At 35.8% G+C, this 72089-nt stretch overlaps 1 long non-coding RNA gene across 1 annotated transcript; it reads left to right on the plus strand.

Annotated features, from left to right (window-relative positions):
• The first annotated feature begins 2469 nt into the window (after window positions 1-2469).
• Window positions 2470-29435, plus strand: LOC141425452 (uncharacterized). Its single transcript, XR_012450471.1, has 3 exons — window positions 2470-2591; window positions 28569-28589; window positions 29414-29435. It is a non-coding gene; the product is annotated as an uncharacterized lncRNA (long non-coding RNA).
• The last annotated feature ends 42654 nt before the right edge of the window (window positions 29436-72089 follow it).

Below are 72089 nucleotides of genomic sequence, written 5' to 3' on the forward strand. Positions count from 1 at the left end.
TTATTATGCTCAGCAAAGAATTCATGGAAAGCAAGAGCAGGCGAGGAAAAAAGCAAGCTTTGTAAAATAATTCATAATTATTCTATATGAATTACTTTGAATATGGGTCAATCTAGTGATAAAACTAATAAAAATAAGGGAATATAAAATCCATTCATTTAATTGATCATTTGTTCTAAATGTATTTTCTAGGTTTCTACCTTGCTTCACAGTGTGCAGCAGTATAAATTTTTTAAATTTACTTATGGTTTGCTATTGAGGAAATTGTTTTTTGAGAATTAGAAGGGACCAACAAATTATTGTCCCTGATTTCATATGTGATTTTTATTGCTGGAAATAAATTAGAGAGAATATCATGTATCTGAAGGAGTTCATGTCATGACATTTCTGTTCTGCTCCGAGGTGTATGTCGCTCAATAGGCATGCTGGCTCCAGACGATTGGGCCACAGAGTCCATATTTAGGACAACTCAAGAACAAAAGCCTAAAGAGTAAAAAGAAAAAATTAACTGAGCAGAACTTCCAAAAAATGAAACTGTAAGAAAGATACACATAGAGGTCTAATATACCTGACTGAGGAACAAGACCACTTTCAAGTTAGGGAAGTCATTGTCTTTAGCCATTGTGAAGGGATTTGGATCTTATTTTTTCTTGCTTAAATTTTTTCTATCTTCTTTTTTAAAATTGGCTGTGGAACTAATGGTTTGACCAATAGTAATAATATGAATAGCAAATTTTAAGCTCAGAGACTAAGAGTGACATGAAAATCAGCATCTGAACTTCCATCATTAGTTCAGTCACAGGTACACAGCCAAAATGTCCTTCAAGTCCCTAAAATTCACCAAAACTAGGGAGTTTTTGGTGAAACTCACTCATCTCATATCTCTTGTACACACAACACCCTTAAACTCTGTTCTCAATTGTGTCCATTAATCCAAAAGGTCAGTTTTCCATTAGCAGAATACTGCATCTCTCAATTGCAAACTGATCTGTACCCACATTTTCTCAAGTGTAGGTGATGGGAGAAGGCAGTGAACATTAGAACTTGTCACACTAAGTCATCCAAATTGCCCACCTGAGAGAAGGATTGTCTAAGACATTCTTATATGGAACAAATAACACCAAAGCCAAAGAGTGCTGATAACAGTGTTGGAGACTGAGATCCATGAGCGTCTACTGGAGCCTTTGATCAGGGAATCAAATCCAAGGAACGAAGAGTTATCTGGTATATTCAGATTGTGATACATAGGATTTAATTTAAGTCCTTAGAGATGAAATTGAGTGCAAAGTGGATTCTTCCTGTGTTCTTGCCTAGGGCAACATAAAATTTAATTTTATGGTTGGGAGCATTTAATGCCTTTCTTCAGTATCCTGGAGAAAGAAAAATATTGATGATTATAAATCTTCATGCTTTTTCCATGAATAAGCTATAAACATTTTGAGGTTTGGAGATGTAAAATTAAGAGTAGGCTATGCAGAATATCCTGGGTAAGGTTTGCATAAATAGAGGATTAATGAGGCTGGGTAGCAAAAGGATACTGAATAGTTAACAGAAACCTAAACAATGAAGGACAAGAATGCTAAAAATGTCACACAAAGAGGAGTTCACTAATGGGAAGTGGTAAATGAAGAAAGCAAAGAATGTGAATATGGTTGATGTACTTTCTATATAAGTATGAATATTGAAGTGTCACAGTGAAACTCCCTATAATGAAAACGTCTTTTTTTTAAATGAAGATCAAAAATGTAAAACAAGTCCTGTTCAAGAGTTGGAACCAGTGGGAGGGGGAGGGGATAAAAAAAAGGTGATAGAGGTTGAATAGAGTGTAAATACTATGTATACATGTATGACAATGGAACAATAAGACCTGCTGAAACTGTTCTAAGAAAAGAAGGAGATGGGATAAAGGAGGAAAATGGAGGGGTTCAATCTAGCTAAGATCTATTGTAAGCACTTCTGTAAATATCATAATGTACTCCCAGTATAACTATAATATGCTAATAAAAAGAATGAATAGGCAAGTGGCATGCATGCCACAATGGAGTTATCCAGCCACAATCAAGAATGAAATTATATCATTTGCAGGAAAAATGAATGGAACTGGAGATCATCATGTTAAATATAATAAGTTAGATTAGAAAAGGAGAAAAGCCCCAAAACTTTCTTACTTTGAACAAGTTGGTGTGACAATGTCAATTTACGTCTCTACTATGTGTTTTTCTTCTGAAAATAATAATAAAGGCATTAAAATCAGGAAGAAGAGGAGCCTTTCTTTAAAGAGAGAGAGAGAGAGAAAGTATGTGTGTCTTAATATGAGCATGAAAATATCTAGATTTTTGATCATGTGAGTTCGTATTTACTGTCATGTTTTAAATGGATTAGAGCAAACTCCAGTCCAGAGTTCCCTTCCCTACCACACTGCCCTTGGGCCACTCCCAGGTCCCTGTTTCTTCAGAGCAGGAAGGAAAACAATTGACAAGTCTGACTGCAGCTTCCAGTGACAGCTTCAGTACTTCTCAGGAGACTCAAGGGAAGAGAGTTATCCAGTGTATCCTGTGCAACTGATATTTTTCTGTTCATGATTAGACCAGGTAAGTTTTAAAATAATTTTTTATTGTGGTGAAGGAGATCATTGGGATGTATGTGTTTATGAAGGACCCAAGAAAGGTCAATAATGAGAGAAAGAATCTGGGGAAAGGTGCCTAAATACATTGTTGTTGACTCTCATGATTGTTTGTCTTAATTTATTCCTTCCCTCGGTTAGAAAACTTTCAGAATTCTTCCAGAAAAGCTGCAGTCCTATACAACCTAAGATACTGGGATTTCATTTTTACTTCCTGGTCCTTGGAAAGTATATTATCAAGTATCTCTTCCTATTAGTTCTGGATCCATTCCATGTTCCCCATATTATCCCCTTATTCCTCTGTTCTCCTTAGAGTGTTGTCTTTTCAGCAGGCACATTTTGTTTCCATCAGGTTAAACTCCCAAATCCATTTTCTTCCCAACACACTTCCCCTGAATTCAATCACACACTCCAATCCCACTCAAGAATTCCTCTGGAAAAATTTCCTAAAGATTTTAAATCTTCCCTTATCTCTTCTATTCAATCAATCCTTCTGGAAAAGAGGAAGATGAGAATGGGCTTGTGATGAAGTGGCTCTTAACTTCCCTGGCATGGTCCTGCTGGTTGAAGTTACCCTATTCAAATTCCAGTTCTGACCCAAGAGAGAAGCTTGCAGACCCCCAATCCTGTCCTCAATTCCTTACCATTGGCCAATCCACATAAGATCATTCCTCAGCATTCTTTGGAAGTAAAAGGAATCTCAGCTCTCCTGATTGGGATCATGATTCTCTACTTTGCTTCCAGAAAAGAGGTGAAGAAAAGCACCACTGGTAATCCATAGACACTCACATGTACATATTAAAATTGTATCATTTCTATCTGTGCCTATATGGCCACAATAATTTTAAACTAACCCAGTTGCTAAGTGCACCCAGAGATTATGCTAGCCTATTTTCTTCTAATGTCTGCTCTTCCACTTTTCCTTCCTGCTGCCTTTGCTTTTTCTTACTTACTCTTTGTTTACCATCCACATTTTTCCTCCTCACTCATCTTTTCTGATTTCCAATGATTACCAGAGAGCCAATGTTAGAGTGTTGAGATAAGAGGTATTAGAGAATAAAGCCCAAAGTTACCAGTATATATAGAATATTCTGAAGAGCATTTTAAATTTTGGTTATTGATCACAAAACTCCCAAGTTGAATTCCCTTAGATGTGCTCATTTTAATTCTTACTAGTCTTCCTAAGAGCTCAGCTTTTTCTAAAATGGGTGGTTGTTTCCTCTCTTTTGGACATTGCATAAACACTTCCTTTTTACACATTTTAAGAAACAGTTGTTAAAATCTCCAAAAATTAATGTCATAATTTTCTCTTGAGAAATCTCTTATGTATGGTTTGTCAGGAAATGTTATTAGGGCCAGAGTGAAATCAAACATTTACTGGAGTGAATTAAATCTTCCTTGCATATGTTTGTCAAAACAACCTTCAGAAGCAAGAGTAAGTTATATTGCCCTTTTTTACTTCATTGCTATTATTTTTTAACTTTCAATTTTTTCTCATTGTATTTCTTCATGTTCCTAGATATATAAATATGTTTATGAAAATTGGTCTCTCAAGTTGAAGTTTACACAATTCTTTTTGTTTGGGTTTTTCTTTTGTTGTTGTTATTTGGTTGGTTAGTGAGTTCGTTGATTGGTTTGGGTTTTAACTTTTTTTGTGTGCTAATCAAAAGCAGGTTCTTACACTTACTAGGCAAGTGCTCTACCATTGAGCCACATCCCCACTTGTGAAGCTTACATCATTCTAACATGAGCCTGTGCTTCCATGTTTTGCCTCCTTTTGTCATCAGCTGGCCCTTACGATTGCATTACACACATCCAGATAATCAAACATTATCTCTCCCCCTGAAAACTCTTAAATACTTTGCAATGTCCCTTTCAGCACATATTTTAATATAATATTTAAGAATGGGAATGCTATTTGTTTTTATCTTTTAAAGGGAGTAATTAGTCATTTAAAATATAGGGAACATCTCACACTACTCAGGGATATTGTTTTGTGGGTGTCTTACACAAAGCTTAGTTGGGTTTGCATTTATATGCAGTTAGACAATCCCTCCTTTTTCACTTGTGTATTTTAAATATTTATATTTAATGTTATTATGAATTTAACTGAGTTTAGAACTATGACTTAGTTGTTCAGTCATCCTATTGGCTATGTGTTCATTTTTTCTCTTTTTCTGCTTCATTGTGGATTAAATAAGTATTTTAGAACATTTTATTTACATTTAATTAATTTTTTCCCTTTATTGTTGTGCTGACAGGTACATTGTGGCAGATACAAAGTTTCTTACACTGTATCAAATATGTCATACTTGAATCCACCCCCTCCACTGCTCCCCTTTATTCCCTGCACCCCAGATTCATGGAACAGTTTCAATAGGTATCATCTTTGCAATCACATTCATATGTACACATTTTTTGCACATTATTCACTCTCCTACCTACTTTCCCTGCCACCTCCCCTTCCCACTTATGCCAAGTCTCCCTGCTGGGAAAGAACTGTTCTGCTCTCCTGTTCTCCAATTTTGCAGAAGAGAAAAGATGAAAAGAAAAACATGACATTTTTGCTACTTTGAGATAAAGATAGCTACACAGGGAGTTTCCTTGTGATATTTCCATGCATACATGTGTTATACCCACAATTGGTTTGTCTCCACTAATTATCTACATTCTACCTATTCCTTTTCTTATGGTGGTTTCAGCTGGTTTAGGAATTTCTATATTCATTCTTGTATAGAGACTATATCATCCATCTTCAAGTTCTTAGTTTCCTTCTTTTACCCTACCCCTCCTGTGCATGACCTCCATTTACTGTGACCAGTTTTTCATAATATTGCTGCATTTGTATTAGGTTTATATTCCACATATGAGAGAACATGAGGCTTTTGGCTTTCTTAGTCTGGCTAGTTTCACTTAAGATGATGTTCTCTAGTTCCAACCACTTACCTGCCAATGACAAAATTTAATTATTCTTTTTGGCTGAGTAAAATTCTATTGTATATAAATACCATATTTTCTTAATCCACTCATCAGTAATGGGGCATCTTGACTGTTTCCATAGCTTAACTATTGTGAATAATGCTGCAATAAACATGGGTGTGCAGGTGTCTTTGTTATAAGCTGACTCACAATCCTTTGAGTATATTCCTAGCAGTGGTATTTGTGGGTCATATAGCAGATCTATTTTTAGTTTTTAAAGGAGGCTCCATACTGCTTTCCATAGTGGTTGTACTAGCTTACATTCCCAACAGCAGTGTATGAGGGTTCCTTTTCCCCCACATCCTTACCAGCATTTGTTGTTGTTGTGTTCTTGATGGTAGGTGTTCTAATGGGGTTTAGGTGAAATCAGAACTTGGTTTTGAGTTGCATTTCCTTTATGGCCAGAGATGGTGAGCATTTTTCATGTTTTTTGGGTTTTTTTTTTTTTTTTTTTTAGCCATTTGAACTTCTTCCTTTGAAAAGACTGTTCAGTTAATTTGCCATTTCTTCAGTGGGTCATTGCGGTTTTGGGAGTTTAGTTTTTTGGGCTCCCTGTGTACTCTGGTTATCCAGTTCCTTGTCAGCTGTATAGCTGGCAAAGATTTTATCCCATTCTGTGGGCAGCCTCTTCAATTTAGAAACTATTTCTTTTGTTATGCAGAAGCTTTTGAATTTCACGAGTCCCATTTGTTGATCCTTTCCTTAGTTGCTGATCCAGTTGAATTCTGCTGAGCAAGTCATTGTCTATGCCTATTGATCCCAGTGTATTTCCTGCTCTTTCCTGTACTAGCTTCAAGGTTTCAGGTCTTATATGAAGGTCCTTAATCTACTCGGCATTGACACTTGTACAGTGTGACAAATATGGATCTAGTTTGTTTTCTGCAGGCAGATACCCAGTTTTCCCAGAAACATTTTTGAAGAGGCTGTCTTTCCTCCATCGTATGTTTTTGATACCTTTATCAAAAATTAGGTGGACATAGCTGTGGGAATTCATATCTCAGTCTTCTATTCTATTCCACTGGTCTTCCTGTCTGTTTTCTGACAGTACCATGCTGTTTTAAATGCTATGTCTTTGTAGAATAATTTGAAGTCAGGAATTGTGATGCCTCCAGTGTTGCTTTTTTTGCTCACTATTGTCTTGGCTATTTGTAGTCTCTTGTGCTTCCAAATGAATTTTAGGGTTGATTTCTAAAACTCTGTGATGTATGCCATTGTGATTTTGATGGGAATTGTATTGAACATATACATTGTTTTTGACAGTATAGCCATTTTTACTGTGCTGATTCTACAAACCCATGAATGGGAGGTCTTTCCATCTTTTGTAGTCTTCTTTGATATCTTTTTTTCAATGATTTATAGTTTTCCTTGTAGAGGTCACTTACATCCTTCGTTAAGTTTATTCCTAGGTATTTGATTTTTTTTGAGGATATTGTAAATGTAATTGTTTTACTATATTCTTTCTCAATCTGCTCATTTTTGGTGTATAGAAAGGCATGTGAGTTTTGTAAATTGATTTTGTATTCTGCTACTTTGCTGAAGGTGTTTACGTTGTCTAGGAGTTTTTTGGGGCGAGGGTCTTTTAGGTATAAGATCATAGCATCTGCAAAAGGGATTGTTTGACATCTTCCTTACATATTTGCCTTCCTATTATTTCTTCTTCCTGTCTTATTTCTCTGGATAGGAAATCCAGGACTGTGGTTTAAAAAAAAAATTTATTCTTTATTCACATGTGTGTACATTGTTTGGGCCATTTCTCCCCCTGCCCCAACCCCCAATATCTCCCCCACAAACCTCCTCGCTTCCAGGCAGAACCTGTTCTGCCCTTATCTCTAATTTTGTTGAAGAGAAGACACAAGCATAATAACAAAGACAAAGCGTTTTTGGTAGTTGAGTTAAGGACAGCTATACAGAGAGATTCCTAGCATTGCTTCCATGTACAAATGTGTTATAACCCAAGTTGATTCATCTCTAACTGATCTTTACACTGGTTCCTTATCCCCTTCTTGTGTAGACCTCTGTTGCTTTAAGGTTTCGGTATTAGTTCCTCTGGAGTGGGGATATCAAACACTTTCATGTTTTGGGTTTTCCACCTATCCCCATACCTTCCGTATGTGCTCTTCTCTTAGTGTGTGACCCAAGTCCAATAATATTGATGTATTTGTCCTAGATCTAAAGTTCACAATGAGGGAGAATATATGATTTTTGGTCTTCTGAGCCTGGCTAACCTTGCTCAGGATGATGTTCTCCAGTTCCATTCATTTACTTGCGAATGATAAGATTTCATTCTTCTTCATGGCTGAGTAAAATTCCACTGTGTATAAATATCACATTTTCTTGATCCATTTGTAAGTAGTGGGGCATCTTGGCTGTTTCCATAACTTGGCTATTGTGAATAGTGCTGCAATAACCATGGGTGTGCAGATGCCTCTGGAGTAACCTGTGTTGCATTCCTTTGGGTATATCCCCAGGAGTGGAAATACTGAATCATATTGCAAATCTATGTTTAGATTTTTAAGGAGCCTCCAAATTTTTTTACACCAGCAGTGTATGGAGGTTCCTTTTTCCTCACATCCTTGCCAACACTTGTTGTTGGTGGTGTTTTTGATGATGGCTATTCTAACAGAGGTGAGGTGGAATCTTAGTGTGGTTTTGATTTGCATTTCCTATATGGCTAGAGATGGTGAGCATTTTTCCATGTGTTTTTTGGCCATTTGAATTTCTTCTTTGGAGAAAGTTCTGTTTAGTTCAGTTGCCCATTTCTTTATTGGTTCATTGATTTGGGGAGAATTTAGTTTCTTAAGTTCCCCATATATTCTGGTTATCAGTCCTATGTCTGATGTATAGCTGGCAAATATTTTCTCCTACTCTGTGGGTGGTCTCTTCAGTTTAGAGACCATTTCTTTTGTTGTGCAGAAGTTTTAATTTTATGAAGTCCCATTTGTCCATTCTTTATCTTAGTTGCTGGACTGTTGGAGTTCTATTGAGGAAGTAAGTCCTTGCCTATACCTATTACCTCCAGAGTGTTTCCTGCTCCTTCCTGTACCAACTTCAGATTTTTAGGCCTGAAATTAAGGTCCTTGATCCATTTTGAGTTGATACTAGTACAGGATGATAGACATGGATCTAGTTTCAGTTTCTTGCAGATGGATAACCATTTATCCCAGCAACATTTGTTGATGAGGTTGTCTTTTCTCCATTGATGTTTTTGGCACCTTTGTCAAAAATGAGGTAGGTATAGTTGTGTGGATTCATAACCAGATCCTCTATTCTGTTCCACTTGTCTTCATGTCTGTTTTTGTGGCAGTACCATGCTGTTTATATTGCTATTGCTTTGTAATATAGTTTGAAGTCATATATTGTGATACCTCCTGCATTGCTGTTTTTGCTGAGCATTGCATTGGCCATTTGCTGTCCCTTGTGTTTCCAAATGAACTTTAGGGTTGATTGTTCAATCTCTGTGATGAAAATCATTGGGATTTTGATGGGAATGGTATTAAACATGTATATTGCTTTTGGTAGTATAGCATTTTTACTGTGTTGATTCTACCAATCCATGAGCATGGGAGATCTTGCCATCTTTTGTAGTCTTCCTCGATCTTTTTCTTCAGGAGTTTGTAATTCTCCCTGCAGAGGTCATTCACATCCTTTGTTAAGTTTACTCCTAGGTATTTGATTTTTTTTGAGACTATTGTAAATGGAATTGTTTCCATATTTCCCTTCTCAGTTTGTTTGTTGTTGGTGAATAGAAAAGCTAATGATTTTTGTAAGTTGATTTTTTATCCTGCCACCTTGCTGTAGCTGTTTATGGTGTCTAGGAGCTTTTGGGTAGAGTTTTTTTGGTCTTTAAGGTATGGAATCATATTGTCTGCAAATAGGGATATTTTGACAGTTTCTTTACCTATTTGTATTCCTTTTATTTCTTCTTCTTGCTTAATTGCTCTGGCTAGGAATTCCAGTACTATGTTGAATAGGAGTGGGGAGAGTGGGCACCCTTGTCTCGTTTCTGATTTTAGGGGAAACAGTTTCGTTTTTCACCATTATGTAAGATGTTGACTGTAGGTTTGTCATATATAGACTTTACAATGTTGAGGTACATTTCTTTTATTCCTAGTTTTCTTAGAGCTTTTATCATAAAGTGGTTTTGAATCTTTTCAAAGGCTTTTACTACATCTATTGGGACCATCAAGTGGTTTTTGTCCTTGCTTCATTAATGTGCTGTATTGCATTTATAGATTTATGTATGTTGAACCACCCCTGCATCCCTGGGATGAAGCCAACTTGATCATGGTGAATGAACTTTCTGATGTGTTGTTGGATTCAGTTTGCCATTATTTTACTGAGGATTTTTGCATCAATCCTCAATACTCTCCTTTTTGGAGGTATCTTTGCCTGATTTTGGGATGAGAGTAATATTGGCTACGTAAAATGAGTTAGGCAGTGTTCCTTCCCTTTCTATTTCATGGGAAAGTTTAAGGAGGGTTAAAGAAGAACTGATACCAACCCTCCTTAAACTGTTCCATGAAATAGAAAGGGAAGGAAAACTGCCAAACACATTTTATGAAGCCAGTATTACACTTATCCCAAAACCAGGCAAAGACACCTCCAAAAAGGAAAACTATAGGTCAATCTCCTTAATGAACATTGATGCAAAAATCCTCAACAAAATAATGGCAAACCGAATTCAGCAACACATCAAAAAGATTATTCACCACGACCAAGTAGGCATCATCCCAAGGATGCAGGGGTGGTTCAACATATGAAAATCAATCAATGTAATAAACCACATTAACAGAAGCAAAGACAAAAACCACTCGATCATCTCAATAGATGCAGAAAAAGCCTTTGATAAGATCAACATCATTTCATGATAAAAGCTCTAAGAAAACTAGGAATAGAAGGAAAGTTCCTCAACATTATAAAAGCTATATATGACAAACCTACAGCCAGCATTATACTTAACAGAGAAAAACTGAAACCATTCCCTCTAAAATCAGGAACCAGACAAGGATGCCCACTATCTCCACTCCTATTCAACATAGTACTGGAATTCCTAGCCAGAGCAATTAGGCAAGAAGAAGGAATAAAAGGAATACAAATAGGTAAAGAAACTGTCAAAATATCCCTATTTGCAGACAACATGATCCTATACCTTAAAGACCCAAAAAACTCTACTCAGAAGCTTCTAGACATCATCAATAGTTATAGCAAGGTAGAGGATATAAAATCAGCATAGAAAAATCATTAGCATTTCTATACACTAACAATGAGCAAACGGAAAAAGAATGTATGAAAACAATTCCACTTACAATAGCCTCAAAAAAAATCAAATACCTAGGTGTAAACCTAACAAAAGATGTGTAAGACCTCTACAAGGAAAACTATACACTTCTGACGAAAGAGAATGAGGAAGACTATAGAAAGTGGAGAGATCTCCCATGCTCATGGATTGGTAGAATCAACATAGTAAAAATGTCGATACTCCCAAAAGTAATCTACATTTTTAATGCAATTCCCATCAAAATTCCAATGACATTCATCAAAGAGATTGAAAAATCTACTGTTAAATTTATATGGAAACACAAGAGGCCATGAATAGTCAAGGCAATACTCAGTCAAAAGAACAATGCAGGAGGTATCACAATACCTGACTTCAAACTATATTACAAAGCAATAACAATAAAAACAGCATGGTACTGGCACAAAAACAGACATGAAGACCAGTGGAACAGAATAGAGGACCCAGATATGAAGCCACACAACTATACCCAACTTGTCTTTGACAAAGGAGCTAAAAATATATGATGGAAAATAGCAGCCTCTTCAACAAAGAGTGCTGGGAAAACTGGTTAGCATTCTGCAAAAAACTGAAACTAGATCCATGTATATCACCCTATACCAAGATTAACTCAAAATGGATCAAGGATCTTAATATCAGACTCCAAACTCTTAAGTTGATACAGGAAAGAGTAGGAAATACTCTGGAGTTAGTAGTTATAGGTAAGAACTTTCTCAATGAAACCCCAGCAGCACAGCAACTAAGAGATAGCATAGATAAATGGGACCTCATAAAGCTAAAAAGCTTCTGTTCATCAAAAGAAATGGTCTCTAAACTGAAGAGAACACCCACAGAGTGGGAGAAAATATTTGCCAACTATACATCAGACAAAGGACTGATAACCAGAATATATAGGGAACTTAAAAAACTAAATTCTCCCAAAACTAATGAACCAATAAAGAAATGGGCAAGTGAACTAAACCAAACGTTCTCAAAAGAAGAAATTCAAATGCCCAGAAAACACATGAAAAAATGCTCACCATCTCTAGCAATAAAGGAAATGCAAATTAAAACCACGCTAAGATTCCACCTCACCCCTGTTAGAATAGCCATCACCAGCAACACCACCAACAACAGGTGTTGGCGAGGATGCGGGGAAAAAGGAACCCTCTTACACTGTTGGTGGGAATGTAGACTAGTACAACCACTCTGGAAAAAAAATTTGGAGGCTACTTAAAAAGCTAGACATCGATCTACCATTTGATCCAGTAATACCACTCTTGGGGATATACCCAAAAGACTGTTACTCCAGAGTCACCTGCACACCCATGTTTATTACGGTACTATTCACAATAGCTAAGTTATGGAAACAGCCAAGATGCCCCACCACTGACGAATGGATTAAGAAAATGTGGTATCTATACACAATGGAATTCTATGCAGCCATGAAGAAGAACGAAATGTTATCATTCGCTGGTAAATGGATGGACTTGGAGAACATCATTCTGAGTGAGGTTAGCCTGGCCCAAAAGACCAAAAATCGTATGTTCTCCCTCATATGTGGACATTAGATCAAGGGTAAACACAACAAGGGGATTGGACTATGAGCACATGATAAAAGGGAGAGCACACAAAGTAGGGGTGATGATAGGTAAGACACCTAAAAAATTAGCTAGCATTTGTTGCCCTCAATGCAGAGAAACTAAAGCAGATACCTTAAAAGCAACTGAGGCCAATAGGAAAAGGGGAACAGGTACTAGAGAAAAGGTTAGTTCAAGAAGAATTAACCTAGAAAGTAACACCCACGCACAGGAAATCAATGTGAGTCAATGCCCTGTATAGGTATCCTTATCTCAACCAGCAAAACCCCTTGTTCCTTCCTATTATTGCTTATACTCTCTCTACAACAAAATTAGAAATAAGGGCAAAATAGTTTCTGCTGGGTATTGGCGGGGGAGAGAGAGGGGGCGGAGTGGGTGGTAAGGGAGGGGGTGGGGGCAGGGGGGAGAAATGAACCAAGCCTTGTATGCACATATGAATAATAAAAGAAAAAGGGAAAAAAAAATAAACGTCTGATAGAATTCAGATGTGAATCCATCAGGTGATTAATATCCTCTTGGTTCAGTTTTGGTTAGTTGTACGTATCTAGAAATCTGTCCATTTCTTCAGAATTTTCAAATTTATTAGAATATAGGCTTTCAAATTAGTCTCTGATGATTTCCTGGATTTCCACAGTGTTTGTTGTTATCTCCCCTTTTGCATTTCTGATTTTACTGATTTAGGTTTTTTCTCTCCTTATTTTAGTCAGGTTTGCCAGAGGTGTGCCAATCTTACTTATTTTTTCAAAGAACCAGATTTTTATTTCATTGATGCTTTGTATGGTTTTTTTGGTTTGTTTCTATTTCATTGATTTCACCCTTATTTTCATTACTTCTCTCCTTCTGCTTGTTTTGGGATTTGCTTGTTCTTGTTTTTCTAGGAGTTTGAGGTGTAGCATTAGATCATTGATTTGAGAGCTTTTTGACCTTCAAATATATGCACTCAAGGCTATAAACTTTACTCTTATGACTGCCTTTCTCTTGTCCCATAGGTTCTGGTAGGTCGTGTTTTTATTTTCATTAACTTCCAGAAACCTTGTAATTTCCTCTTTTATTTCATCAATGACTCATTGATCATTGAGCAGTGTGTTGTTCAGATTCCAATTGTTGCAAGTTTTTTAATGCTGTTTTTGTTGTTGATTTCTAGTTTTAATGCATTGTGATCAGATAGAATGCATGGGATTATTTCTATTTTCTTATATTTGCTGAGGATTGCTTTGTGCCCTAAGATATGATCAATTTTGGAGAAGGTTCCATGAGCTGCTGAGAAGAATGTATATTGTGCAGAATTTGGATGAAATATTCTGTAGACATCAGCTAGGTCCTTTTGATCTATGGTGTGATTTAGTTCTAGAATTTCTTTATTGATTTTTTGTTTGGATGACCTATCTATTGGTGATAGGGTGGTATAAAAGTCTCCTGCTACCACTGTGTTGGAGTTAATATATGTTTTTAGGTCCTTCAGTGTATGTTCGATGAAATTGGGTGCACTGTCATTGGATGCATATAGGTTGATATTTGTTATTTCCTTTTGGTGTATTTCCCCTTTTATTAGTATGGAATGCACTTCTTTATCTCATTTCATCAATGTAGGTTTGAAGTCTACTTTGTCTGGGATAAGTATTGGTACTTCTCCTTATTTTGGAGAACAATTGGCTTGGTAAATCTTTTTCCAGCCTTTCACCCTAAGCCAGTGCTTGTTTCTGCTGATGAGGTGGATCTCTTGTAGGCAGCAGATTGTTGGATTTTCCTTTTTAATCCAGTTTGCTAATCAGTGTCTTTTGATGGGGGAATTAAGTCTGCTAACATTCAGTGTTGGTATTGATAGGTATGTGGTGATTCCTGTCATTAGTTGTCTTCGTTGTTTAAGGGTTTGATTGTGTGCAGCTGAATCTTGTTACTCTCTACTTTCTTGTCTTTTTTTCTCTTGTGGTTTGGTACTGCCTGCACTTTCATGGTTTTGTTTGCTTTCACTTTCTGTGTGCAGAATTCCTTGAAGAATCTTTTGTAATGGTGGCTTGGTGGTCATATATTGTTTTACTTTCTTCTTATCATGGAAGACTTTCATTGCTCCATCTATTTTGAATGATTGTTTTGCTGGGTAAAGTATACTAAGATTGAAGTTATTTTCATTCTGTGTCCAGAAGACCTCACTCCATGGCCTTCTTGCTTTTAAGCTTTCTGTTGAGAAATCTGCTGTGATTTTGATGGGTTTACCTTTGTATGTTATTTGTTTTTTCTCTCTTACAGCCATCAATATTCTTTCTGTATTCTCTTTGTTTGTTGTTTTAATGATACTATGTCGTGGGATAGTTCTATTTTGGTCAAATCTGTTTGGTGTCCTGGAGGTTTCCTGCACCTGAATGAGAATAGTTTTCTCCAGACTTGGGAAATTTTCTGTTATCATTTTGTTGAATCTGTTACAAATTCCTTTTGCTTGTTCCTCTTCTCCTTCTTCAATGCCCATGATTCTCAGGTTTGGTCTTTTGATGGAGTCAGTGAGTTCTTGAATATTCCTTTCACAGGTCTTGAGTAGTTTGGCCAATAGTTCTTCAGTTTTTCCTTTAATTACCATTTCATCTTCAAGTTCTGAGATTCTGTCTTCTGTTTGTTCTATTCTGCTGGAATGGCTCTCCAGTTTGCTTTGTATTTCTGTTTTATTCTTTTTTCTGAGGTTGTCCATATTGTGGGTCACTTCCTCATTAATATTGTTAATTTTCATCCTTAATTCATTAATTTCTCTATTTATGGTGTTCTCTGTTTCACTTTGGTGCTTATTTAGGGCTCCTATGATTTCATTTATTTGTTTTTGTGTTTTCTCATATTCTTTATTTTTGTTATCTTGGAGTTTAATGAGTGCCTCCTGTACGTTTTGGTTGACCACATCTAGTAACATCTCTATGAAATTCTTGTTGATTACTTACAGGATTTCTTCTTTCAGAAAGTTCTTGTGGGCTTCATTGGGTTCCTTGGTATATTTTATCTTTGTTTTGTTGAAATCTGAATCTGGGTATCCATTTTTTTCATTTCCCTCTGAATCCTATACTAATTTATTTTGGGTAGGAGAATGGTTTCCATTCTTTTTTCGTCTTCCCATCATTCCACTTGGCACCTTTTCTGTCCCAGGACTATTTGTAATTTAGTATTAGCTGAGTTACAATAGTAAAACTAACAAAAGCAAGAAAGAAGTAGAAAAATGAAAAACAAAAAGGAAGAAAGAGAAAAAGATAAGAAAAAAATTGAGGACCAAAGAAATCAACAAGGAGAGATAGTGGACTAACAACAGATCCCTTAAAGAAAAGGATAAAAAGAAAAAAAAAACATCACCAGTTCAGGAACAGTAGAATTACAGTCATAGTTGTTCTGGTGTTATTCCTTTAGCATCTAGTCCTGTTTGTCTATGTCTCCTAGGCAGGTCTGGAGCTGGCATCTGATGGTGTTAGAGCCCTCCTGTGGTGTGGGGTGGGCAGGTGGCAGCCTGGCAGGCTTGTGAGACAGAGGCCTGGTGGGCTGGTGGGCCGGCTGGTCGGTGGCAGCCTTGTGGGCCAGAGGATGGCAGTCTGGTGGCCCAATGGGGAGTGGCCTGGCAAGTGCATGGTGGCTGCCTGGTTGCAGGGTAGCACCCTGGTGGGATGGCTGCCTGGTGGGCCTGCAAGGTGGAGGCCTGGTGGAGCAGTGACCTGGTGGATCTGTGGGGCAGAGGCCCGGACAGCCTGAGGTGCAGGGTTCCAGAGGGCCTGTGGGTCAGTGACCTGGCAGAGTGGTGGCCTGGAAGGCCTGCAGGGCAGGAGCCTGGTAGCCCTGTGGAGTGGAGCACCTGTGGTAAGGTGGGAATCTGCCTGGCAGGGCAGCCACTTTGTGGGCTTTTGGGACAGAGGCCTAGCGGGGTGGAGATTCAGTGGGCCTGCAGAGTGGCAGTCCAGCAGGCCTGTAAGGCGGGGGCCTGGCAAATCAGTGGCCCAGCAGTCACACGCAATGAGGGCTTGGTGGGCCCAAGGGGCGGTGGCCCGATGGGCAGCTACCTGGATGTTCTTTCTGTAAATCATGGCATCGAGGAGTCTTCCACAAGCTAGGCATTCAGGGTGCCAAAGTTTCAGCTCTCCCTGGTGCTTTACCTCAGTCAAGTGCATCTCTAGCATCTCAGCAAGGTCCCTGATTCATGGAGCTCATGCAATATGGGTCTGTGTTCCAGTTGCCATCTTGCATATCTCTTGATATCCACAATTAACTACCCTGGTTTTAATGAAAGTCCTTCCTTGGCAGCATTAACTTTTCCCCGGTAGGTTTCTCTTGTTCCCAGGATGAGATGTTCCAATTGGTTTGATTCTGTATCTTTGTGACAACTTATTTTGGATCTTCTGGGGGAGCTTGTCTTTATCCTGTTCTATATACTAGTGAGACCTTTTCCCAGCTTCTGGGCACTGTCCCCAGGCTCCTGCAGTCACAGGATGCAGAACCAAAGAAGTTGGGCCACTTGGCCACTCTGGTCAACAGAGATGGGAACAAAAGAAAGCAGGGTCTGAATAGAAGTTGCAATTCTCCAGGACTATGTTGAAAAGGAGTGGAGATAGTGGGCACTCTCATCTCATTTCTGACTTTAGGGAAAATAGTTTCATTTTTTCTCCACTAAGTATGATGTTGGCTATAGGTTTATCATATGTAGTCTTTGTTATGTTGAAGTACTTTCCTTCTATTCCTAATTTCATCAGAACTTTTATCATGAAAGGTTTTTGAATTTTGTCAAAAGCTTTTTAGGCATCTATTCAGATTATCATGGAGATGCCCATATGGATGGACATATGTCTAGAAATTTGTCCATTTCTTTTAGATTTTCCAAGTTACTTGAATATAGGTTTTTAAAGTATTCTCAGATGATTCCCTGTATTTCCTTGGTGTTTGTTGTTATCTCCCATTTTCATTTCTGATTTTATTAATTTGGGTCATTTCCCTCCTACCTTTAGTCAGATTTACCAGAGACTTTTCAATCTTACTTATTTTTTCGAAGAAGAAGCTTTTTGTTTTGCTGGTTGTTTGTATTTTTTTGGTCCCTATTTCATTAATTTCATCCCATACTTTTATTTATCTCCTTCTACTTGTTTTGGGTTTTGCTTATTCTTACACTTTTAGGAGTTTGAGATGCAGCATTAGGTTGTTTATTTGAGATGTTTCTGTATTTTTAAAATATGCTTTCATGGTTATATACTTTCCTCTTAGGACTTCCTTTGCTGTGTTCCATAGGTTCTGATAGGTTGTGCTTTCCTTCTCATTAAATTTCATGAACTTTTTTATTCCCTCCCTTATTTCTTCTATAACCCACTGATCATTGAATAATGTGTTTTTCAGTCTACAAGTGTTTTTGTGTATTTTCTGGTGCTTCATTTGTTGTTGCACTCTAGTTTCATTGCATTGTGGTCAAAAAGTAAGCAGGGGTTATTTCAACTTTTTTATGTTTGTTGAGACTTGCTTTGTGCCCTAACATATCTTTGGAGAACATTTCACTTGGAGAAAATAACATTTCTTTGGAGAAAGTTCCATGGGCTGCTGAGAAGAATGTATATTGTGTTGTTGCAGGATGGAACACTGTGTAAACTTCTCTCAGGTCCATTAGATCTATGGTGTCATTCAATTATGGAATTTCTATTGTTGATTTTTTATCTGGATGACCTATCTATTGGTGATAGGAGAATATTAAAGTCTCCCACTTCCACTGTATTGGGGTCTATCTGTGATTTTAAGTCCATTAGTGTATGTTTAATGAAGTTGGGTGCACCAGCATTGTGTGCATACAAGTTGATAACTGTTATTGCCTTTTAATGTATTATTCCTTTTATTAGTATGAAGTTTCCTTCTTTGTTTCTTCTGACTAACATAGGTTTGAAGTCCACATTATCAAATTTAACTATTGCTACTCCTGCCTGTTTTGAGGGGCCATTAGCTTAGTAAATCTTCTTTCATCCTTTTACCCTAAGCCAGTGTTTGTTTCTGTTAATAAGGTGTACTTCTAAACTACAGATTGTTGGGCCCTCCTTTTTAATTCAGTTTGCCAAATGGTGTCTTTTGATGGAGGAATTGAATCCATTTATTTTTAGTGTTAATATTGATAGGTATGTGATGATTCCTGCTATTTAGTTGTTTTTGTTGTTTAAGAATTTGTGTGTGTGCAGCTGATTCTATGCTACTCTCTGAGTACTTGTCTGTTTTTCTCATGAGATTTAATACTTCCTGTCCTTTCATGGTTATGTTTATTTTCATCTTCTGTATGTAAGATTCCTTTCAGGATCTTCAGTAGTGGTGGTATGGCAGTCAAATAATGTTTTAGTTTCTGTTTATCATGGAAGACTTTTATTCCATGATAAATTTTGAATGATAGCTTTGCTGGGTAGAAAGTATCCTAAGACTGAATTTTTTTCTGTTAGTGCTCAAAATACCTCACTCCATGCCCTTCTTGCTTTTGAGGTTTCTGTTGAGAAATATGTTGTTATTTTGATGGGTTTACCTTATCTTTATATAGTATTTGATTTTTCTCTTTTACAGGCTTCAAAATTCTTTCCTTGTTCTCTGTGCTTGTTGTTTTAACAATAGTATGCCTTGGAGAGGTTCTGCTTTGGACACATCTGTTTGGTGTCCTGGAGGCTTCTTGTACCTAAATGGGCATCTCTTTCTTGAGATTTGGGAATTTTCTGTTATTATGTTGTTGAACATATTGTATATACCTTTGATTTGCACCATTTCTCCTTCTTCAATGCCCATGATTTCCAAGTTTTATCTTTTAGTGGAATTGCTTATTTCTTGTATATTTCTTTCACAACTGTTGAGTCTTTTGTCTAAGAATTTTTCTGTTTTTTTTCTTTGATATCTATTTTGTCTTTGAGCCCTGAAATTCCATCTTTTACTTGTTCTAGTCTTCTGGAGTAGTTTTCCACTGTATTTTTTATTTGATGTAAGGGACTTTTTATTTCCAGGATTTCTGTTTGATTTTTTTCTGAGGTTTTCCATATCTTTGTTGAACTCCTCTTTCTTATCTTGTGCTGCCTTCTTTATTCTATATGCCTTCTTTTTATAGTCCTGTTAATTTCATTTTGGAGTTTGTTGAGGTTCTCTCTGAGTTCATTTAGTTGTTTCTCATCTTTTCAAGTTTTTTATTTGTGTTTTCTTGATATTCTTTGAGTTTTGTATGTTCTCTTTAAGCTTCTCTTGGAGGTTCACTATGAGTATTTCTGTGAGCTTCTTTATGAGCTTCTTTTTGAGCATCTCTTCATGGGCCTCATTGAAATTTTTGGACATACTTATCATCCTTCTACTGGGGTCAACTAATACTTATTCATTTCCTTCATTTTCCACATAATCTCATGGAAAATGTTCATCTTTTGAAGGGCTGTATTTCTCTGTCTTTTCCTCATGATTCTATTTTGTACCATGTTCCTATTTTACTGATTGGCTTATCAAGGATTATAATCATCTGTTATCTTCCCTTGATTAAATCACAGTGCTGTGACTAACTTAGTTGCTAATTAGGTTAATGTGTTATTTCTGCTCCCTGATCTGGAGGTATAAATTTGCAAAATCAAATTCACAGACTTAATGCCAAATCATTTATTTACATAATAGATACAGAACTCCTTGGTGATATAATCTATAAGCGGTGGGAATTGGAGGGGTAATGTTTGTTTGGGTAGATATTGATACTTAGGTAATTAAAAAGATGGTGCCAGAGGGGAACAAAAATAGTGGATGGAGTGAGGGGGTTAAGGGGTGTGAGGTGTGGGGGTTATTGGGTATTAGGGCCCTTGTGTTTTTAAGAGTGAAATACAGTTGTTGTGGGGGAGGGTGCTTATGTCAGGGATTTCAGAGGGATAGGACAAATGGGTTAATGTGTAGGGTTGGTACAGTAGACTAGTCAATGAGTGGTGAATGTGGAGGAGGTGGGGCAGTGGAGTAAAAGGTAAGGTGAGGCCAGAGGGGAAGGTGAAAACAGGAGGAAAGAATGGAAGAAAAGGGAAAAAAAACAGTTGGGGTAGAAAATGGACAGTGGGGCAAGAGAGAGCTAAGCAGGTTGATATTTGGACAGAGAGGAAGTATGAGGTAGGTAGCAGTAGACTGTAGTGCAAGCAAAGGAGGGAAAGTGAAGAGAGTAAGAATAAAGGTAAGAAAGTAGTAGCAATGAAATTGAAAATGTTAGATAAAAAAGGGGAAATAAAAAAAAGAAAAAAATAAGTTGTTGAAAGTTCTGGACTTATTCCTTTGGCATCAAATGCAGGTACTGGCACTTTTGATTGGGATTGTCTCAGTGTCCCTGTTCCTTCTCAAAGTTGGTATGCTGGACTGTGTAGCAATAGATGCTGTCCCTCTTTGTTGGACAGATTAGTAGGGAGTTGGCTCAGGGTTTTGAGCCCTTTGTTTCCTTGGTCTGATGAGTTGCATTGTGCAGGTGGGATCTCTGAAATGGTCTCAGTATAAGGCTGGATCATGGGTAGTCATTTGTCCCTTCTGTCCATAGGGCAGGTTGCTATTGAGCTCTTTGGTCACTTATTACCAGATTCTCCAAGGTGGTCAGATATGTTTCTGTTTATGTCAGGCAGCAGCTTGCTTTGGCTCTTAGCTGGTCAGCCCCTCCTCTAAGAAGGTAGGGCAACTCAGTATTGTGCCCTGTCCACAGTCCTGAGACATATGCTCTGCAATCAGTCACACCCCCACTCTGGAAGTTTGGCTCCTCACCCTGCTCTTCCTCTCACAGGTCAGTTCCATGGTCTTACCTTCCCCTACCAGGCTACAAGAATTATGTTCTCTGTCTATGGTGTTCGGTTTTGTTTGGGGGAGGGGGTACAATCAGCCCACACGCTGCACTAGATTATGTTCTATGGAGGGTGGGTGGTGTGTGGTGCTCACCTGTTGGTGTTGTAAATTCATACCTCTGGAGTTGGGTCCAGGCTGGCAAGGTGCAAGTAGATTGTCATCATTAGAAAGGTCTGGTGTATCTCAGAGTCCAGTTTGGTTTGATCCACAGCCTTCTGCATTTCCAAGAAAATTTAAAAAATGAAAGAAAGGGGAGAAATTGTTGGATGCTTTTCCAGAAGCAGTCCAGCAGCTGTGTGCCCAACACTCTCTGGTGAAGGTGCCAGTACAGAGCCAGATCTTCCCCAGTTGTTATGTGCAATTAAAAGCTGTTTTAAGGATTGTCACAGAATCCAGTTCAGTTTGATCTGTAGTCTCCTTCTATTTTCAAGAGAAAAGAAAGAAGAAAATAAAAGGGGGAGAAATGGCCAGCAGCATTTCCCAAGACAGACCAGTAACAGTGCCAGTCCCAGCTTGTGCTGGCTGGTGTGCCTGGACTTCCTTGGCTCTCATGTGCAATTCCAAGTGTTCAAGGGTCAGTGTAAGGATCTAAGTGTTGGTCATTGAAGTTTGTGTGCACCCAATGTGTTGGTGGTAATTCAGTTGGCTAAAAAGAATCAGAATTAACCAAATGTTGTCTGGAGTGTTTCTGAGACTGTGGAGCTCAGGATTTCTGTTTCCTCTTCTATCTGCCATCTTGGAATCTCTCCACTTGGTTTATTGGTTACCTCTGTTCACTTGTTATTCAGTGATTATTTTAGGGTTTAAGATGGTCATCTTTGACATTTTACTACTTGTCTTACAATAATATTTTTTTACTTCATACATAACACGAGGACTTTAGAGCAGCAGACTTCTAATACCCTCTGCCAGTCTTTTGTGCTATTTTTACTTACATACTTGTTATTAATCATATAATATAGTATGACTTTACTTATTAAATGTTCTTTCATCTTTCTACATAATTGAAGAGAAAAATAATTTAAAATTTATCCATATAATTATCATTTCTCATGCATTATAATTCTTTGTGTAGATAGCTTTTTCCATTTAACATTATATTCCGTCAACCTAAAAACTTTTGTTTAATGTTTTCTGCAGTGGAGGTATTCTTGTAACAAAAAGTATCAACTATTTTTCATTTCACAGAAATAAAGAATATTGTACCAGTTCTAGTATTCTAGTTGAATCTATTTTTTCCCTTCTGAGAAAAGTATGCTGTCTCTTAACAGCCTTCTGGTTCACATAGTTACTGACATATTTACCTAAGTTTGAAGTCATTCTTTTTTTGACAGAGAGTTATTACTTTAAATGATTGCTTCTGCTCTTTTATTGTTGTACTAGGGATACGTAATGACATTTACAAAACTTCTTGCAGTATATCAGAGTTGAGTTTAAAGTCATTCATACCTTTGTTATTTTATTTGTAAAATATATTATTTCCTTAAGCCTTTTTCAAGACTTTTAAAATTACTGATGTTCAGCGGTCTTATTCTTAGGCCTTTTGTTTATCCTGCTTGGAGTTTGGTGAGATTCTTTTATCTGTTGATTTCTACTTTTTTAAATGTAGGGAATTATTTCTCTTTCCCATTCATTTTGGTACTGAATTATATGTATACCAGATCACTTGATATTATTTCTTCTCTGTGCCTCAGTATCAATATGTATTCTATTGGTATGCCTTCATTTTTAGTGATATCAGTTTCTGCAGTATGCAGAATGTCATTAATTATAGTATAAAGATATATTGGGACTGAAAACAGTGGTGCCATTTCTCCACACCAGCTGGCTCCAAAGCTGCCTGTGTGAAACTGCAGAAGGAACAGGTGAGCATCATGCACCACAGGCAGCTCCCTACTAACCTCCCCACACCACTCATCCTCCAGAAAAACAATCCAGCACAGCCACTTGGCAGACTGAACCACCCCCCAAGCAAAACTAAAAAACAAACAGTGAACTATAATCTAACACCAAGATCAGAGGTGGGGATGAAATTCTGAACCTGCCCCAGAGAATGGGGGTGGGGCAGAGCCAAACTCTCAGTGCTGAACTGCCAGGGATAGGAAAGGAGCCAAATTCTCAGTTCTCAGCAAAGGCTGAGAGCAGGGACAGGGTGACAAGCCAACCGCCAGAGGAGACGCTGGCACTCAGTGAAGATTGGGAGAGGCATAAAGGCTGAGAGAGGAGTGAAGCAACAAACAGACCTCCAAGAGGAGCTGCCAGCACTCAGCAGAGATCTGGAAAAGCTCAAAGACTTTGAGCAACAGGCAAACCTCCCAAATCAGGGCAGGAAGTGGATCCCAGAACTGATCTCTGGGACAGCAATTCAGTTTTGAATGCTGCACCTTGCTGAGGAAGAAGCTGATCAAGCAGAGCTGCAGCTGACAGGTAACATAGCTGCTGCCTGCTCAAAACAACAGCTCTGACCGGCCTGCCTGAGGTGGCAGTCTTACCTCACCTCATATTTCCAGCTGATCTTGTGAACAGAAGGTCTAAATACCACTCACAAGCCAGTCACTTGATGAGACCACATCAGAGCTTCGCTTGAACTCCAATACCAGGATTGGACACCTAAGGAATAACTTCAGAACTTTTACCAATAGGCTGAACTTTTTGTGGTTCCTGAACCTGATGGTTTTTATTGTGTCTCTTTTTTTCTCTTTTATTCCTGTATTATTAACTCCATCATCAGTATTCTCTTATCTCTATCCTCACCATCTTCACTTTCCCTCCTTCTCCTGTACTACAATCCATTGTTCTCCCTCCTAACTACTTTCTACCCCTTCTCATCCACTCTTTCCCATCTTCACCTCCCCTCTCATCCTCCCCCAACCTGTCACCACACTATCCTTCCCTCCTACACACTCACCACCTGCTGACCAGCCTTCTGTGCCAACTGTACACAACCCCAGCCCCCTTCAGTCCCTGACACAAACACCTCCAGTACAATTACGGAAATACACCCAAACACATACAAAGGCCATGAAACCCAGCAGCCCCATACCTCTTAACCCACCACCCACCCCTTTTCCTGTGCCCCCCTTTTAGTGCCACCTTTACCAATTCCTCAAAATCTATAACTAGCCTAATAACCATTACCCTCCCACACTCTGACTGCTCATAGATTTAATCACCAAGGGGTTTTCTATATAACATGCAAACAACTGGTCTGGCAATAAACTTATGAATTTGTTATTGCTAAATTGCACCTCCAGACCAGGGACAAAAAGAGCACATCAACCTAGCTAACAACCAAGTCAGCCACAACACAAAAATTAAATCAGGGAAAGAAATCAGGCAAACAAATTCAACAACTAGCCTACCAAAACCAGAGTTACACAGCATCAAATAGAGCAATGGGAAGAAGAAGAAAGGATAGAAGCCACTCTCCTCAAAAAAATAGCTCAATATAGGATTCAGTGGGAAGTGAAGAAAATGGATACCTAGTTCCTGACCTCAATAAAACAATGATAAATGTCACTAAGGAACCCAGTGACGCCCCCCCCCAAAAAAAAAACCCTTAAAGAAGAAATCTTGGAAGAAATTTCTGAGAAATTCATGGAGAAGATACTAGATATGGTTAACCAGAATGTATAAGATGCACTCAAGAAATTTCAATACACCAAAAATAAAGAACATGAGATGACATAGAAACAAATAAATGAACTCAGAGTATGTATGGGTGGATGGACATACTTTGAGTAGTTGACAATGTCACCCTAGAGTACCCTTTCTTCTTCCTCTCCAATCTCTTACTGATTCTACCCTTTATGCCTATGTCCCTTTATTATCATTGTTAGCATTACAATTATTATCATCATAATTTTAGGTCTAGATTCTGCACATGAGCAAAAATATATAACATATACTCTTTTGAAATTGCCTTATCTTGCTCAACATAGTGATCCACTTCCAACAATTTTTTGCAAAAGAGAGAATTTCATTCTTCTTTATGGCTGAATAATACTGCATAGGGTATATATACCATATTTTACCTATCTATTTGTTGGTTGTTGGGAACCTATATTGATTACAAAGCTTGGTATTGTGGCTAGTGCTGTGATGAACATAAGTATATAAGTATCTCTAGTATGTTTTTTATTACTCCTTCAGATGTATAGCAGGATCATAAGGTAGATTTATTTTTAGATTTTTTAATGCGTCTCAGTACTGATTTCTATAGTTGCTGCTCTAGTTTGCATTCCCAAAAAAAGTGTATAAGGTTTTCTTTTTCCCTGCATTCTTGGCAGCATTTGTTGTTGTTTGTTTTCTTGATGAGGGCTATTCTGGCTCAGGTGAGATGGAATCTCAGTGTAATTTTGATTTGCAGAACTTATGGATAAGGATGTTGAATATTTCTTCATGAATTTATTATTAGCAATTTGTAATTATTTTTCTGAAAACTGTTCATTTGCCCATTTATTAATTGGATTATTGTTTTATGTTTAATTGTTTCAGCTCTTTCTATATTCTGGAATCGTTTATCCAATGAACGTCTTAAAAAGATTTTCTCCCAATCTGTGGGCTGTCTCTTTATTGTTGTAATTGTTTCCTTTGCTGCACAGAAGCTTGTTAATTTGATGCAATCCCATTTGCTGATTCTTGCTCTTATTTCCTGGACAGTTGGTGTCCTATTCAGAAAATAATTTACTATGCCTGCATTTCAGGTGATTTCTGCTATGTTTTTCTCTAGTAGTTGCAAAGTTTAATGTTTTACATTAAGCTATTAGATCCATTTTTTATTTATTTTGGTACAGTCTTCTATATGTGGATATCCAGTTTTTCCATCAAGATTTTTTTGGAAAGGCTGTCTTTTCTCCAAGGCACATTTTGCTGTCTTGTCAAAAATGATAAGGTGAGAACACATGCAGGAGGTACGGAGATAGGTAAGAAACCCAAAAAACATGATAGTATTTGAGGTTCTCATTTCAGAGGAACCAATACAGAAACTTTAAAGTGACAGAGGTCAATATAAGAAGGGAATCAGGAACTAGAGAAAAGGTGGGTTAGTGATGAATCAACTTAGAATGTTACACATTTATACATGGAAGCAATGCCAGGAATCTCCCTGTATAGCTGTCCTTATATCAACTAGCAAAAATGCTTTGTCTTTCTTATTATTGTTTTTACTCTCTCTTCCACAAAATTAGACATAAGGGCAGAACAGATATGCCTGAAAGTGAGGGGGAGGGTTGAGGGGAAGAAGATGGAGGCAGGGGTAGTGGGGAGAAATGGCCCAAACAATGTATGCACATATGAATAAATGAGAAAAAAATCAGATGGCTGAAGAGGGTGGGTTTATTTCTGGGTCTTCTATTCTTTTCTATTGGTCTTTGTGTCTGTTTTGTGCCAGTACCATGCTACTTTTGTTATTATTATTGCTATATTGTATAATTTGAAGTACACTATTGTCATAAGGTAAGCACATTCTGAGTGAGGTTAGCCTGACTCAAAAAACCAAAAATCGTATGTTCTCCCTCATATGTGGACATTAGATCAAGGGCAAACACAACAAGGGGACTGGACTATGAGCACATGATAAAAGCGAGAGCACACAAGGGAGGGGTGAGGATAGGTAAGACACCTAAAAAACTAGCTAGCATTTGTTGCCCTTAATGCAGAGAAACTAAAGCAGATACCTTAAAGCAACTGAGGCCAATAGGAAAAGGGGATGAGGAACTAGAGAAAAGGTTAGATCAAAAAGAATTAACCTGGAAGGTAACACCCACGCACAGGAAATCAATGTGAGTCAATGCCCTGTATAGCTATCCTTATCTCAACTAGCAAAACCCCTTGTTCCTTCCTATTATTGCTTATACTCTCTCTACAACAAAATTAGAGATAAGGGCAAAATAGTTTCTGCTGGGTATTGAGTGGGGGGAGCAGGAGGGGGCGGAGTGGGTGGTAAGGGAGGGGGCGGGGGCAGGGGGGAGAAATGAACCAAGCCTTGTATGCACATATGAATAATAAAAGAAAAATGAAAAAAAAAGGACATAAATTCTGATGTTATTCGTTGGTCAGGTGTGAACGTGACTATTACTCTTTTCCTACCCTTAGTGAAATTACTCAAGTATTCCCAGGTATATAAAAAGTTTATGTTGGCTTTTTTGCTGAATTTTTTCTATCTATTATTCTTTGCATTCTACTGACACAATTATTAATTCTGAAAAATGTTCTACCTTTTAATTATTTGTATAAGGATTTTATTTCTGAAGGATTGTTGTTAATAAATCAGTAACATCTGAAATTTTTGTGAATGACACAACAAACTATAGTACATCCCTCTGAAGGTTTCTACACTGAGAAATTGTGCCCACATTTGTAAGATAATAGTAATGGGAAGAATTCACTTAAAGTGATGTCACTCAATTATTGGAGCTTCTTTGGAAGTGAATGGTAAAAATCACAGAATAAGTGTTTATCAAAGGAAAATTTAAGAGTTCTCTTAACTGGTAACTAAAGTAAATCCTAATGCAATTTATTTAAATGTAAATAATTAGAAAACATCAATTTTACAAAACAGTTGTACTCAGATGTAATATGCACATACTCTCTAAATGCTTGTAACATCTTGTAAAAATCTTCACTACACTAGAATGTTGACCACTGGTTATGTAAATTGGATTTTTATAAACAACATCTTGCTTAGACAAACACTTTTACTGACTTTCTGGTTAAAGTAAAATCTTGTCTATGGTTTTTCAAACAAGAAGACATTAAGCATCACTGACAAAAATGTATGATGGAAATTATTTCACATAGGGAGGCATATTCTGTATTTGTTTAAGATACATACATGAAAATATACATGTAACCAGTAAGAATATACATTAGATATGTATTCCATCACTTTAAACATATTTTACACATATACACTGGGAGTTCAAAACATAAATAAAGGAAACAAATCAAGTAAATAAAAACCTATGAAAGGTAAAAGAGACCAAAACATTGTAAGTTAAACATCCAAACAAATATTCTACATTAAAGCTCTCAATTAAAAAACCCATTGCTTCCCCCAAAAGCCACTCCCATTTCCCTTTCCAGAAATCATTATTTAAGATGAATGTGAGCACTCATTTTAATGGTGTGTGTGTGTGTGTGTGTGTGTTTGTGTGTGTGTGTGTGTGTGCACCTGTATATATTGTTATCAGCATCCTGTAAGTTTTAACTTTACATTCCAATTTTTTCACCAAATATGTATTTTCTTCATGGATGTTTTACTTGAAATTTATATTGATCTTTCTACTTTATTTTTCAGGAAAACTTCAGAGAAGAAATGGTAAATATTTCCTGAGAAGCCCAATTCTGTCACCAAGTACTCTTTTTCCCTTCAACATTTCCTCCGTCTTTGCTTGCATGCCATCCCTGTTGCTCCATTTTTTTAAATGTTCATTCCCTCTGCCCAGATTTATATACTGGAATGCTGCCATTTCAAGAGCTCTCCTTCCTGTATCTTGTCTTTTTCTAACATTTCCCTTCCTTCTTTTCTCCATTCCATGTCTTTCCTTCTAAAAACATTGGTTTCTTCAGTCTTCCAGTTGCTCATCATAGAAACAAACATAAAAATTATATGTTGATTTGTTAATGCAAACATAACCACAGGCTTTGAAGAACCTGTCTTTCCACCAGAAACAATGGTCCATATTCTCTAACTCAGTCCTTGTATTGACTTAATTCAACATTGGTGCCACAATAAGAATTGGTGTTATATATTGATTTGGAATCAAAGAACACATTAAAGATAACAAAGTGCATAATGAAAGCACAAATATGTAAAACATCCCACAGCATTTAAAAATGATAATCACCATATCTAATATTCACAAAATGCTTTTATAAATTAACTAATTTCTCCTTTTCCTCCTGTCATTTAGTATATACTCTTATATACTAAAAAAAAAAAGTGCACTTTCAGCCACATTTTCTCTCTCTCTCGTGTGTGTGTGTGTGTGTGTGTGTGTGTGTGTGTGTGTGTGTGTGTGTTTGCATTGGTGACCTGAAAGTATTCATTTTCCATTTGCATGTCTCATTAAGTTTGATTTTCCATAAGGAAAATCATGATGCTTTCATGATGCTTATATTGATTTTCCCCTTATTTTTCAGAAGAACATGAGGAACAAAAAGGTAAATTTACCCTAACAATCCTTTAGTACAATACCACCTTAAAAAGACTGCTCTTGTGGTGATTTAACATTCCTTCCCTCTTCATCTGCATGACAACCCTTTGCTGTCCCTTCTCTGATGTCTATTCTTTACTTTATTTTGTTTAGAGGATGAAATCCCCCACCTTAATTTCTCTGCATCTCTGCTTCCTCACCTTTCTCATCCTCTATTTTCATTCCATATCCTTCTTTCCTGTACTCATTGCTTCTTCTCTCTTTCAAATACACACATGAGTTTCATTATGAATTTGATGATATGAAGGGAGTTAGGGGAATAGATGCATAGTTTTTATGTAATATTTATTTCCTAGAAAACTTCCTTTAATTTGAGATATCTGCCCTGTACTTCAACTTTGAATGCCAATCACTATGCACATGGTGCTCCTCATGCTTAATGAAAGAGACAAGAATTCAAACTTGGTGAGGTAAGCTCATCCATCCATTGCCATTTTAAGGACATAAATTTTGATGTAATTAATTGGGCCAGTATGAGCTTTAGGGCTAATCTTCTGCACCCCTTAATCATATTACTTAAATGTTTCTAGATGTATAAAAATTTAAGTTTTTCTGAAGTTTTTTTTTCAATATACAATAAATACTTTTATTCTTTTGCTTTCTATTGACAGAATCATTAATTCTGAAAACTACACTTCCTCTTATGTTTCTGTTTAGGGATATTTCTGAAGGGTATATCATTGATAATACATTTACAGCATCTCAATTTTGGGAGGAAAGACATGAAAAGCTACAGTTCACCACACTTGTGTGTGCTAACATTCAATTTTGAAAAAAGGCAAGCCAAACACAAGACTATATGTTGACACATTATTCCACAGGAAGCCATATTCTACCTCCATTCATGGATTTATTTTCTATGTTGGTACCTTCTACAGAAAGGGCAGAGAAATACATAAGAACAACATTGCATATGGTTAGCAAGAGGGCCTTAGAAACACTTTTTTACAATTAGAATTGCAGGTCAGTTTGGACAAGAAAGAAAACTTGGAAAGGGTAGCCAATATTTTTCTTCTTTCTTTCTGATAGTTTGACCTCAAGGTGAATGAAATGGTCATTTTTTCTTCGATTATTTAGTTACATGTGATAAAAGCAAACACTGTTCATGTATTTCTAACTCTATTGTCATTGTGTCACCTTTTTTTTTTGGAATCTATCTTCACCTAACAATAAATATATTCATCAACTAACTTACATACATTTACATGATTTTGGTTCATTTTCCAACTTTGATAACTTGTTATAATCTTTACTTGTATTGGAAATTCATTCAATTTTAGTTCTATGATTGCCTTTGGATTTAAGTCTATGTACACAGTTCTTTTCTGTCAAGTAAATTTTATTAATAGCATTCCTCTGATCTTATGGTGCATTTAAAGTGGCTAATGTGTAAGTTTTACACAAGATATGCTTACATCACATGATTTAAAACCCACTTCACTGGCATTTAATATTCTATTTCCATTCCTTTCATATTATTTATGTTAGATAATCATTTATACACTAGGTAAAATAGATTCACATACACACATACATGAAGCATATAAAACAATGTGTTGATGTCAAGTTTGTGATTAGAGGCTATAGGAGCCTAACCCAGTATGTTCCGTAGGAAGAATACTTCAGTGTTCTCAAATGCTTCATCACAGTGAATTTATAGTTTATTTTATTTGACTCATTTTGCTTAGTTCAAAAGATGAGATTTTTTTCTTCTTTGTAAAGCTATGAGATAATAATACCCTCATTTTCCATGCCTAGAGGCACCTTATTTCTGCAGGGTTGTCAGTGGAAAACTGAAGTATGCAGGATATGAAGGTTCTAAAAGGTGCAGAGGATATAGAAAAATGAGCAGAAAGAGATATTACCACAACAGCAGAGATTTCCTTAAAGAATGTGAGAAATAAAAGTGCACATATGACTAAAAGTTTAAAGCTATAAAATATAAGAACTCCTAAGATATTAGCTTGTAAAAAATTTCTGTTAATTCTAATATATGAAACTATCTCTTTAAAATTATATGCAAGATTTTCAAGGGATATCACTTATGTTTAAAAAATGTTGTAAAAGCAGTCTTCAAACATTTGAGCATATATTGCTTGAAATAATTTTCTTTTTAAATTTTTTTCAAAATATTTTTAGGATATATTCATTACACAGTGGGGATTCATTGTGGCGATTCCAAATAGGTTTATATTGTTCTTTGGTTAGATTGCCCTACCGTTTCTCCCACTAAATCCATCCCAGCCCCCCACCTTGCCTGAAGCAATTGCAAGAGCTGTTCACTCTTGTATTTCATATATGTATAGGAAATCCATCAACCATATTCCCTCACCTTAATCTCCTTTGCTCATTCTCCCCCTTTTAAAAAGATCCCCCTGCCTCCACACACTATATCAATGTTACAGAATTGTCTTTCATCATTTATTTCTTTTAAAAAAACATTTTTAATTTATGCAGAATGATTGTACATCTGTACTGGGTGCAGTGTGATGTTTAAGTACATACAGACATTGTGCAATGAGCTAATCAGAGACCTAGCATACTTACCCGCAAGCTAGGATGGCTTTCCTAACGGATTCTCAGGAAAATCCCCAGAGGACTTTCTCAGTAATAGGTTTCTCATGGGCTTCTTTGTCTCCCATAAGAGTGACTTTGTTGTTTATTCTTTTTATATTATTGTTGCACTGTGGGTACACTGTGACATTTACAAAAGTTCTTACAATATTTCATAGTTGAATCCACCCTTTCAATTTTTCTCCTTTATTCCCCCTCCCCTCATACTCAGAATACTTTCAACACATTTCTTTTTTCCATTTTATTTTATTTTATCATTTTTACATTTACTTACACATGTATACATTATTTTGGCCACCTCTTTGCATCCCCCTACCCCCCAGTTTCCAGGCAGAACCTCTTCCTCCCTCTTGTTCTCCAATTTTGTTGAAGAGAAAACATAAGAGATAATAATAAAAATAGTACTTTTGCTAGTTTGAGATAAAGATGGATATACAGAGAGGTTCCAATACACATATGCTACCTTGCATATGTGTATTGGAATCCATATTGGTTCATCTCTACCAGTTCTCTTCACTACTTCCTAGTCCCTTTCCCAAAGTGTCCTCTGCTGGTTTAAGATTACTATATTCATTTCTATATATTATATACAGGGAGCATAGATCAATCATTCAAATTTTAGGTTTCTTTCCTTTTCCCTATTCTTCCCATGCATGGTCTCCCTTAGTGTGTGACTCATATCCAATAATATTTCTGCATTTGTTTTGGGTCTACAATCTGCATATGGGGAGAATGTGCAATTTTTGGCCTTTTCAGCCTGACTAACTTCACTTAAGATGATGTTCTCCAGTACCATCCTTTTACTTGTGAATGACAAAATTTCATTCTTCTTTATGGCTGATTAAAATTCCATTGTGTATAAATACCACATTTCTTTAGTCCCTTCATTGGTAGTAGGGTATCTTGGTTGTTTCCAATGCTTAGCTATTGTGCATAGTGCTGCAATAAACATGGGTGTGTATGTGCCTTCATAATAACCTGAGCTGCAGTCTTTCAGGTATATCCCTAGGAGTGGGATTGCAGGATCATATGGCAGATCTATGTTTAGTTTTTAAAAAAGTCTCCATATTGTTTTCCATAGTGGTTTTACTAGCTTACATTCCCTCTAGCAGTGTATGAGGGATCCTTTTTCCCTACATCCTTGCCAACACTTGTTGCTAATGTTTTTGATGGTAGCAATTCTAAAAGGGGATACATGAGTACATATTATTTCCACTTCATTCAGTCTCCTTCAACCTTTCCTGATGTCCTCCACTATCTCACTGGTATTAACTTCCAGACAAGATCTGTTCTAAGTTACTGTTCAAAGGGTTTCACATGTATTCCCTCTGTGAATATACTTTATTTTGGGCTGTTCAACCCTTTCCATTGCTCTCCCTTAACCCTTTCCCCACCCCACGTTTTTCAACAGCTTTCAATACATATTGCTATATTTGCTTCCTTCACAAATGTTATGTTGTTGGCACTCTATCATTGTCTTTTCCTTTCTCTCCTTCCTTGAATTCCATAGAATAGTTCTACTATTACAAGCCTGCTCTACATTTGAGTTTGTATATTATCATGTTTGTTTTTGTGTACATATTTCTCTTTTGTATCTATCTTCCACATATGAGAGGAAACGTGTTCTTTGTCTTGCTGATCCTGGCTTACTTCACTTAACATGATGTTTTTCAAATGCAGCCATTTGCCTTCAGACCACATGGTTTCATTCTTCTTTATGGCTGGGTGTGACTTTTTCTCAATGGATTCAACAGTAGTAGGGCATCTTGGTTGTTTCCATAGCTTTGCTATTGTGAACAGATTTAAGAAAATAAACAAACTTTTTATTATTTAACTATAACCTCACAATGTTTCATTATAAGTTTCTGGATGAATTATTCAAATGTATCCATAAAGAATATTCAAATTTAGTTAAGAAAAAAAGCTATCACTTTTTTGTTTTGTATACATCATGATCAACGTGAAAATGAATGAACATACACTTCCATTGCACACAGAAAATTTCTTGCATTCATTTTATTCAATTAACTCATTTCACATTTCCCACAAGCACCCAAAACCGTGAGCAACATCCATTTTATTCTACTTCTTTTCCTACTTCATTATGGAGGATTTTTAGACTAAGAAATTGTGTCCACATATGTAAGATAACAGTAATGGGAGAAATCTCTTAGAGTGATTTCAGTCAACTGTTGGAGCATCTAATGAAGTGAATGGTAAAAATCATAGAGTAAGTGCTTACCAAAAGAAAATTTAAAAGTTCTATGAACAGGTAGCTCAAATGAATCCTTTTGCAATTTCTTAAAATCAAAGAATCACAACCATCAAATGCACAAAAAGGTGGTATAGAGATGTAATATTCATTTAACCTCTAAATGTTTGTGACATCTTGTAAAGAGTCTCCACTTTAGTTCAACTAAAGTGTTGAACACAGATTACATAAATTGGGTTTTTATACACAACATCATGCTTAGTCAATCTCTATTCCTGAGTTTTGGTGTTCAGGTAAAATGTTGTTATGGTTTTTCAGAGAACAAGACATTAAGCTTCACTGACAAAAACTTATGATGGAAATTATTCCCATAGGCATCCATAGTCTATATTTGTTTAATATACATACATGAAAATACATATGTAACAAGTGAGAATATACATTAGATATATATATCCTATTATTTTAATTATATTTCACACTTGTTTTCTGGGAGCCCAAAAACATATATAAAAGAAACAAATCACATAAATAAAAATCAAGCAAAGGTAAAAGAGATCTATAATGTTAAGTATTCTTCAATAATGCTCTCATTCAAAAATTCACTGCCTCTCACAGTCCACCATCACATCTCTTGCAGTGATCATTGTTTAAGAAGAATGTGACTCTGCTTCTAATGGTGTGTGTGTGTGTCTTTGTGAGCATCCTCTAAGTTTTAAGGTTACATTCCCATTTTCTCAACAAATATGAATTTCTCCATGTATGCTTTCCTCAAAATTTATTTTCATCTTTGTATTTATTTTTCACAAGGACTTCAGAGAAGAATGGGTAAATGTTCCCTGACAGGCTCAATTGCTGCCCCATGGACTCTTTTTCCCTTTGACATTTCCTCTGTCTTTACTTGCATGCCATCCCTTGTTGCTCCATTTTTCTAACTGTTCATTCCCTCTACCCACATTTGTATACTGGGGTTCTGCCATTTCAAGAGCTCTCCTCCCTGTATCCTGTCTTTCTCCAAAATTTCCCTTTTTTTTTTAATTCCATGTCTTTCTTTCCCCAAAAAGCAAGACATATTCACAACGCCAGTGACTTGTCATAGAAACCAACAAAAAATTATACATTGATTTCTTAATGCAAATAATCATAAGCTTTGAAAAACATAACTATATTTCCACCAGAAACAGTGGTTCATATTCTTTAATTCAGTACTTGTGCTGTCTTAATTCACCATTTTGCCACAATGAGAATTGGAATTATAAATTGAGCTAGATTCAAAGAACACGATGCAGATAACAAAACACATAATGAAAGCATAAACAATATAAAGAATTCTGGAGCATTTTTCAAAGGTAATCACCACATCTAATATTTGCAAAATGCTTTTATAAATTAACTGATTTCCCCATTTCATCTGTGTATGCTCTTATATATAACCAAAAAGTGCTTTCAGCCACATTGACTGAGTGCGTGTGTGTTTCTCTGTCTGCTTCTGGGACCTGAAAGTATTCATTTTCAACTTACATTTTTCATTAAGTTTGAAATTTGTATGGCTTCCATTTCATGATGCTTATATTGATTTTCCACTTTTTTTCAGAAGAACTTGAGGAGCAAAAAGGTAAATTTGCCTTGACAATCCTTTAATAAAATACCTCTTTACAAAGACTGCTCTCGTGGTGAGTTAACATTCCTTCCCTCTTCATCTATGACAAACATTGCTGTCCCTTCTCTAATATCTACTCTTTACTATCTTTATTCTGTTTTGAAAAGGGAATCGTCCATCTTAACTTCTCTGCATCTCTGCTTCCTTACCTTTACATCCTCTCTATTTTCCTTATCCTTCTTTCCTATACTCATTGCTTCTTCTCTCTTTCAAATGCACACATTAGTTTCATAACAAACTTGATGATATGAAGGGAATCAGGTGAACAGACACATAGTTTTTATTTAATATTCATTTCCTGGAAAACTTCCTTTAACTGAGATCTCTGCCATGTACTTCAACTTTGAATGCCAATCTCTTTGCACTTGGTGCTCCTCATGCTTAGCAAAAAAGAGAAGAATTCAAACTTGCTGAGGTAAGCTCATTCAATCATTAACTTTTTAATAACATGAATCATCATGTTATTCATTAGGCAGGTATGAGCTTAGGCAACCTTCTGCAACCCTTGATAGTATCACTCAAGGGTTTCTAGATTTCAGATTTTTATGAATTTTTTCCTTCCATCCATAATAACTAGCTTTAATACTTTTGTTTCTATTGACAGAATTACTAATTTTGAAAACAGAGACATCTGTTTGGGGATTTTTCTTTCTGAAGGAAGTATTGTTCTTAACACATTCTTAACATCAGACTTTTTTAATGAAAAATGCACTTGTGATAATTCACAACTCTTGTATCTGATAACATTTAATTTTGAGAAGGGCAAGTCAAACACAAAACTATCTGTTGACAAGTTATACCAAGGAAACCGTATTCTACCTCCTTTCATAGATTTCTTATGTTGGTAACTTCTACAGAAAGGGAAGCGAAATACAGAAGAACATCACTGCATATGGTTGGCAAGAGGGCCTCTCGAGAAACTTTTTTACAATTCTTTGAGTTCTGGGTCAGATTGAACAAGAGAGAAAAAGAGGAAAGCGAACCCATTTTTTTTCCTCTCCCATTCTGAGAGTTCGACTTCAAGGTGATTGAGCTGGTCCTTTTTTCTTCTTATTATTTAGATATGTGTGATAAAAGCAAGCACTGTCTTGTTCTCTGAAAAACCATGGACAGCATTTTACCTGAACATGGAAACTCAGGAAAAGAGCTTGGCTAAGCATGATGCTGTGTATCAAAACCCAATTTATGTGATCTGTGTTCAACACTTCAGTTTGGTAGAGACTCTTTATAAGATGTCACAAAATGCCTTGATAAATAAACTGATTTCCATCTTCCCTCCTGTTTCATCTGTGTATACTCTTATTTATAACAAAATGTGCTTTTAGCCTCATTTATTCTGTGTGTGTTTCTGTATCTGCATCTGTCACCTGAACGTTTTCATTTTCAATAAGTTTGAAATTTGTGTGAGTTCTTTTCCAAGACGCTTATATTGGTTTTCCCCTTATTTTTCAGAAGAACTTAAGGAACCAAAAGGTAAATTTGCCGTGACGATTCTTTAGTACAATACCACTTTAAAAAGACTCATCTTATGGTGAATGAGCATTCCTTCCCTCTTCATCTTATGCCAAACTTTGCTGTCCCTTCTCTGATGTCTACTCTTTACTCTTTCTTCTGTTTGACTAGGAAATCCCCCACCTTAACTTCTCTGCATCTCTGCTTCCCTAACTTTCCATCCTCTCTATTTTCATTCCATCGTCTCCTTTCTTGTACTCATTGCTTCTTCTCTCTTTCAAATGTTCCCATTAGTTTCATTATGAACTTGATCATATGAAGGGAATTAGGTGAATAGACACGTAGTTTTATTTAATATTTATTTCCTGGAAAACTTCCTTTAACTTGAGATCTCTGCAATGCACTTCAACTTTGAATGCCAATCACTATGCACATGCTGCTCCTCAAGGTTAATGAAAGAATCATCAAACTTGCTGAGGTAAGCTCATCCATCCATTACCTTTTTAAGGACACAAATTCTCATGTTATTCATTGGTGAGGAATGAGCTCAAGGCAAACTTTCTGCAAGCCTTAAGCACATCACTCAAGTGTGTCTATATTTCAGGTTTTCATGAATTTTTTCCTTCCATTCAGACTAGTTTCACTCTTTTGGTTTCTATTGAGAGAATTATTCTGAAAACAGAGACATCTGCTTAGGGATAATCTTTCTGAAGGATGTATTGTTCATAACACATTCTTAACATCGGACTTTTTTTGTGAAAGATGCACACGCGATAGTTCACAACTCTCGTATGTGGTAACATTCAATTTTGAGAAGGGCAAGCTGAACACAGGGCTATGTGTTGACAAGTTATTCCAAGAAAACCTTATTCAATCTCTTTTCAGAGATTCATTTCCTACGTTGGCACCTTCTACAGAAAGGGAAGAGAAATAGAAAAGAACAAAATTGCATATGGTTGGCAAGAGGGCCTTTAGAAACACTTCTTTACAATTCTTCGAGTTGTGGGTCAGATTGAAGAAAAGAGAAAAAGAGGAAAGGGAGCCCAATGTTTTTCCTCTCCCATTGTGCTAGTTCAATCTCAAGGTGAATGAACTGGTCATTTTATCTTCTTATTAGTTAGATACGTGTGATAAAAGCTAGCACTTTTCATGTATTTCTAGATCTAATCTCCCTGTCACCTGTTGCATGATTCGGTTTCATTTTCCAACCTTCATAACTGGTTACACTTTTGCTTGTATCAGTATTTATTTCACTTTTAGTTCTGTGATTGTCGTTGGCCTTTAAATCCGTGCACACAGTCCTTTTCTGTCAAGCACATTTTATTACTTGTATTCCTCTGATCTTATGGTGCATTTAGAATAGCTAATGTATAACTTTTACACAAGTTATGCTTAAATCACATGATTTTAAACCCACCTCACTTTCATTGCATATTGCATTTCCCTTCCATGCATATTAAGGATAGATAACCTTCATCCAAAAAGGTAAAGTGGATTCATACACAAAAGCAGGCTATAAAGTGATGTTTGGATGGCAAGGTTTGAATAGAATCTAGAGGAACCTAACGCAGTATTTTTCATAAGAAGAATACTTCAGTGTTCTCTGAGAGTTGGTTACCGTGACTTTATGTATATTTCACTTCATCTGGTGAAGTGCAAAGAATGACATTTGTCGTGCTTACAGAAAGGCTTAATACAGATAATAATACCCTCATTGCTCATGACCAACAAACATCTTATTTAGGTGGGGCTCTATTTGCAAAACTGATGAGTATTTATACAGGCATTTAAGGTTCTAAAAGATCCAGAAGATATAGAAAAATGAGCAGGCAAAGATAGTACCTCAAGAGAAGAGGTTTCTTTAAGGAATCCTGGAAATGAAGGTGCACATATCACCAAAAAACTTCAAGCCTATGAAACCGAAGAACGCCTAAGATATTATCTTTTTAAAAAGTTTGTTAATTCTCATGAATGAAGCCATTTCTTTAAAGTTCTATGTAAGAGTAAGGTATAAACTTGATGTCCATTGTGGCATTTTAGGCATGAGATGGAAAATAGACAGGTTTAAAGCACAGTCTTATATTTGCACATATATTTTGTAAAATTTTTTATAAAGAAATTCTGGAATATATTAGTTGTAAAGGGGAGACTTATTGTGAGACAAGAAGGCTTTTGTTAAATTTCTCCAACCATCTATCTCACTGGGCTTCCTCCTAGACCACTTCAAGCAATTGCAAGAGGTTTCATTGTTGTAGTTCATCTATGCATAAGAAGTCCGTCAAATCTGTTCCCTCACCTTATTCTCATTCCCTTATCTTTTTGCTTCCTACAGGTTACCCTGCACACACACACACACACACACACACACACACACACACACACATACTGCAACATTATTACAGAACTGTCTTACATTATACATGCCTTTATTAAATTACACATATTTATTTTTAACTGACAAATAATGATATTCCATCTGTAAAGGTGCAGTGTGATCTTTAAATACATTCAGACATTGTCCAATTAGCACATCAGATACTTTGCATATTCCCCCAGAAACTAGGATCCCTTCTCTAAGGGATTTTTCTGGAAAATCCCCAGTGGTCTTTCTCGGTAATAGGTTTCTTTTGACTTCTTTCTGTCCGATAAGAGTGGCATTGATATTTTCTTTTTCATTATATTATTATTGTACTGCCTGTTCATTGTGACTTTTACTAAAGTTCTTACAATATTTCATAGTTGAGATCAACCCCTTAAGTATTCTCTTTTATTCCCCCCACACAAGGATAGTTTCAGCATGTCTCATTTTTCAGATTTCAAACAAGAGTACAAAATATTTCCACTGTCTTCAGACTTCTGTACCCTTTCCTAATGTCCTCCCTCATCTTCCTGGTACTAACCCCCACACAGGACATATTTTAAGTCACTATTCATAGGGCTTCTCTTGGATCCTGACACGAGTATACTTTACTTTGGTCCATTCAACCCTTTCCATTACACTCGTTTACCACTTCCCTCCTACCACACGTTTTTCAACAGCTTTCAATTCATATCTGTGTATTCTCTACCTTCACCGATGTTATGTTTATGATAATATTGATCCTCTATCATTCTTTCTTCCTTTCCCTCCTTCCCTGAGTTCAATAGACTAGTTCCACTATTACTAGCCTGTTCTACATATGAGCTTGTGTATGACCATGTTTGTTTATGTGGACATATTTGTCTTTTGTATCTATCTTCCACATATGAGAAAAAGCATGGGATCTTTGTCTTGCTGATCATGGCACTTCACTTAACATTATGTCCTCCAGTTGCATCCATTTACCTTCAAACCACATGGTGTCATTCTTCTTTATGGCTGAGTGTGGTTTCCTTGGATACATAGATAGTAGACAGATAAGAAGGTAGCTAGCTAGCTAGAAAATGGATTGAACCGTTTAAGGACATCTTGGTTGTTTCCTGAGCTTGGCTATTTCAACTGATTGAAGAAACTAACCCAACTTTATATTATGTAAATTTATGTTCACAATTTTTCATTGTAGGTTTCTGGCTGATTTACTCAAATCTATCCACAAGGAATATTCAAATTTAGTTATCAAGGATTTATAGAGTAAGAAATACGTTATATATGTGCACATATGTAAGATAATAGTAATGGGAGGATTCCCTTAGAGTGATTTCAGACAACTATTGGAGCTTCTCTTGAAGTGAATGGTAAAGATGATGGAGTAAGTGCTTATCAAAAGAAATTTAAGTTTTCTCAACAGGTAGCTCTAATGAATCCTATTCCAATTTCTTAAAATCAAAGAATGAGAGCCCTCACTTTTACAAAACATTTGTATACAAACGCAGTATTCATTTGCTCTCTAAGTGTTTGTGACATCTTGTAAAGAGTCTCCACCAAACGAACGTGTTGACCACAGATTATGCAAATTGTTTTTTTGTAAACAGTATCTTGCTCAGTCAAAGTCTTTCCTCTGAGTTTTGGTGTTCAGGTGAAATATTGTCTCTGAGTTTTCAGAGAACAAGCCATTAAGCCTCACTGAGAAAAGGTTTTCAAGGAAATTATTTCACATAGGCATATGTATTCTATATTTGTTTAATATATACTACAAACTACACATGTAACAATGTATACATTAGATATGCATATTCTGTCAGTTTCAGTATATTTTACACATGTTTTTTGGGAGCCCAAAATCATACATAAAGAAAACAAAAGGGATAAATAAAAACCTAAGAAAGGTAAAAGAGATCAAAACTTATAATGTTGAGACACAAGTATTCCTCATTCATGCTATCCATTCAAAAAATTCATTGCCTCTGACAGTCCATGCACACTCCCCCTTGCAGAGATCATTGTTTAAGATGAATGTGAACACTGCTAATACTGTGTGTGTTTCTTTGTCTGCCTCCTGTGCGTTTGAACGTACATTCCCATTTTCACAACAAATTTGAATTTCTCCATGTGTGTTTCCTTTGATATTTATGTTGATCTCTGTATTTATTTTTCAGGAGGAGTTAAGAGAATGATAGGTAAATATTGCTTGAGAAGCCCAATTCCTGCACCCTGGACTCTTTTCCCTTTGACATTTCCTCAGTCTTTACTTGCATGCCCTCCCTTATTGCCCCATTTTTCTAAATGTTCACTCCTCTACCCAGATTTATAGTGGAGTTCTGCCATTTCAAGAGCTGTCCTTCCTTTATCTCGTCTATTTCCAACATTTCCTTTTCTTCTTTTTTCATTCCTTGTCTTTCCTTCCTTAAAAAATAATGGATAAGCTGTCCTCCAGCTGCTTGTTGTAGAAACAAACAAAAAAATGATATATTGATTTGTTAATGCAAACACATATGCTTTGAAAAACCTAAGCATTGAAACAGTGGTTCAAATTCTTTAACTCAGTTCTTGCACTGACTAAATTCACCATGTTGCCAGAAATAGAATTGGCATTATTTAGAGTGCTACATTGAAGGAAAACAATGAATATAATAAAGCACATGATGAAAATATGAACAATTTTCTGCAGCACTTTTCATAGGTAATCACCGTATCTAATACTCACAAAATGCTTTTATAATTAACTGATTTCCACAACTTCCTCCCGTTTCATCTGTGTACACACTTATTAATGACAAAACAGTGCTTTTAGCCACATTTACTCTGTGTGTGTGTTGTTTGTCTTCATCTATGACCTGAAAGTATTCATTTTCCACTTGCATTTTTCATTAAATTTGAATTTAGTAAGGCTTCTCCTTCCTGATGCTTATATTGATTTTCCCCTTATTTTTCAGAAAAATTTCAGGAGCCAAAAGGTAAATTTGTCTTGACAATCCTTACTGCAATACCACTTTAAAAGACTGCTCTCATGCTGAGTTAACTTTCCTTCCCTCTTCATCTTATGCCAAACTTTACTGTCCCTTCTCTCATGTGTACTGTTTATTCTCTTTAATCTATTTTGACTATGAAATCCCCCACCATAACTTCTCTGCATTTCTGCTTCCTTACCTTTCTCATAGTCTCTATTTTCATTCCATATCCTTCTTTCCTGCACTAATTGCTCTTCTCCCTTTCAAATGCACACATTAATTTTATTATGAACTTGTTGGTATGAAGGGAATTGGGTGACTAGACACATAATTTTTATTTAATATTCATTTCCTGGAATACTTCCTTTAACTTGAGATCTCTGCCATGTACTTCAACTTGAGTGCCAATTACTATGCACATGGTGGTTCTCATGCTTAACGAAAGAGAGAAGAATTCAAAATTCCTAAGGTAAGCTCGTCCGTCCATTACCAATTTAGTTACACAAATCCTCATGTTATTCATTGGGCAGGTATGCGCTTAAGGCAAACCTTCTGCAGCACTTAATCATATGACTCAAGTGTTTCTAGATTTCAGATTTTCACAATTTTTTTGTCCCACTCATCGTAACTAGTTTTATTCTTTTCCATTCTCTTGCCAGAATTAGGAATTTTGAAAACAGATACATCTGTTTAGGGATTTTCTTTCTGAAGGATGTATTATTGATAACACATTTTTAACATCTGACCTTTTGGTGAAAGACACAACAAGAGATATTTCACCACTTTTGTGTGTGCTAACATTCAATTTTGAGAAGGGAAGCTGAATACAAGATTATCTGTTGACAAATTATTCTAAGCAAGCCGATGAAATCCTCCTTTCATGGACTTACTTCCTATTTTGTACCTTCTACAGGAAGGGAAGAGAAATACAGAAAAACATTGCATATGGAGGGCCAGAGGGTCTTTAGAAACACTTTTATACAATTCTTGGTATTGTGGGTCAGTTGGAAAAGAGAGAAAACAAAGAAAAGGAATCCAGTGTTTTTCCTCTACCTCAACGTGAAAGCACTAGTTTTTTTTCTTCTATAATTTGATACAAGTGATAAAAGCAAGCACTGTTCACGTATTTCTAGAACTACTGTCTCTTTGAAATTTGGTTTTTGAAGCTAACTTCAACCACAATAAATATGTCACTAATTCTAACTTATATACATTTTACATGATTTTGTGTCATTTTGCAGCCTTCATAATTGGTTACACATTTGCTCGTGTTAGTATTTATTTCACCTTTAGTTCTGTGATGGGTCTTGGCCTTTAAATCCATGTACACTGTTCTTTTCATTCAAGTAAATTTTATTAATAGTATTCCTCTGATATTATGGTACATTTAAAATGTCTAATGTGTACATTTTACACAAGTTGTGCTTACATCACAAGATTTTAATCCTGCCTCACTTTCATGTCATACTATATTTGGCTTCTTTCATATTACTAAGGTTAGATAACATTTATCCAAAAGGCAAAACAGATTCACACACCAAAGCAGACTATAAAATGATGTGTGGATGACAATGTTGTGAATAGAAGATACAGGAAACTAACTCAGTATTTTACATAGTAACCATACTTCAGTGTTGTCTGATACTTTGTTACAGTGTCGTTATCTATATTTCACTTCTTATGGCTTAGTGCAAAGAATGAGATTTTTTTGATCCTTGCACAAAAGCAGAACAGATAAGAATGCCCTCATTTTTCATGACCAACAAACATCTTATTTCTGCAGGGCTCTTTTTGGAAAACTGATGTGTATTTATACACAGTATGAACATTCTGAAAGACCGAGAACATATAGAAAAATGAGCAGGAAATAATATAACATCAACAGAAGAAATTTATTTAATGAATCACAGAAATGAAATTACACACATTACCAAAAACCTTAAATCCTATAAAAATAGAACTCCTAAGATGCTATATTTTTTTAAAAATTTGTTAATTCTAATACATGAAACATTCTCTTTAACATTATATGTAATACTTTCAGGTATATACATGATGTGCATATGAAATTTTAGGCAAGAGATGGAAAGAAATGTTTAAGACATAGTTTATATTTGCTCATATATTTTGTAAAATTTGTTTAGATAAAGACATTTTGGAATATATTCCTTGTACAGGAATGTTCTTCAGTAAATTTCCTCAATTCAAAAAATTCGTTGCCCCCAACAGTTCACTCCCACTTCCCCTTACAGAGATCCTTATTTCAGATGAATGTGAGCACTTTTTTTCTTATGGTGTGTGTTTGAGTGTGATTGTGTGTGTGTGTGTGTGTGTGTGTGTGTGTGTGCCTTTATCAGACAAACTGTAAGTTTGAATATTGCATCCCCATTTTCTCAACCAATGTGAATCTCTCCATGCGTGTTTTTCTTGATATTTATTTTGATCTTTGTATTTATTTTTCACAAGGACTTCAGAGAAGAATGGGTAAATGTTCCCTGACAAGCTCAATTGCTGCCCCATGGACTCTTTTTCCCTTTGACATTTCCTCCACCTTTACTTGCATACCATCCCTTGTTGCTCCATTTTTCTCACTGTTCATTCCCTCTACCCACATTTGTATACTGGGGTTCTGCCATTTCAAGAGCTCTCCTCCCTGTATCCTGTCTTTTTGCAAAATTTCCCCTTCTGTTTTTTAATTCCATGTCTTTCCTTCCCCAAAAAGCAAGACATATTCACAATGCCAGCGGCTTGTCATAGAAACCAACAAAAAATTATACATTGATTTCTTAATGCAAATAATCATAGGCTTTGAAAAACATAACTATATTTCCACCAGAAACAATGGTTCATATTCTTTAATTCAGTACTTGTGCTGTCTTAATTCACCATTTTGCCACAATGAGAATTGGCATTATAAATTGAGCTAGATTCAAAGAACACGATGCAGATAACAAAACACATAATGAAAGCATAAACAATATAAAGAATTCTGGAGCATTTTTCAAAGGTAATCACCATATCTAATAGTCGCAAAATGCATTTATAAATTAACTGATTTCCCCATTTCATCTGTGTATGCTCTTATTTATAACCAAAATGTGCTTTCAGCCACATTGACTGTGTGCGTGTGTGTTTCTCTGTCTGCTTCTGTGACCTGAAAGTATTCATTTTCAATTTACATTTTTCATTAAGTTTGAAATTTGTATGGCTTCCATTTCATGATGCTTATATTGATTTTCCACTTATTTTTCAGAAGAACTTGAGGAGCAAAAAGGTAAATTTGCCTTGACAATCCTTTAATAAAATACCTCTTTACAAAGACTGTTCTCATGGTGAGTTAACATTCCTTCCCTCTTCATCTATGACAAACATTGCTGTCCCTTCTCTAATATCTACTCTTTACTATCTTTATTCTGTTTTGAAAAGGGAATCGTCCATCTTAACTTCTCTGCATCTCTGCTTCCTTACCTTTACATCCTCTCTATTTTCCTTATCCTTCTTTCCTATACTCATTGCTTCTTCTCTCTTTCAAATGCACACATTAGTTTCATTACAAACTTGATGATATGAAGGGAATCAGGTGAACAGACACATAGTTTTTATTTAATATTCATTTCCTGGAAAACTTCCTTTAACTGAGATCTCTGCCATGTACTTCAACTTTGAATGCCAATCTCTTTGCACTTGGTGCTCCTCATGCTTAGCAAAAAAGAGAAGAATTCAAACTCGCTGAGGTAAGCTCATTCAATCATTAACTTTTTAATAACATGAATCATCATGTTATTCATTAGGCAGGTATGAGCTTAGGCAACCTTCTGCAACCCTTGATAGTATCACTCAAGGGTTTCTAGATTTCAGATTTTTATGAATTTTTTCCTTCCATCCATAATAACTAGCTTTAATACTTTTGTTTCTATTGACAGAATTACTAATTTTGAAAACAGAGACATCTGTTTGGGGATTTTTCTTTCTGAAGGAAGTATTGTTCTTAACACATTCTTAACATCAGACTTTTTTAATGAAAAATGCACTTGTGATAATTCACAACTCTTGTATCTGATAACATTTAATTTTGAGAAGGGCAAGTCAAACACAAAACTATCTGTTGACAAGTTATACCAAGGAAACCGTATTCTACCTCCTTTCATATTTCTTATGTTGGTAACTTCTACAGAAAGGGAAGCGAAATACAGAAGAACATCACTGCATATGGTTGGCAAGAGGGCCTCTCGAGAAACTTTTTTACAATTCTTTGAGTTCTGTGTCAGATTGAACAAGAGAGAAAAAGAGGAAAGCGAACCCATTTTTTTTCCTCTCCCATTCTGAGAGTTCGACTTCAAGGTGATTGAGCTGGTCCTTTTTTCTTCTTATTATTTAGATATGTGTGATAAAAGCAAGCACTGTCTTGTTCTCTGAAAAACCATGGACAACATTTTACCTGAACATGGAAACTCAGGAAAAGAGCTTGGCTAAGCATGATGCTGTGTATCAAAACCCAATTTATGTGATCTGTGTTCAACACTTCAGTTTGGTAGAGACTCTTTATAAGATGTCACAAAATGCCTTGATAAATAAACTGATTTCCATCTTCCCTCCTGTTTCATCTGTGTATACTCTTATTTATAACAAAATGTGCTTTTAGCCTCATTTATTCTGTGTGTGTTTCTGTATCTGCATCTGTCACCTGAACGTTTTCATTTTCAATAAGTTTGAAATTTGTGTGAGTTCTTTTCCAAGACGCTTATATTGGTTTTCCCCTTATTTTTCAGAAGAACTTAAGGAACCAAAAGGTAAATTTGCCATGACGATTCTTTAGTACAATACCACTTTAAAAAGACTCATCTTATGGTGAATGAGCATTCCTTCCCTCTTCATCTTATGCCAAACTTTGCTGTCCCTTCTCTGATGTCTACTCTTTACTCTTTCTTCTGTTTGACTAGGAAATCCCCCACCTTAACTTCTCTGCATCTCTGCTTCCCTAACTTTCCATCCTCTCTATTTTCATTCCATCGTCTCCTTTCTTGTACTCATTGCTTCTTCTCTCTTTCAAATGTTCACATTAGTTTCATTATGAACTTGATCATATGAAGGGAATTAGGTGAATAGACACGTAGTTTTATTTAATATTTATTTCCTGGAAAACATCCTTTAACTTGAGATCTCTGCAATGCACTTCAACTTTGAATGCCAATCACTATGCACATGCTGCTCCTCAAGGTTAATGAAAGAATCATCAAACTTGCTGAGGTAAGCTCATCCATCCATTACCTTTTTAAGGACACAAATTCTCATGTTATTCATTGGTGAGGAATGAGCTCAAGGCAAACTTTCTGCAAGCCTTAAGCACATCACTCAAGTGTGTCTATATTTCAGGTTTTCATGAATTTTTTCCTTCCATTCAGACTAGTTTCACTCTTTTGGTTTCTATTGAGAGAATTATTCTGAAAACAGAGACATCTGCTTAGGGATAATCTTTCTGAAGGATGTATTGTTCATAACACATTCTTAACATCGGACTTTTTTTGTGAAAGATGCACACGCGATAGTTCACAACTCTCGTATGTGGTAACATTCAATTTTGAGAAGGGCAAGCTGAACACAGGGCTATGTGTTGACAAGTTATTCCAAGAAAACCTTATTCAATCTCTTTTCAGAGATTCATTTCCTACGTTGGCACCTTCTACAGAAAGGGAAGAGAAATAGAAAAGAACAAAATTGCATATGGTTGGCAAGAGGGCCTTTAGAAACACTTCTTTACAATTCTTCGAGTTGTGGGTCAGATTGAAGAAAAGAGAAAAAGAGGAAAGGGAGCCCAATGTTTTTCCTCTCCCATTGTGCTAGTTCAATCTCAAGGTGAATGAACTGGTCATTTTATCTTCTTATTAGTTAGATACGTGTGATAAAAGCTAGCACTTTTCATGTATTTCTAGATCTAATCTCCCTGTCACCTGTTGCATGATTCGGTTTCATTTTCCAACCTTCATAACTGGTTACACTTTTGCTTGTATCAGTATTTATTTCACTTTTAGTTCTGTGATTGTCGTTGGCCTTTAAATCCGTGCACACAGTCCTTTTCTGTCAAGCACATTTTATTACTTGTATTCCTCTGATCTTATGGTGCATTTAGAATAGCTAATGTATAACTTTTACACAAGTTATGCTTAAATCACATGATTTTAAACCCACCTCACTTTCATTGCATATTCCATTTCCCTTCCATTCATATTAAGGATAGATAACCTTTATCCAAAAAGGTAAAGTGGATTCATACACAAAAGCAGGCTATAAAGTGATGTTTGGATGGCAAGGTTTGAATAGAATCTAGAGGAACCTAACGCAGTATTTTTCATAAGAAGAATACTTCAGTGTTCTCTGAGAGTTGGTTACTGTGACTTTATGTATATTTCACTTCATCTGGTGAAGTGCAAATAATGACATTTGTCGTGCTTACAGAAAGGCTTAATACAGATAATAATATCCTCATTGCTCATGACCAACAAACATCTTATTTAGGTGGGGCTCTATTTGCAAAACTGATGAGTATTTATACAGGCATTTAAGGTTCTAAAAGATCCAGAAGATATAGAAAAATGAGCAGGCAAAGATAGTACCTCAAGAGAAGAGGTTTCTTTAAGGAATCCTGGAAATGAAGGTGCACATATCACCAAAAAACTTCAAGCCTATGAAACCGAAGAACGCCTAAGATATTATCTTTTTAAAAAGTTTGTTAATTCTCATGAATGAAGCCATTTCTTTAAAGTTCTATGTAAGAGTAAGGTATAAACTTGATGTCCATTGTGGCATTTTAGGCATGAGATGGAAAATAGACAGGTTTAAAGCACAGTCTTATATTTGCACATATATTTTGTAAAATTTTTTATAAAGAAATTCTGGAATATATTAGTTGTAAAGGGGAGACTTATTGTGAGACAAGAAGGCTTTTGTTAAATCTCTCCAACCATCTATCTCACTGGGCTTCCTCCTAGCCCACTTCAAGCAATTGCAAGAGGTTTCATTGTTGTAGTTCATCTATGCATAAGAAGTCCGTCAAATCTGTTCCCTCACCTTATTCTCATTCCCTTATCTTTTTGCTTCCTACAGGTTACCCTGCACACACACACACACACACACACACACACACACACACACACACACACATACTGCAACATTATTACAGAACTGTCTTACATTATACATGCCTTTATTAAATTACACATATTTATTTTTAACTGACAAATAATGATATTCCATCTGTAAAGGTGCAGTGTGATCTTTAAATACATTCAGACATTGTCCAATTAGCACATCAGATACTTTGCATATTCCCCCAGAGACTAGGATCCCTTCTCTAAGGGATTTTTCTGGAAAATCCCCAGTGGTCTTTCTCGGTAATAGGTTTCTTTTGACTTCTTTCTGTCCGATAAGAGTGGCATTGATATTTTCTTTTTCATTATATTATTATTGTACTGCCTGTTCATTGTGACTTTTACTAAAGTTCTTACAATATTTCATAGTTGAGATCAACCCCTTAAGTATTCTCTTTTATTCCCCCCACACAAGGATAGTTTCAGCATGTCTCATTTTTCAGATTTCAAACAAGAGTACAAAATATTTCCACTGTCTTCAGACTTCTGTACCCTTTCCTAATGTCCTCCCTCATCTTCCTGGTACTAACCCCCACACAGGACATATTTTAAGTCACTATTCATAGGGCTTCTCTTGGATCGTGACACGAGTATACTTTACTTTGGTCCATTCAACCCTTTCCATTACACTCGTTTACCACTTCCCTCCTACCACACGTTTTTCAACAGCTTTCAATACATATCTGTGTATTCTCTACCTTCACCGATGTTATGTTTATGATAATATTGATCCTCTATCATTCTTTCTTCCTTTCCCTCCTTCCCTGAGTTCAATAGAGTAGTTCCACTATTACTAGCCTGTTCTACATATGAGCTTGTGTATGACCATGTTTGTTTATGTGGACATATTTGTCTTTTGTATCTATCTTCCACATATGAGAAAAAGCATGGGATCTTTGTCTTGCTGATCATGGCACTTCACTTAACATTATGTCCTCCAGTTGCATCCATTTACCTTCAAACCACATGGTGTCATTCTTCTTTATGGCTGAGTGTGTTTTCCTTGGATACATAGATAGTAGACAGATAAGTAGGTAGCTAGCTAGCTAGAAAATGGATTGAACCGTTTAGGGACATCTTGGTTGTTTCCTGAGCTTGGCTATGTCAACTGATTGAAGAAACTAACCCAACTTTATATTATGTAAATTTATGTTCACAATTTTTCATTGTAGGTTTCTGGCTGATTTACTCAAATCTATCCACAAGGAATATTCAAATTTAGTTATCAAGGATTTATAGAGTAAGAAATACGTTATATATGTGCACATATGTAAGATAATAGTAATGGGAGGATACCCTTAGAGTGATTTCAGACAACTATTGGAGCTTCTCTTGAAGTGAATGGTAAAGATGATGGAGTAAGTGCTTATCAAAAGAAATTTAAGTTTTCTCAACAGGTAGCTCTAATGAATCCTATTCCAATTTCTTAAAATCAAAGAATGAGAGCCCTCACTTTTACAAAACATTTGTATACAAATGCAGTATTCATTTACTCTCTAAATGTTTGAGACATCTTGTAAAGAGTCTCCACCAAACGAACGTGTTGACCACAGATTATGCAAATTGTTTTTTTGTAAACAGTATCTTGCTCAGTCAAAGTCTTTCCTCTGAGTTTTGGTGTTCAGGTAAAATATTGTCTCTGAGTTTTCAGAGAACAAGCCTTTAAGCCTCACTGAGAAAAGGTTTTCATGGAAATTATTTCAGCCACATTGACTGTGTGCGTGTGTGTTTCTCTGTCTGCTTCTGTGACCTGAAAGTATTCATTTTCAACTTACATTTTTCATTAAGTTTGAAATTTGTATGGCTTCCATTTCATGATGCTTATATTGATTTTCCACTTTTTTTCAGAAGAACTTGAGGAGCAAAAAGGTAAATTTGCCTTGACAATCCTTTAATAAAATACCTCTATACAAAGACTGCTCTTGTGGTGAGTTAACATTCCTTCCCTCTTCATCTATGACAAACATTGCTGTCCCTTCTCTAATATCTACTCTTTACTATCTTTATTCTGTTTTGACAAGGGAATCCTCCATCTTAACTTCTCTGCATCTCTGCTTCCTTACCTTTACATCCTCTCTATTTTCCTTATCCTTCTTTCCTATACTCATTGCTTCTTCTCTCTTTCAAATGCACACATTAGTTTCATTACAAACTTGATGATATGAAGGGAATCAGGTGAACAGACACATAGTTTTTATTTAATATTCATTTCCTGGAAAACTTCCTTTAACTGAGATCTCTGCCATGTACTTCAACTTTGAATGCCAATCTCTTTGCACTTGGTGCTCCTCATGCTTAGCAAAAAAGAGAAGAATTCAAACTTGCTGAGGTAAGCTCATTCAATCATTAACTTTTGAATAACATGAATCATCATGTTATTCATTAGGCAGGTATGAGCTTAGGCAACCTTCTGCAACCCTTGATAGTATCACTCAAGGGTTTCTAGATTTCAGATTTTTATGAATTTTTTCCTTCCATCCATAATAACTAGTTTTAATACTTTTGTTTCTATTGACAGAATTACTAATTTTGAAAACAGAGACATCTGTTTGGGGATTTTTCTTTCTGAAGGAAGTATTGTTCTTAACACATTCTTAACATAAGACTTTTTTAATGAAAGATGCACATGTGATAATTCACAACTCTTGTATCTGATAACATTTAATTTTGAGAAGGGCAAGTCAAACACAAAACTATCTGTTGACAAGTTATACCAAGGAAACCGTATTCTACCTCCTTTCATAGATTTCCTATGTTGGTAACTTCTACAGAAAGGGAAGCAAAATACAGAAGAACATCACTGCATATGGTTGGCAAGAGGGCCTCTCGAGAAACTTTTTTACAATTCTTTGAGTTCTGGGTCAGATTGAACAAGAGAGAAAAAGAGGAAAGCGAACCCATTTTTTTTCCCTCTCCCATTCCGAGAGTTCGACTTCAAGGTGATTGAGCTGGTCCTTTTTTCTTCTTATTATTTAGATATGTGTGATAAAAGCAAGCACTGTCTTGTTCATGGACAACATTTAACCTGAACATGGAAACTCAGGAAAAGAGCTTGACTAAGCATGATGCTGTGTATCAAAACCCAATTTATGTGATCTGTGTTCAACACTTCATTTTGGTAGAGACTCTTTATAAGATGTCACAAAATGCCTTGATAAATAAACTGATTTCCATCTTCCCTCCTGTTTCATCTGTGTATACTCTTATTTATAACAAAATGTGCTTTTAGCCTCATTTATTCTGTGTGTGTTTCTGTATCTGCATCTGTCACCTGAACGTTTTCATTTTCAATTTATATTTTTTGTTAAGTTTGAAATTTGTGTGAGTTCTTTTCCAAGACGCTTATATTGGTTTTCCCCTTATTTTTTAGAAGAACTTAAGGAACCAAAAGGTAAATTTGCCATGACGATTCTTTAGTACAATACCACTTTAAAAAGACTCATCTTATGGTGAATGAGCATTCCTTCCCTCTTCATCTTATGCCAAACTTTGCTGTCCCTTTTCTGATGTCCACTCTTTACTCTTTCTTCTGTTTGACTAGGAAATCCCCCACCTTAACTTCTCTGCATCTCTGCTTCCCTAACTTTCCATCCTCTCTATTTTCATTCCATCGTCTCCTTTCTTGTACTCATTGCTTCTTCTCTCTTTCAAATGTTCACATTAGTTTCATTATGAACTTGATCATATGAAGGGAATTAGGTGAATAGACACATAGTTTTATTTAATATTTATTTCCTGGAAAACTTCCTTTAACTTGAGATCTCTGCAATGCACTTCAACTTTGAATGCCAATCACTATGCACATGCTGCTCCTCAAGGTTAACGAAAGAATCTTCAAACTTGCTGAGGTAAGCTCATCCATCCATTACCTTTTTAAGGACACAAATTCTCATGTTATTCATTGGTGAGTAATGAGCTCAAGGCAAACTTTCTGCAAGCCTTAAGCACATCACTCAAGTGTGTCTATATTTCAGGTTTTCATGAATTTTTTCCTTCCATTCAGACTAGTTTCACTCTTTTGGTTTCTATTGAGAGAATTATTCTGAAAACAGAGACATCTGCTTAGGGATAATCTTTCTGAAGGATGTATTGTTCATAACACATTCTTAACATCGGACTTTTTTTGTGAAAGATGCACACGCGATAGTTCACAACTCTCGTATGTGGTAAGATTCAATTTTGAGAAGGGCAAGCTGAACACAGGGCTATGTGTTGACAAGTTATTCCAAGAAAACCTTATTCAATCTCTTTTCAGAGATTCATTTCCGACGTTGGCACCTTCTACAGAAAGGGAAGAGAAATAGAAAAGAACAAAATTGCATACGGTTGGCAAGAGGGACTTTAGAAACACTTCTTTACAATTCTTCGAGTTGTGGGTCAGGTTGAAGAAAAGAGAAAAAGAGGAAAGGGAGCCCAATGTTTTTCCTCTCCCATTGTGCTAGTTCAATCTCAAGGTGAATGAACTGGTCATTTTATCTTCTTATTAGTTAGATACGTGTGATAAAAGCTAGCACTTTTCATGTATTTCTAGATCTAATCTCCCTGTCACCTGTTTTTTGAAGCTGTTTTCTATCACAATTAAGGTATCCATCAACTCTAAATCATATCCATTTTTGCATGATTCGGTTTCATTTTCCAACCTTCATAACTGGTTACACTTTTGCTTGTATCAGTATTTATTACACTTTTAGTTCTGTGATTGTCGTTGGCCTTTAAATCCGTGCACACAGTCCTTTCCTGTCAAGCACATTTTATTACTTGTATTCCTCTGATCTTATGGTGCATTTAGAATAGCTAATGTATAACTTTTACACAAGTTATGCTTAAATCACATGATTTTAAACCCACCTCACTTTCATTGCATATTCCATTTCCCTTCCATTCATATTAAGGATAGATAACCTTTATCCAAAAAGGTAAAGTGGATTCATACACAAAAGCAGGCTATAAAGTGTTGTTTGGATGGCAAGGTTTGAATAGAATCTAGAGGAACCTAACGCAGTATTTTTCATAAGAAGAATACTTCAGTGTTCTCTGAGAGTTGGTTACCGTGACTTTATGTATATTTCACTTCATCTGGTGAAGTGCAAAGAATGACATTTGTCATGCTTACAGAAAGGCTTAATACAGATAATAATATCCTCATTGCTCATGACCAACAAACATCTTATTTAGGTGGGGCTCTATTTGCAAAACTGATTTGTATTTATACAGGCATTAAAGGTTCTAAAAGATCCAGAAGATATAGAAAAATGAGCAGGCAAAGATAGTACCTCAAGAGAAGAGGTTTCTTTAAGGAATCCTGGAAATGAAGGTGCACATATCAGCAAAAAACTTCAAGCCTATGAAACCGAAGAACGCCTAAGATATTATCTTTTTAAAAAGTTTGTTAATTCTCATGAATGAAGCCATTTCTTTAAAGTTCTATGTAAGAGTAAGGTATAAACTTGATGTCCATTGTGGCATTTTAGGCATGAGATGGAAAATAGACAGGTTTAAAGCACAGTCTTATATTTGCACATATATTTTGTAAAATTTTTTATAAAGAAATTCTGGAATATATTAGTTGTAAAGGGGAGACTTATTGTGAGACAAGAAAGCTTTTGTTAAATCTCTCCAACCATCTATCTCACTGGGCTTCCTCCTAGCCCACTTCAAGCAATTGCAAGAGGTTTCATTGTTGTAGTTCATCTATGCATAAGAAGTCCGTCAAATCTGTTCCCTCACCTTATTCTCATTCCCTTATCTTTTTGCTTCCTACAGGTTACCCTGCACACACACACACACACACACATACTGCAACATTATTACAGAACTGTCTTACATTATACATGCCTTTATTAAATTACACATATTTATTTTTAACTGACAAATAATGATATTCCATCTGTAAAGGTGCAGTGTGATCTTTAAATACATTCAGACATTGTCCAATTAGCACATCAGATACTTTGCATATTCCCCCAGAAACTAGGATCCCTTCTCTAAGGGATTTTTCTGGAAAATCCCCAGTGGTCTTTCTCGGTAATAGGTTTCTTTTGACTTCTTTCTGTCCGATAAGAGTGGCATTGATATTTTCTTTTTCATTATATTATTATTGTACTGCCTGTTCATTGTGACTTTTACTAAAGTTCTTACAATATTTCATAGTTGAGATCAACCCCTTAAGTATTCTCTTTTATTCCCCCCACACAAGGATAGTTTCAGCATGTCTCATTTTTCAGATTTCAAACAAGAGTACAAAATATTTCCACTGTCTTCAGACTTCTGTACCCTTTCCTAATGTCCTCCCTCATCTTCCTGGTACTAACCCCCACACAGGACATATTTTAAGTCACTATTCATAGGGCTTCTCTTGGATCCTGACACGAGTATACTTTACTTTGGTCCATTCAACCCTTTCCATTACACTCGTTTACCACTTCCCTCCTACCACACGTTTTTCAACAGCTTTCAATACATATCTGTGTATTCTCTACCTTCACCGATGTTATGTTTATGATAATATTGATCCTCTATCATTCTTTCTTCCTTTCCCTCCTTCCCTGAGTTCAATAGACTAGTTCCACTATTACTAGCCTGTTCTACATATGAGCTTGTGTATGACCATGTTTGTTTATGTGGACATATTTGTCTTTTGTATCTATCTTCCACATATGAGAAAAAGCATGGGATCTTTGTCTTGCTGATCATGGCACTTCACTTAACATTATGTCCTCCAGTTGCATCCATTTACCTTCAAACCACATGGTGTCATTCTTCTTTATGGCTGAGTGTGTTTTCCTTGGATACATAGATAGTAGACAGATAAGTAGGTAGCTAGCTACCTAGAAAATGGATTGAACCGTTTAAGGACATCTTGGTTGTTTCCTGAGCTTGGCTATTTCAACTGATTGAAGAAACTAACCCAACTTTATATTATGTAAATTTATGTTCACAATTTTTCATTGTAGGTTTCTGGCTGATTTACTCAAATCTATCCACAAGGAATATTCAAATTTAGTTATCAAGGATTTATAGAGTAAGAAATACGTTATATATGTGCACATATGTAAGATAATAGTAATGGGAGGATACCCTTAGAGTGATTTCAGACAACTATTGGAGCTTCTCTTGAAGTGAATGGTAAAGATGATGGAGTAAGTGCTTATCAAAAGAAATTTAAGTTTTCTCAACAGGTAGCTCTAATGAATCCTATTCCAATTTCTTAAAATCAAAGAATGAGAGCCCTCACTTTTACAAAACATTTGTATACAAATGCAGTATTCATTTACTCTCTAAGTGTTTGTGACATCTTGTAAAGAGTCTCCACCAAACGAACGTGTTGACCACAGATTATGCAAATTGTTTTTTTGTAAACAGTATCTTGCTCAGTCAAAGTCTTTCCTCTGAGTTTTGGTGTTCAGGTGAAATATTGTCTCTGAGTTTTCTGAGAACAAGCCATTAAGCCTCACTGAGAAAAGGTTTTCAAGGAAATTATTTCACATAGGCATATGTATTCTATATTTGTTTAATATATACTACAAACTACCCATGTAACAATGTATACTTTAGATATGCATATTCTGTCAGTTTCAGTATATTTTACACATGTTTTTTGGGAGCCCAAAATCATACATAAAGAAAACAAAAGGGATAAATAAAAACCTAAGAAAGGTAAAAGAGATCAAAACTTATAATGTTGAGACACAAGTATTCCTCATTCATGCTATCAATTCAAAAAATTCATTGCCTCTGACAGTCCATGCTCACTTCCCCTTGCAGAGATCATTGTTTAAGATGAATGTGAACACTGCTAATACTGTGTGTGTTTCTTTGTCTGCCTCCTGTGCGTTTGAACGTACATTCCCATTTTCACAACAAATTTGAATTTCTCCATGTGTGTTTCCTTTGATATTTATGTTGATCTCTGTATTTATTTTTCAGGAGGAGTTAAGAGAATGATAGGTAAATATTGCTTGACAAGCCCAATTCCTGCACCCTGGACTCTTTTCCCTTTGACATTTCCTCAGTCTTTACTTGCATGCCCTCCCTTATTGCCCCATTTTTCTAAATGTTCACTCCTCTACCCAGATTTATAGTGGAGTTCTGCCATTTCAAGAGCTGTCCTTCCTTTATCTCATCTATTTCCAACATTTCCTTTTCTTCTTTTTTCATTCCTTGTCTTTCCTTCCTTAAAAAATAATGGATAAGCTGTCCTCCAGCTGCTTGTTGTAGAAACAAATGAAAAAATTATATATTGATTTGTTAATGCAAACACATAGGCTTTGAAAAACCTAAGCATTGAAACAGTGGTTCAAATTCTTTAACTCAGTTCTTGCACTGACTAAATTCACCATGTTGCCAGAAATAGAATTGGCATTATTTAGAGTGCTACATTGAAGGAAAACAATGAATATAATAAAGCACATGATGAAAATATGAACAATTTTCTGCAGCACTTTTCATAGGTAATCACCGTATCTAATACTCACAAAATGCTTTTATAATTAACTGATTTCCACAACTTCCTCCCGTTTCATCTGTGTACACACTTATTAATGACAAAACAGTGCTTTTAGCCACATTTACTCTGTGTGTGTGTTGTTTGTCTTCATCTATGACCTGAAAGTATTCATTTTCCACTTGCATTTTTCATTAAATTTGAATTTAGTAAGGCTTCTCCTTCCTGATGCTTATATTGATTTTCCCCTTATTTTTCAGAAAAATTTCAGGAGCCAAAAGGTAAATTTGTCTTGACAATCCTTACTGCAATACCACTTTAAAAGACTGCTCTCATGCTGAGTTAACATTCCTTCCCTCTTCATCTTATGCCAAACTTTGCTGTCCCTTCTCTCATGTGTACTGTTTATTCTCTTTAATCTATTTTGACTATGAAATCCCCCACCATAACTTCTCTGCATCTCTGCTTCCTTACCTTTCTCATAGTCTCTATTTTCATTCCATATCCTTCTTTCCTGCACTAATTGCTCTTCTCCCTTTCAAATGCACACATTAATTTTATTATGAACTTGTTGGTATGAAGGGAATTGGGTGACTAGACACATAATTTTTATTTAATATTCATTTCCTGGAATACTTCCTTTAACTTGAGATCTCTGCCATGTACTTCAACTTGAGTGCCAATTACTATGCACATGGTGGTTCTCATGCTTAACGAAAGAGAGAAGAATTCAAAATTCCTAAGGTAAGCTCGTCCGTCCATTACCAATTTAGTTACACAAATCCTCATGTTATTCATTGGGCAGGTATGCGCTTAAGGCAAACCTTCTGCAGCACTTAATCATATGACTCAAGTGTTTCTAGATTTCAGATTTTCACAATTTTTTTGTCCCACTCATCGTAACTAGTTTTATTCTTTTCCATTCTCTTGCCAGAATTAGGAATTTTGAAAACAGATACATCTGTTTAGGGATTTTCTTTCTGAAGGATGTATTATTGATAACACATTTTTAACATCTGACTTTTTGGTGAAAGACACAACAAGAGATATTTCACCACTTTTGTGTGTGCTAACATTCAATTTTGAGAAGGGAAGCTGAATACAAGATTATCTGTTGACAAATTATTCTAAGCAAGCCGATGAAATCCTCCTTTCATGGACTTACTTCCTATTTTGTACCTTCTACAGGAAGGGAAGAGAAATACAGAAAAACATTGCATATGGAGGGCCAGAGGGTCTTTAGAAACACTTTTATACAATTCTTGGTATTGTGGGTCAGTTGGAAAAGAGAGAAAACAAAGAAAAGGAATCCAGTGTTTTTCCTCTACCTCAACGTGAAAGCACTAGTTTTTTTTCTTCTATAATTTTGATACAAGTGATAAAAGCAAGCACTGTTCACGTATTTCTAGAACTACTGTCTCTTTGAAATTTGGTTTTTGAAGCTAACTTCAACCACAATATGTCACTAATTCTAACTTATATACATTTTACATGATTTTGTGTCATTTTGCAGCCTTCATAATTGGTTACACATTTGCTCGTGTTAGTATTTATTTCACCTTTAGTTCTGTGATGGGTCTTGGCCTTTAAATCCATGTACACTGTTCTTTTCATTCAAGTAAATTTTATTAATAGTATTCCTCTGATATTATGGTACATTTAAAATGTCTAATGTGTACATTTTACACAAGTTGTGCTTACATCACAAGATTTTAATCCCGCCTCACTTTCATGTCATACTATATTTGGCTTCTTTCATATTACTAAGGTTAGATAACATTTATCCAAAAGGCAAAACAGATTCACACACCAAAGCAGACTATAAAATGATGTGTGGATGACAATGTTGTGAATAGAAGATACAGGAAACTAACTCAGTATTTTACATAGTAACCATACTTCAGTGTTGTCTGATACTTTGTTACAGTGTCGTTATCTATATTTCACTTCTTATGGCTTAGTGCAAAGAATGAGATTTTTTTGATCCTTGCACAAAAGCAGAACAGATAAGAATGCCCTCATTTTTCATGACCAACAAACATCTTATTTCTGCAGGGCTCTTTTTGGAAAACTGATGTGTATTTATACACAGTATGAACATTCTGAAAGACCGAGAACATATAGAAAAATGAGCAGGAAATAATATAACATCAACAGAAGAAATTTATTTAATGAATCACAGAAATGAAATTACACACATTACCAAAAACCTTAAATCCTATAAAAATAGAACTCCTAAGATGCTATATTTTTTTAAAAATTTGTTAATTCTAATACATGAAACATTCTCTTTAACATTATATGTAATACTTTCAGGTATATACATGATGTGCATATGAAATTTTAGGCAAGAGATGGAAAGAAATGTTTAAGACATAGCTTATATTTGCTCATATATTTTGTAAAATTTGTTTAGATAAAGACATTTTGGAATATATTCCTTGTACAGGAATGTTCTTCAGTAAATTTCCTCAATTCAAAAAATTCGTTGCCCCCAACAGTTCACTCCCACTGCCCCTTACAGAGATCCTTATTTCAGATGAATGTGAGCACTTTTTTTCTTATGGTGTGTGTTTGAGTGTGATTGTGTGTGTGTGTGTGTGTGTGTGCCTTTATCAGACAAACTGTAAGTTTGAATATTACATCCCCATTTTCTCAACCAATGTGAATCTCTCCATGCGTGTTTTTCTTGATATTTATTTTGATCTTTGTATTTATTTTTCACAAGGACTTCAGAGAAGAATGGGTAAATGTTCCCTGACAAGCTCAATTGCTGCCCCATGGACTCTTTTTCCCTTTGACATTTCCTCCACCTTTACTTGCATACCATCCCTTGTTGCTCCATTTTTCTCACTGTTCATTCCCTCTACCCACATTTGTATACTGGGGTTCTGCCATTTCAAGAGCTCTCCTCCCTGTATCCTGTCTTTTTGCAAAATTTCCAATTCTTTTTTTTAATTCCATGTCTTTCCTTCCCCAAAAAGCAAGACATATTCACAATGCCAGCGGCTTGTCATAGAAACCAACAAAAAATTATACATTGATTTCTTAATGCAAATAATCATAGGCTTTGAAAAACATAACTATATTTCCACCAGAAACAATGGTTCATATTCTTTAATTCAGTACTTGTGCTGTCTTAATTCACCATTTTGCCACAATGAGAATTGGCATTATAAATTGAGCTAGATTCAAAGAACACGATGCAGATAACAAAACACATAATGAAAGCATAAACAATATAAAGAATTCTGGAGCATTTTTCAAAGGTAATCACCATATCTAATAGTCGCAAAATGCATTTATAAATTAACTGATTTCCCTATTTCATCTGTGTATGCTCTTATTTATAACCAAAATGTGCTTTCAGCCACATTGACTGTGTGCGTGTGTGTTTCTCTGTCTGCTTCTGTGACCTGAAAGTATTCATTTTCAATTTACATTTTTCATTAAGTTTGAAATTTGTATGGCTTCCATTTCATGATGCTTATATTGATTTTCCACTTATTTTTCAGAAGAACTTGAGGAGCAAAAAGGTAAATTTGCCTTGACAATCCTTTAATAAAATACCTCTTTACAAAGACTGTTCTCATGGTGAGTTAACATTCCTTCCCTCTTCATTATGACAAACATTGCTGTCCCTTCTCTAATATCTACTCTTTACTATCTTTATTCTGTTTTGACAAGGGAATCGTCCATCTTAACTTCTCTGCATCTCTGCTTCCTTACCTTTACATCCTCTCTATTTTCCTTATCCTTCTTTCCTATACTCATTGCTTCTTCTCTCTTTGAAATGCACACATTAGTTTCATTACAAACTTGATGATATGAAGGGAATCAGGTGAACAGACACATAGTTTTTATTTAATATTCATTTCCTGGAAAACTTCCTTTAACTGAGATCTCTGCCATGTACTTCAACTTTGAATGCCAATCTCTTTGCACTTGGTGCTCCTCATGCTTAGCAAAAAAGAGAAGAATTCAAACTCACTGAGGTAAGCTCATTCAATCATTAACTTTTTAATAACATGAATCATCATGTTATTCATTAGGCAGGTATGAGCTTAGGCAACCTTCTGCAACCCTTGATAGTATCACTCAAGGGTTTCTAGATTTCAGAATTTTATGAATTTTTTCCTTCCATCCATAATAACTAGTTTTAATACTTTTGTTTCTATTGACAGAATTACTAATTTTGAAAACAGAGACATCTGTTTAGGGATTTTTCTTTCTGAAGGAAGTATTGTTCATAACACATTCTTAACATCAGACTTTTTTAATGAAAGATGCACTTGTGATAATTCACAACTCTTGTGTCTGATAACATTTAATTTTGAGAAGGGCAAGCCAAACACAAAACGATCTGTTGACAAGTTATACCAAGGAAACCGTAATCTTCCTCCTTTCATAGATTTCTTATGTTGGTAACTTCTACAGAAAGGGAAGCGAAATACAGAAGAACATCACTGCATATGGTTGGCAAGAGGGCCTCTCGAGAAACTTTTTTACAATTCTTTGAGTTCTGTGTCAGATTGAACAAGAGAGAAAAAGAGGAAAGAGATCCCATTGTTTTTGCTCTCGCATTCTGAGAGTTTGACTTCAAGGTGATTGAGCTGGTCCTTTTTTCTTCTTATTATTTAGATATGTGTGATAAAAGCAAGCACTGTCTTGTTCTCTGAAAAACCATAGACAACATTTTACCTGAACATGGAAACTCAGGAAAAGAGCTTGACTAAGCATGATGCTGTGTATCAAAACCCAATTTATGTGATCTGTGTTCAACACTTTAGTTTGGTAGAGACTCTTTATAAGATGTCACAAAATGCCTTGATAAATAAACTGATTTCCATCTTCCCTCCTGTTTCATCTGTGTATACTCTTATTTACAACAAAATGTGCTTTTAGCCTCATTTATTCTGTGTGTGTTTCTGTATCTGCATCTGTCACCTGAACGTTTTCATTTTCAATTTATATTTTTCATTAAGTTAGAAATTTGTGTGAGTTCTTTTCCAAGACGCTTATATTGGTTTTCCCCTTATTTTTCAGAAGAACTTAAGGAACCAAAAGGTAAATTTGCCGTGACGATTCTTTAGTATAATACCACTTTAAAAAGACTCATCTTATGGTGAATGAGCATTCCTTCCCTCTTCATCTTATGCCAAACTTTGCTGTCCCTTCTCTGATGTCTACTCTTTACTCTTTCTTCTGTTTGACTAGGAAATCCCCCACCTTAACTTCTCTGCATCTCTGCTTCCCTAACTTTCCATCCTCTCTATTTTCATTCCATCATCTCCTTTCTTATACTCATTGCTTCTTCTCTCTTTCAAATGTTCCCATTAGTTTCATTATGAACTTGATCATATGAAGGGAATTAAGTGAATAGACACATAGTTTTATTTAATATTTATTTCCTGGAAAACTTCCTTTAACTTGAGATCTCTGCAATGCACTTCAACTTTGAATGCCAATCACTATGCACATGCTGCTCCTCAAGGTTAACGAAAGAATCATCAAACTTGCTGAGGTAAGCTCATCCATCCATTACCTTTTTAAGGACACAAATTCTCATGTTATTCATTGGTGAGGAATGAGCTCAAGGCAAACTTTCTGCAAGCCTTAAGCACATCACTCAAGTGTGTCTATATTTCAGGTTTTCATGAATTTTTTCCTTCCATTCAGACTAGTTTCACTCTTTTGGTTTCTATTGAGAGAATTATTCTGAAAACAGAGACATCTGTTTAGGGATAATCTTTCTGAAGCATGTACTGTTCATAACACATCCTTAACATCGGACTTTTTTTGTGAAAGATGCACATGCGATAGTTCACAACTCTCGTATGTGGTAACATTCAATTTTGAGAAGGGCAAGCTGAACACAGGGCTATGTGTTGACAAGTTATTCCAAGAAAACCTTACTCAATCTCTTTTCAGAGATTCATTTCCTACGTTGGCACCTTCTACAGAAAGGGAAGAGAAATAGAAAAGAACAAAATTGCATATGGTTGGCAAGAGGGCCTTTAGAAACACTTCTTTACAATTCTTCGAATTGTGGGTCAGATTGAAGAAAAGAGAAAAAGAGGAAAGGGAGCCCAATGTTTTTCCTCTCCCATTGTGCTTGTTCAATCTCAAGGTGAATGAACTGGTCATTTTTTCTTCTTATTAGTTAGATTCGGGTGATAAAAGCTAGCACTCTTCATATATTTCTAGATCTAATCTCCCTGTCACCTGTTTTTTGAAGCTGTTTTCTATCACAATTAAGGTATCCATCAACTCTAAATCATATCCATTTTTGCATGATTCGGTTTCATTTTCCAACCTTCATAACTGGTTACACTTTTGCTTGTATCACTATTTATTTCAGTTTTAGTTCTGTGATTGTCGTTGGCCTTTAAATCCATGCACACAGTCCTTTTCTGTCAAGCACATTTTATTACTTGTATTCCTCTGATCTTATGGTGCATTTAGAATAGCTAATGTATAACTTTTACACAAGTTATGCTTAAATGACATGATTTTAAACCCACCACATTTTCATTGCATATTCCATTTCCCTTCCATTCATATTAAGGATAGATAACCTTTATCCAAAAAGGTAAAATGGATTCATACACAAAAGCAGGCTATAAAGTGATGTTTGGATGGCAAGGTTTGAATAGAATCTAGAGGAACCTAACGCAGTATTTTTCATAAGAAGAATACTTCAGTGTTCTCTGAGAGTTGGTTACCGTGACTTTATGTATATTTCACTTCATCTGGTGAAGTGCAAAGAATGACATTTGTCGTGCTTACAGAAACGCTTAATACAGTTAATAATACCCTCATTGCTCATGACCAACAAACATCTTATTTAGGTGGGGTTCTATTTGCAAAACTGATGAGTATTTATACAGGCATTTAAGGTTCTAAAAGATCCAGAAGATATAGAAAAATGAGCAGGCAAAGATAGTACCTCAAGAGAAGAGGTTTCTTTAAGGAATCCTGGAAATGAAGGTGCACATATCACCAAAAAACGTCAAGCCTATGAAACCGAAGAACGCCTAAGATATTATCTTTTTAAAAAGTTTGTTAATTCTCATGAATGAAGCCATTTCTTTAAAGTTCTATGTAAGAGTAAGGTATAAACTTGATGTCCATTGTGGCATTTTAGGCATGAGATGGAAAATAGACAGGTTTAAAGCACAGTCTTATATTTGCACATATATTTTGTAAAATTTTTTATAAAGAAATTCTGGAATATATTAGTTGTAAAGGGGAGACTTATTGTGAGACAAGAAGGCTTTTGTTAAATCTCTCCAACCATCTATCTCACTGGGCTTCCTCCTAGCCCACTTCAAGCAATTGCAAGAGGTTTCATTGTTGTAGTTCATCTATGCATAAGAAGTCCGTCAAATCTGTTCCCTCACCTTATTCTCATTCCCTTCTTTTTGCTTCCTACAGGTTACCCTGCACACACACACACACACACACACACACACACACACACACACACACACACATACTGCAACATTATTACAGAACTGTCTTACATTATACATGCCTTTATTAAATTACACATATTTATTTTTAACTGACAAATAATGATATTCCATCTGTAAAGGTGCAGTGTGATCTTTAAATACATTCAGACATTGTCCAATTAGCATCAGATACTACAAAGTACATCAGATACTTTGCATATTCCCCCAGAAACTAGGATCCCTTCTCTAAGGGATTTTTCTGGAAAATCCCCAGTGGTCTTTCTTGGTAATAGGTTTCTTTTGACTTCTTTCTGTCCAATAAGAGTGGCATTGATATTTTCTTTTTCATTATATTATTATTGTACTGCCTGTTCATTGTGACTTTTACTAAAGTTCTTACAATATTTCATAGTTGAGATCAACCCCTTAAGTATTCTCTTTTATTCCCCCCACACAAGGATAGTTTCAGCATGTCTCATTTTTCAGATTTCAAACAAGAGTACAAAATATTTCCACTGTCTTCAGACTTCTGTACCCTTTCCTAATGTCCTCCCTCATCTTCCTGGTACTAACCCCCACACAGGACATATTTTAAGTCACTATTCATAGGGCTTCTCTTGGATCCTGACACGAGTATACTTTACTTTGGTCCATTCAACCCTTTCCATTACACTCGTTTACCACTTCCCTCCTACCACACGTTTTTCAACAGCTTTCAATACATATCTGTGTATTCTCTACCTTCACCGATGTTATGTTTATGATAATATTGATCCTCTATCATTCTTTCTTCCTTTCCCTCCTTCCCTGAGTTCAATAGAGTAGTTCCACTATTACTAGCCTGTTCTACATATGAGCTTGTGTATGACCATGTTTGTTTATGTGGACATATTTGTCTTTTGTATCTATCTTCCACATATGAGAAAAAGCATGGGATCCTTGTCTTGCTGATCATGGCACTTCACTTAACATTATGTCCTCCAGTTGCATCCATTTACCTTCAAACCACATGGTGTCATTCTTCTTTATGGCTGAGTGTGTTTTCCTTGGATACATAGATAGTAGAGAGATAAGTAGGTAGCTAGCTAGCTAGAAAATGGATTGAACCATTTAAGGACATCTTGGTTGTTTCCTGAGCTTGGCTATTTCAACTGATTGAAGAAACTAACCCAACTTTATATTATGTAAATTTATGTTCACAATTTTTCATTGTAGGTTTCTGGCTGATTTACTCAAATCTATCCACAAGGAATATTCAAATTTAGTTATCAAGGATTTATAGAGTAAGAAATACGTTATATATGTGCACATATGTAAGATAATAGTAATGGGAGGATTCCCTTAGAGTGATTTCAGACAACTATTGGAGCTTCTCTTGAAGTGAATGGTAAAGATGATGGAGTAAGTGCTTATCAAAAGAAATTTAAGTTTTCTCAACAGGTAGCTCTAATGAATCCTATTCCAATTTCTTAAAATCAAAGAATGAGAGCCCTCACTTTTACAAAACATTTGTATACAAATGCAGTATTCATTTGCTCTCTAAGTGTTTGTGACATCTTGTAAAGAGTCTCCACCAAACGAACGTGTTGACCACAGATTATGCAAATTGTTTTTTTGTAAACAGTATCTTGCTCAGTCAAAGTCTTTCCTCTGAGTTTTGGTGTTCAGGTAAAATATTGTCTCTGAGATTTCAGAGAACAAGCCTTTAAGCCTCACTGAGAAAAGGTTTTCATGGAAATTATTTCAGCCACATTGACTGTGTGCGTGTGTGTTTCTCTGTCTGCTTCTGTGACCTGAAAGTATTCATTTTCAACTTACATTTTTCATTAAGTTTGAAATTTGTATGGCTTCCATTTCATGATGCTTATATTGATTTTCCACTTTTTTTCAGAAGAACTTGAGGAGCAAAAAGGTAAATTTGCCTTGACAATCCTTTAATAAAATACCTCTTTACAAAGACTGCTCTCGTGGTGAGTTAACATTCCTTCCCTCTTCATCTATGACAAACATTGCTGTCCCTTCTCTAATATCTACTCTTTACTATCTTTATTCTGTTTTGACAAGGGAATCGTCCATCTTAACTTCTCTGCATCTCTGCTTCCTTACCTTTACATCCTCTCTATTTTCCTTATCCTTCTTTCCTATACTCATTGCTTCTTCTCTCTTTCAAATGCACACATTAGTTTCATTACAAACTTGATGATAGGAAGGGAATCAGGTGAACAGACACATAGTTTTATTTAATATTCATTTCCTGGAAAACTTCCTTTAACTGAGATCTCTGCCATGTACTTCAACTTTGAATGCCAATCTCTTTGCACTTGGTGCTCCTCATGCTTAGCAAAAAAGAGAAGAATTCAAACTTGCTGAGGTAAGCTCATTCAATCATTAACTTTTTAATAACATGAATCATCATGTTATTCATTAGGCAGGTATGAGCTTAGGCAACCTTCTGCAACCCTTGATAGTATCACTCAAGGGTTTCTAGATTTCAGATTTTTATGAATTTTTTCCTTCCATCCATAATAACTAGCTTTAATACTTTTGTTTCTATTGACAGAATTACTAATATTGAAAACAGAGACATCTGTTTGGGGATTTTTCTTTCTGAAGGAAGTATTGTTCTTAACACATTCTTAACATCAGAGTTTTTTAATGAAAGATGCACATGTGATAATTCACAACTCTTGTATCTGATAACATTTAATTTTGAGAAGGGCAAGTCAAACACAAAACTATCTGTTGACAAGTTATACCAAGGAAACCGTATTCTACCTCCTTTCATAGATTTCTTATGTTGGTAAATTCTACAGAAAGGGAAGCGAAATACAGAAGAACATCACTGCATATGGTTGGCAAGAGGGCCTCTCGAGAAACTTTTTTACAATTCTTTGAGTTCTGTGTCAGATTGAACAAGAGAGAAAAAGAGGAAAGCGAACCCATTTTTTTTCCTCTCCCATTCTGAGAGTTCGACTTCAAGGTGATTGAGCTGGTCCTTTTTTCTTCTTATTATTTAGATATGTGTGATAAAAGCAAGCACTGTCTTGTTCTCTGAAAAACCATGGACAACATTTTACCTGAACATGGAAACTCAGGAAAAGAGCTTGGCTAAGCATGATGCTGTGTATCAAAACCCAATTTATGTGATCTGTGTTCAACACTTCAGTTTGGTAGAGACTCTTTATAAGATGTCACAAAATGCCTTGATAAATAAACTGATTTCCATCTTCCCTCCTGTTTCATCTGTGTATACTCTTATTTATAACAAAATGTGCTTTTAGCCTCATTTATTCTGTGTGTGTTTCTGTATCTGCATCTGTCACCTGAACGTTTTCATTTTCAATAAGTTTGAAATTTGTGTGAGTTCTTTTCCAAGACGCTTATATTGGTTTTCCCCTTATTTTTCAGAAGAACTTAAGGAACCAAAAGGTAAATTTGCCATGACGATTCTTTAGTACAATACCACTTTAAAAAGACTCATCTTATGGTGAATGAGCATTCCTTCCCTCTTCATCTTATGCCAAACTTTGCTGTCCCTTCTCTGATGTCTACTCTTTACTCTTTCTTCTGTTTGACTAGGAAATCCCCCACCTTAACTTCTCTGCATCTCTGCTTCCCTAACTTTCCATCCTCTCTATTTTCATTCCATCGTCTCCTTTCTTGTACTCATTGCTTCTTCTCTCTTTCAAATGTTCACATTAGTTTCATTATGAACTTGATCATATGAAGGGAATTAGGTGAATAGACACGTAGTTTTATTTAATATTTATTTCCTGGAAAACTTCCTTTAACTTGAGATCTCTGCAATGCACTTCAACTTTGAATGCCAATCACTATGCACATGCTGCTCCTCAAGGTTAATGAAAGAATCATCAAACTTGCTGAGGTAAGCTCATCCATCCATTACCTTTTTAAGGACACAAATTCTCATGTTATTCATTGGTGAGGAATGAGCTCAAGGCAAACTTTCTGCAAGCCTTAAGCACATCACTCAAGTGTGTCTATATTTCAGGTTTTCATGAATTTTTTCCTTCCATTCAGACTAGTTTCACTCTTTTGGTTTCTATTGAGAGAATTATTCTGAAAACAGAGACATCTGCTTAGGGATAATCTTTCTGAAGGATGTATTGTTCATAACACATTCTTAACATCGGACTTTTTTTGTGAAAGATGCACACGCGATAGTTCACAACTCTCGTATGTGGTAAGATTCAATTTTGAGAAGGGCAAGCTGAACACAGGGCTATGTGTTGACAAGTTATTCCAAGAAAACCTTATTCAATCTCTTTTCAGAGATTCATTTCCTACGTTGGCACCTTCTACAGAAAGGGAAGAGAAATAGAAAAGAACAAAATTGCATATGGTTGGCAAGAGGGCCTTTAGAAACACTTCTTTACAATTCTTCGAGTTGTGGGTCAGATTGAAGAAAAGAGAAAAAGAGGAAAGGGAGCCCAATGTTTTTCCTCTCCCATTGTGCTAGTTCAATCTCAAGGTGAATGAACTGGTCATTTTATCTTCTTATTAGTTAGATACGTGTGATAAAAGCTAGCACTTTTCATGTATTTCTAGATCTAATCTCCCTGTCACCTGTTGCATGATTCGGTTTCATTTTCCAACCTTCATAACTGGTTACACTTTTGCTTGTATCAGTATTTATTTCACTTTTAGTTCTGTGATTGTCGTTGGCCTTTAAATCCGTGCACACAGTCCTTTTCTGTCAAGCACATTTTATTACTTGTATTCCTCTGATCTTATGGTGCATTTAGAATAGCTAATGTATAACTTTTACACAAGTTATGCTTAAATCACATGATTTTAAACCCACCTCACTTTCATTGCATATTGCATTTCCCTTCCATGCATATTAAGGATAGATAACCTTCATCCAAAAAGGTAAAGTGGATTCATACACAAAAGCAGGCTATAAAGTGATGTTTGGATGGCAAGGTTTGAATAGAATCTAGAGGAACCTAACGCAGTATTTTTCATAAGAAGAATACTTCAGTGTTCTCTGAGAGTTGGTTACCGTGACTTTATGTATATTTCACTTCATCTGGTGAAGTGCAAAGAATGACATTTGTCGTGCTTACAGAAAGGCTTAATACAGATAATAATACCCTCATTGCTCATGACCAACAAACATCTTATTTAGGTGGGGCTCTATTTGCAAAACTGATGAGTATTTATACAGGCATTTAAGGTTCTAAAAGATCCAGAAGATATAGAAAAATGAGCAGGCAAAGATAGTACCTCAAGAGAAGAGGTTTCTTTAAGGAATCCTGGAAATGAAGGTGCACATATCACCAAAAAACTTCAAGCCTATGAAACCGAAGAACGCCTAAGATATTATCTTTTTAAAAAGTTTGTTAATTCTCATGAATGAAGCCATTTCTTTAAAGTTCTATGTAAGAGTAAGGTATAAACTTGATGTCCATTGTGGCATTTTAGGCATGAGATGGAAAATAGACAGGTTTAAAGCACAGTCTTATATTTGCACATATATTTTGTAAAATTTTTTATAAAGAAATTCTGGAATATATTAGTTGTAAAGGGGAGACTTATTGTGAGACAAGAAGGCTTTTGTTAAATCTCTCCAACCATCTATCTCACTGGGCTTCCTCCTAGCCCACTTCAAGCAATTGCAAGAGGTTTCATTGTTGTAGTTCATCTATGCATAAGAAGTCCGTCAAATCTGTTCCCTCACCTTATTCTCATTCCCTTATCTTTTTGCTTCCTACAGGTTACCCTGCACACACACACACACACACACACACACACACACACACACACACACACACATACTGCAACATTATTACAGAACTGTCTTACATTATACATGCCTTTATTAAATTACACATATTTATTTTTAACTGACAAATAATGATATTCCATCTGTAAAGGTGCAGTGTGATCTTTAAATACATTCAGACATTGTCCAATTAGCACATCAGATACTTTGCATATTCCCCCAGAGACTAGGATCCCTTCTCTAAGGGATTTTTCTGGAAAATCCCCAGTGGTCTTTCTCGGTAATAGGTTTCTTTTGACTTCTTTCTGTCCGATAAGAGTGGCATTGATATTTTCTTTTTCATTATATTATTATTGTACTGCCTGTTCATTGTGACTTTTACTAAAGTTCTTACAATATTTCATAGTTGAGATCAACCCCTTAAGTATTCTCTTTTATTCCCCCCACACAAGGATAGTTTCAGCATGTCTCATTTTTCAGATTTCAAACAAGAGTACAAAATATTTCCACTGTCTTCAGACTTCTGTACCCTTTCCTAATGTCCTCCCTCATCTTCCTGGTACTAACCCCCACACAGGACATATTTTAAGTCACTATTCATAG

The sequence above is a fragment of the Castor canadensis genome, chromosome 8 (genome assembly GCF_047511655.1).
Source record: "Castor canadensis chromosome 8, mCasCan1.hap1v2, whole genome shotgun sequence".
NCBI lineage: Eukaryota > Metazoa > Chordata > Mammalia > Rodentia > Castoridae > Castor > Castor canadensis.